At 37.4% G+C, this 72,089-nt stretch overlaps 3 protein-coding genes across 3 annotated transcripts; 2 read left to right on the top strand and 1 right to left on the bottom strand.

The window, feature by feature from the left end:
* The first annotated feature begins 22,328 nt into the window (after window positions 1-22,328).
* LOC106871404 (U11/U12 small nuclear ribonucleoprotein 48 kDa protein) lies at window positions 22,329-24,956 on the top strand. Its single transcript, XM_014917826.3, has one exon. The coding sequence runs from the start codon at window positions 23,510-23,512 to the stop codon at window positions 24,803-24,805; it is 1,296 nt and encodes a 431-aa protein (XP_014773312.1). The 5' UTR covers window positions 22,329-23,509; the 3' UTR covers window positions 24,806-24,956.
* A 9,762-nt stretch (window positions 24,957-34,718) lies between these two features.
* On the top strand, window positions 34,719-49,186 carry LOC106871416 (nicotinate-nucleotide pyrophosphorylase [carboxylating]). Its single transcript, XM_014917845.3, has 3 exons — window positions 34,719-36,003; window positions 45,583-45,714; window positions 48,438-49,186. The coding sequence occupies exons 1-3, from the start codon at window positions 35,392-35,394 to the stop codon at window positions 48,651-48,653; spliced, it is 960 nt and encodes a 319-aa protein (XP_014773331.1). The 5' UTR covers window positions 34,719-35,391; the 3' UTR covers window positions 48,654-49,186.
* Window positions 48,722-68,381, bottom strand: LOC106871406 (glutathione S-transferase theta-1). The gene is made up of 4 exons (XM_014917829.3): window positions 67,169-68,381; window positions 60,632-60,719; window positions 54,827-54,977; window positions 48,722-53,091 (listed from the first exon to the last, which is right to left on the bottom strand). The coding sequence occupies exons 1-4, from the start codon at window positions 67,281-67,283 to the stop codon at window positions 52,753-52,755; spliced, it is 693 nt and encodes a 230-aa protein (XP_014773315.2). The 5' UTR covers window positions 67,284-68,381; the 3' UTR covers window positions 48,722-52,752.
* Window positions 68,382-72,089: the final 3,708 nt, after the last annotated feature.

Genomic DNA, 72,089 nt, shown 5'->3' with positions numbered 1-72,089 from the left:
AAATGGATAAAATATATATGTAGCACGCGCATATGTATGTATATGTACTTGAGTGTGTAGTCCGAGTTCTTAGACATTTAGGATTGTTGTCTAGTATACCGAAAGAACACAGTGAGAGCGGTGCACTTTAGCTCTCGTTCTAGAAGAAAGTTACGCCGCTACAAACCTGAGGAAGACGTTGTATATTGCGTACATATAACAAATAGTAGCCGAGTTTCCGTTAAACCACATCCTCATTGGTCCTACTCATGACTTCACAGCTATATATAAGCAAATAATCTATTCCAATTGTAATCATTTGCTAGATTATAATCTCACAAGTGACAGAACTATAACAACTAAATCTTTTTTCTTCTGAAGTTCGGACCACTATACGCCAAATTGGATGGAAGAGACCATCATTTTTGTGCATGTTTATAACTTGATATAAAAAGAAATACACACACACTCACAGGTACATACATACATGCATGCATGCATGCATACATACATACATACATACAGGATCTTTTTTAAAACGGGGGCCACATTTTTCATTAATGTTTTACGTAGTGTTTTTGGTACCGAAAGACTTTCAAACTTCGTATACTTATCTATTTTGTGTTATAGAACAGAAAAATATTTTTGTATTCGAATTTATTTCATGTAAAAAATTGTCTTATTTCGATAATTTCAACCAATCACTGACAAGTATTCAGTTGTTTACATTTACTCCTTGGCTGATTAAGCGATGTGAAGCGTATTTAATCTCCATACCTTCGTTTTATTTGCTTTTTTCATTTTAAATTTGCTTTAACCCTAACCCTAACCCTAACCCTAGGGTTAGGGTTAGGGTTAGAGTTAGGGTTAGGGTTAGGGTTAATTGTTTCAGAATCGTTTGTTTATGTAGTCGGCACTTAATGTATATCGGCTGAATGGACGTCAGTGATTGGTTGAAATTACAGAAATACAACAACTTTAACATGGAATAATTTATGGATTTCTTTTTTTTTTAAGAAGACTAAGAGAAAAAGATGTTTTATATGACACATTCTACCAGTGTTCCAAGTTTCAAAGTGTTTCGTTAATGAAAAATGTGGCCCCCGTTTTAAAAAAGATCCTACATACATACATACATACATACATACACATGTTTTACTGTCAAGTTCTATATAAAAGCAATCTAGCATTAAACTGAAAATTTTCTCTATTTTTTTTTTAGTAGAGTACGCGTTTATTATTAAACTTTTACAAGAAAAAGGGTGACAATCACTTCGAAATTTTCAGTGATACTGTGGCTTTTTGGTTTTCATGCTTGCTAGCCACTTATATACTATTATTGTTTATTAATAATAATATCTTTATTTATTCATATATATATATATAAGGAATGGAGTAGATAAAATCCGGGCTACAAATGTTCAAATGTTTCATAGTAAGCAGAACCTCGGAAGTGGTAAAAATCCAAGCGAGGTGTATACCGCAGACTACTCTTCAGGCCAAGGATATCTTGATTAAATGAAGTATACATTGTCATTAGGAGGCACATGTTAACACACGGAAGATTCGATCAGAATCTTTTTCCTAACGACAATGATACCCTTGAGCTGAAGAGTAGCCTTCGGTATACACCTCGCTTGGATATTTACCACTTCCGAGGTTCTGCTTGCTATGAAACATTTGTAGCCCGGATTTTATCTATTCCATCCCTTAACTCCTATATTTTTATTCGCATACTCGGCAACCCTGGCTGCCTACCGTGAAATATTAGATAAAATTTTTTCAGCTTATCGTACTTCGAAAAAATCCGTAACCTTCCACCCCAATAAACCGCTATTGTTCCTGAAAGTTGTGTTTTGTATTTTCTGCGGATTGCTTGAAGTGTCTGTGTGGTAATAAGGTAGCTTTTCAACCACATGGTTCCGGGTTGACCAACGCTTTGTGAATGGATCTGCTTGACGGAACCTGAAAGAAGACCGTCATATATATATATATATATATATATATATATATACATATATATATATGTGTGTGTGTGTGTGTGTGTGTGTGTGTGTGTGTGTGTGTGTGTGTGTGTGTGTGTGTGTTTCTCTTCTGCTTTTAATCACTTGCATTCTTCCTTTGAAGAAGGAGCTGGTTTCTAACAAAGATGCAAAGCTCCTTCATTGGAATGTAGATAACTAAAACAATGTTACATTTTAAACTTTAGAAAATTCTTACATAGTTTTACTGTTCCGCTTACAGATTGTATTTGTAATGTCAGATTGTCAGCTGGTTGATTTCTTTTTCTGAAAATCTAAGCTTATCCAGATTTACAGTTAGGCATTTACTTACAAAACCAAATGCTCCAGTTATTATTGGTATAAATATCATTTGTAAGTCGGATATGTATGTATGTATGTATGTATGTATGTATGCAAATTCAATGGGGATGTTAAAAGACATGTTAAGATCCACAATGAGCAGAACTTATCTGCAGGTATTGGTAGTTCAAATCAGAGGTGCAATCTGTGTAGGTGTTTTTTCAGAACATTGTCTAGTTTAAAAAGCCACATCAGACGCCATGAAGGGGCTAAGGTGTAGGTACAGGAGGTGGTCAAACTCTGTGTAAGGAGTAGACAACCACCACCATGTATGTATGTATGTGTGATTGAATGCTTGACTGTGCAAGTCATTGTTTATGTTTAGATTTCAGAATTCGTTGCGATTTGTAGTATTGTATGATTAAGTCCCGTAAATTAAAGGTCTGATGAATAAACATCGATAATATAAGTTCCAGTTGAAGTAAGTACAAGGCTGTGGGAGTCTATTTGTTTGATTAAGTCCTTGAATGTATTGCCCCCAGAATGTCCGTAGTCCAATGACTGAAACAAGTAAAAGCATGTATCTATGCGTATATGCACGCGCGCGTGTGCGTGTAAATCTTGCACTGATAAATTAATAAGGATATAAGCATCAGTAAGAAAACCAGAATACCGGCATTACCCAAAGTTATGTGTGTGTATGTGCATGCTTCTATGCGAACATGCATATGTGTTTATGTGCTATTTTCTTATGTTCAATATCTAAAGGCAGTGTATAAAACCAGTTGCCTTTATACCCGCTTGAGATATTTGTTCTGCGCTGAGTTATGCACACTCTCTTGTCAATCTTTGGTTGAACCTATAACAGACGATACAGGAAAATTTAATGAAATAAATAAACAATGAATAAATATTTCGTCACAAATGCACGTCGCTCATTGTCAGACCAGTGAAAAAGAAGTGTTTATAAAATAAACTGTCGCTGAGATAAAATGCACGTCGTAAAAAGTGACAAGGAATGTTCAAACAAAGTAATAAATTTTTAGTGAAATGTGTGTGTGTGTGTGTGTGTGTGTGTGTGTGTGTGCGCGCGCGCGCGTTTAATTGCGCGCGCGCGCGTACGTATACACGCACACTCACACATTGTAATATTTCACTTAGGCATTGCGAGACTAATAACCTGATGTAGAACTCAATATACTTATGGTTCAGAACACAATGTTAGATGACTATGAGGTGGTAATAGAAAACAGAGAGACGACACCGGAAAAGGCAAACGTTATGTAATGCAATTCATTAGCTTACAGCTGTTTCTGGTATAAGACGTGGTGGACTCTTAGTTGAGTACCAGGATAGCATCTTTTAGCTTTATCAGAGGCTGGAAAATGAAGTGTACTTTATTTGAGAAAGTTACATTTTCAGAACATACAGGCATTATGAGTGAGAATGTTTATGTTGATGGCTATGGAAAGTTATATCTCAAGACAGAAAAAGATATGTAAATATACGCATGCGCTTAGGGTAACAGTTGTAACCGAATGAAGTTCATTACATAACATTTGGTTTTTCTGGTGTCATCTCTTTGTTGTGTGTGTACACGCACACACATATACGTAGTCTAATAAATAAGTATCCGGACTGTTGTTATAGTAACGAAGTTAAAGCACGGAGAGTAAAGCCATTTGGTGCAGATTGACCTTGAACGCTGCTGTGCATGCGCGCTAAGCTTTAATGTTTTAGCTCACATCCGCTGTTTACAGCAGTCCTTGAAAGGGGTGTGTGTAACGTGTGATCGTCGCATTGACTATGACAGAGAAAGTTGAGCAAAGAATCTGCATCGAATTTTGCTAAAAGCTTGGCGATACTTGCTCAGAAGGCTACACAAAGTTTTCAAAAGGTTTTCATCGTTCTCGACACAATCAAAAAGATCTTGTGCAACTGAAACCCAAGTGTCGTTTTGGTCCGCAGAAAGCAGTTTTGGCACAAACTTGACAAACACGCATCTCATACCCAAATCTTTGGTGATAATGGACTGAACTGAACCGTAACTAGTCTGACATCCTCTGATAACTTGCGGATGGTGACTCGACGATTTCTCCTCACAATTGCACACACATATATGATATTTTCCTCAGTTCTACCGGTTGCAGGTCTCCCAGAACGTTCGTCAATATCGACATTTTTTCGGCTTGTCAGATCTTCTTAGCAACTGTCGTAGATATATAGATAATATTTTCATTCCAAATTATAGTTTCTTTGAATATTTATTGTTTAAACTTTGCCCAGTGAATTTGGAGGTTACTAGGAGCGGTAAGGAGTAATTATTTGTATATTTTGGTTCAGTTTTGGTTCAGTTCAGAGTAATTATTTGTATATTTTGGTTCAGTTTTGTAATAAATCTTGTTACTAATACATAACAATTAGATGATTAGATTAGTGAGTTTAAGTTTCATGTAGCAACGACGCGTTACTATATCCAAGTCTAATAGATTAGCATATAGCGTGTTTGCAACACAAATAGCAACGTTCAGAAAAAAATAGCAGAAAGGAATTTTTGAGGTAACTAATAATCTTACTTGGCACAGGATTAAACAAGATTTTAATACTAAAAGATTAATTACACAATTAAAGTGTAACCTCGTTTTACATATTGACATGTTAAGTAAATTTGGAGTTATGTCAAGCTTGTAAGTGAGCTGCAAACTTGAAGCATATACTAATATTGTTATGGATCTTCGTGGTTTTCGTTACCGTTTACAATTATCTTTAAAAAATTTTAATGTATCATATAGATGTAATTTTTGTCACTGAATCCGAATTTGTTATTTATTTACTCCAGAAAAATTTTGCAAAATGTTACAGGTGTTCAAAGTTTGATAATTTTTAGAATTTTCAGCCAATCAGAAAACGAGTTCGCTGCCTCATCGGGGGTAGGGGAGCATCAGCATGTCAAAACATTGCTAGAAATAACAGTCAAAACATTAAAATATATACGAATGAAGTAAACATTAAAACATTTGCGAGCAAATTTAATATTTAAAAGCTACGAACAAACAAACCAACAGGAGTTGCTAGAAATAACAGTCAAAACATTGTTTAAAACAGACATTTATTAGTTTACAAAATTCAAGAACGAAAGTTTGCAATACACTATAGGATTTTTATGAAATAAACTAGCTGGCCCCGTGCCGTCAAAACGACAGCTAATTGTAGTATTTTATATATGAAAATGGATGGTAAATCAAATTAATACACTCGTCAATGTTCACATACATTCACATACTCCACTTGCACATGCACACACATACACACATATACTCACACAGAGTTGACATGCTGTTTGATTTTTCTTTTCAGCGTTGAATGTTCACCATCCCACCAGTTTGCCATCACCCTTTCTTTATTCTTCTATCACCCCTTCCTTTCTCATTCATATGTTGTGACGGAGAAAAATACAAGGGTATTTATTATAGTAGAAGCTTATTTTTCTCGTATCTCCTTCTCCTCTTTGAGTGCATGCGCAGCATCTTTGGTTACTATGGAAACAGAGTTTTTCGCCACGATGATTTGTTAAATATTCGCTTCTGATTGGCTAAAATACCCAAATTTTGCAAATTTTGAAGGCTAATAACTTTTTTAATTACGTTTTCCTCTCTGCTTTACCTTGGTAACTTTTTTGCCTTTTAGTCTCCTCACCGTCTCCTTCAATTTACAACCTAAGTGATCCGAAACGGGGAGAAGCATGTCTTAGAGGAGGCTTTTGGTGGTTTTATAGGTAATTGTTGTTAGTTTGAAGGTTTCTGAAACTGATGTCGCGGTTGCTGTCTGTGATGCAGTGGCCCTTGGTGTGTTTTCTGTTCTTTTAGTTGCTGTTGTTTCCCCTGTTGATGCTGTTGTTTTTGTTGCTGTTACTACTGTAGAAGCTGCAGTAACTGTTGTTGCAGCTGCCGTTTTCGTGACTGCTAGTTTTATTCCTGCTGCTGTGACCACCTGCATCAGTTTGTACTGTCGCTACTCTTACCGCTGTTGCTGCTGCTGCTGTTGTTGTTGTTGTTGTTGTTGTTGTTGTTGTTGTTGTTGTTGTTGTTGTGGTGGTGGTGGTGGTGGTGGTGGTGGTGGCGGCGGCGGTGGCGGCGGCGGTGGTTGTGGTGGTGGTTGTTGTTGTGGTGGTGGTTTTGGTGGTGGTGGTGGTGGTCGTCGTCGTCGTCGTCGTCATCGTCGTCGTCGTGGCAGTCTCCCTTTTCTCCTTTGTTATAGGCAGAAAGCCTTGAGGTAGTTTTGTGTCACTACACAAACAGGTAACACCTCGACTTTCTGCTTTCGACCAACTCGTCAAATTTTGTGCCGTCTAACAGGTTTATTTAGTCTGAGACTGATTTGACATTTTTCTTGCTCTGTCTAGATTAACAACTCCATCCTTTTGCTCTACCAGTTCTGTTTCTGCGGCCTCTGTACCTGCAGGATGCTGGGTTTCTCCCCTATGGCCAGGAGGACAGTCGCCATCAACCAGCAGATGACTATTTCTAGGAGCACATTCCGGTTTTTTTACTTTCACTACTCGGTGGCCAATTTATATAGATATGAGATCCAGTTCGTCATTTCTTATTGTTCGTGTTGAATGTTTCCTACCCTCGTCCTTCGTAGAGAATTTCATCTCTACAGTGTCATATCATTCTACAACTTTTTAAAATCATCCAGATAAGTTTATGCTTCCACATGCCTGGCGCACAGCAGCGGCGAAACTGCCAACGCAGGACTTGTAACTTTTGTTGTTTTGAGTATTTCTGTTGGCTTTAAGGGTGGTGGTGGTGGTGGCAGCGGCCAGTGAATTTGCAGGTGTGTTGTATGAACAATTTGTCTTTTCTTCTTGTTTTTCTTGGTCATTGCTGTTGTTGTTGTTGTTATTGTTGTTACTATTGCTGCTGCTGTTATTACTGTTGATACTACAATGTGTGTGTGTGTGTGTGTGTGTGTGTGTGTGTGTGTGTGTGTGTGTGTGTGTGTGTGTGTAAAATTCGGGGTAAGAAATTGACGGTGAAAAGCAATTTCCCTTTCAAAGCCTTTTCTGACTTCTTCTTTTGCTTGGCGACGATGTCTCACCATATTGAAAGTGTTTTTAATATTTCGAAAAGAAAAGGAAGCGAGCTGGCAGAATCGTTCGCATGCCGGGCGAAATGCTTAGAATTCATTTCATCCATCCTTACGTTCTGAGTTTAAATTCTGTTGAGGTCGACTTTGCCTTTCATCCTTTTGGAATCGATAAAACCAGAACCAGTTGATCACTGGGATCGGTGTAATCGATTTACTCCTTCCCCGAAATTGCTGGCCTAGTGCCGAAATTTGAATCCAATATTTTGAAAAGAAAATATTTTCTTTTCGAAATTTTTCCCCGAAGGGCAAGTAACAGAAGCGGTTGATCAGACTTTTGTGGTTTGGGTCATCTTAGACAACAATACACATAAATGAAATCAACGAAACACTTCTATTATTCTATTTTTTGAGATGAGGAATTTTGTACATTATTTACAATGGACGGTTAGGTGTCCTCATCTTGTGTGTTGTTATCGCAATGTTTCGGCTGATGTACTCTCCAGCCTTCATCAGGTGTTCTGGTGGAATTTCGAACCCAACCCTTTATTTGACTAATGGGGTATACTATTCTCATTCCTAAGGAATGTTGCTGATGTTAATTTTCTGTGGATATTATTTTTCTAAGTTCATCCGTTGCCTACAAATGAACTTAGAATCCGATGGTTAGTAGCCGCGCTCTTATCCGCTACGCTATATGCCCGTGAATTTTAGGGATTATAAGCCTAGTATTTTATCTTTTCTTAATACTGGTTCCCATATTCCATTCATATCTTCACTAAGTCTGCTTAGGAGATTATTGTATCCTAGCATATGTGCAGCCTCTTTTAATTTTCGTATTTTCCAGTGATGTTCTTTGTCGATTATTTTAACTTTATCCCACAGTGGGAGGTGGTCTCCGTTTTTCCATACATGATCGGCTATACCCAATTTTTCAAAATCCCCTCGTTTCACAGCTTTACGATGTTCCTCTACCCTTACTTTAAGGGGGTGCATGTTTCACCTTTATATAGCCCACCACAACTGCATGGAATAGAGTACACGCAGACCTAAGCAGACCTAGTGCTGATATGAATGTAATATGGGAACCAGTATTAAGAAAAGATAAAATAATAGGTTTATAAGCCCTAAAATTCACTCTATAATTGACCACGAGCATATAGAGCAATGGGTAAGAGCGTGGGGTACTAACCTTTGGATTGTAAGTTCAGTTTTTATGCTCCAAATTCTTGCAATTTCAAATTGTAAGAGATAGTATTTTTTTTTCATCATGCTTCTTTACAATCCTGAAATCAAACGGACATGATTGGTCACGTAGTAAGCAACTTCGTTTTTCCTAACCTATTATTGTAATGTTTGATCTATTATTTTCTAGTTTCTTATCTGTTTGAATAGAAAAATCCCATGAAATTCTCTTTTTCTACTCCAGCACTCTTTCGACCTGATGGTCACACCATGTACCTCCAGTTTCAAATCTCCACTTTTGACAAAGCTTCCGGTGTAAAACTTTCACAACTCGGTCGTGCCTCCATTTCTTATATTCTCCCTGGCCAACTTGGTTCATTCTGCAACAATGTGTGCCACTGTCTCATTCCAAATTCCACAGACTCTATATTTTTCTAATTCCTTCTCCCCATATACTTACTTTCTCAAGTTGTTTGTTTTTCTCGTTTAATCTTGAGCTGTTATAAGGTTCTCTATTTCTTTTTTTAATTATCCCCTTTTGTAACCAAGCTCAAGTTTGTGTTTCACATACATCTTCAGTGGCTTTCCAAAATGACCATGCAAAGATTTCTCTTCAATCTGTTTAACAGGCTTTCTTTGAATTTCATTCTTGTCCTTTTTTCCTATTCCACACTAGATCACCTGTTCCTTATTTACTGTCTTTAGTAGTTTTTCTGCGTTGTTCTGTAAATATTCTAGTAGGCTTTTTATTTCCACCTGTACACACTCTACCACAGCAATTAAGCCTCTTCCACCCTGGTCTCTCGTAAAGTACAACCGGTTCATACCAGCTTTTGTATTGTAGCCTCCATACATTGTCAACAGCTTTCTAGTTTTTCTGTCAAGATTCTGCATGTCGTTTTTCGTCCAATCTACAATTCCAATTCCACGTCTGATACCCGGAACTGCTTTTTTTTTTTATTTATTGCTTCAATAATGTTTTTGGACTTCGACTTCCATAGTAATATTTTTCTCACTCTCCTTGTATACTCCCTACTGGTAATTTGTTTTATCTCTACTGTGTTATTTCATCTGCCTCCAGTATCCCCTAATATGTATACCACTGTCCTTTCTAAACCGCTTTCATTGTTTGCCCATTTTGGCATTTCAGTTCCCTGGTTTCCTTAGATCTTCTTCGTTTCATTTTCAATATAGCGCACTTTTCAATCCCAAATTCTATTTCTACATCATTTGAGAAAACTCGAACTGTATGTACAAGCTGCTTATCATTTTTCGCATAATATCATATCATCCATAAAAAAGGAGGTGATTTATCTGACCATATCCTTTTCCCAGATCATAAGCTATTTTAACTTTCCATACTATCAAACTGAGCGGTATCATGGCCAATACAAATAGTAGTGGCAATAAGCTGTCACTTTAAAATATGCCACATCCAATGTTTACTTTCCCAAGTCTTTGTTTTCCTCCAGTCAATTCAATATTCCAGTGTTTCAGTAACTATTTTCTCCATATTTTCTGCCACTCCAAACATGCTCATTGTTTTACTTATCTAACTGTGCGGTACCATGACATACTCTTTTTTTGCAATCTAGCCATCCTACATCCAGTCCCGTCAATCTGCGTCTACAATTTCTAATTATCATATTATCAATTAATGAGGGATTTTTAGTTGCTCTACTTTCCTGCAATCTTTCTGCTCTTCTGGTTATAGATTGTTTCTTTTCCACCAAGACACTGGTCATAAGCTTCCACCTAAGTGGTAAGCAGGCTATAGGTCGAAAATTTGATACCAATTTACCTTTCAATGTGGTCCTTGAGACATAACAGTGTTCGTTCACTTGTCATCTAGATAGGGACATGACCATGCTGCAGGCATTCATCCAGTTGTGCAGTGATCTTTTCATGTAATTGTGTAAAGTTTTTTTCAGCCAGTAGCCTTGTACTTCATCAGGGTCAGGTCCATTCCAGATTGCTAATTTATTTCAACTTCAGTCTCACTGAATATAGATCAATTTTGTCGTCGTTTTGTCTTGGCACGGTTGCAAATTATTTCCCCCGCCTGTGTTAGCAACTCTACACTTTTTTTGTTTCACCGGCCACTTACAAGGTTCTCCCAAAAATCCTTTACTTTCTTCTGCATCAGGAATCAGTTCCTGATGTTGTTCCTCCTCTATTTCCTCAAAAAGACGCCTATTTGGCTGAAACATTCTATTCTGTTCAAAACCTTTGCATGTAGCATCTTTTCAATTTGGCCTTTAATGCTGTCACCCTTTGTGACAATTTTTCATGTACTGTTTGCTTTCCCTTCTCATCTAACCTGTATTGTCCATTCAACTTTCTGATTACTAACTCATTATCCTATTCAACTACCCCAGTTCTTTCCGCGTCATTTCTAACTTCATTCGTATTTTCTTCCTCTAATTTGGTTTCCTTTTCTTTTCATTTCCTTTCATTTCTTCAACAGTTTTCCGCTTGTATCCCAATTATGTCAGCTACAGCATTAGCAGCAGCTATGATTAGCTGGTTTGTTTCATTAATATTTTCTGTTTCAACCAAGCTCAAACGCCATTTATTTGTCCGTGGGTCTCCTTATCTTCCCTTTGTTCATACACCTTACATTGGAGGACACTTCATTGTTCCCACCACACATTTTACTTTGCAGCATTTCTACGATCCCCTCTTCCTCACTCAAGCCTTGTCGAGTTACCTCACCTTCACTATTTACTTTGTCAGCAATCTCAGGTACACTATGATTTCCTCCTTTTTCATTTTCTTCATTTCTTACACCTTCATTTTCACTTTCAGCTACTATTGTTTCACACTCTTTCTGTTCTCTGAATTTCTTCAACCTCTAATTCTGTAATCCAGTCGTTCATACGAATTACCCTTGCCTAGTCTATCAACCATTGGGCAGAGGCTTCGGAGAGTTCTTTTTCATCTTACATTCTCTTCATTCGTTTCATGAAACCTCTTTTATTTGCTTCACTTCTCAGCCAGAATTCAATTTCCTTTTTTCTTTTTTTTTTTTTTCCTTTCTACACTCTTGACTTCAATTCTGGTTCTGATCAATGGCTTGATGATGACCTGCCGGAGCTTGATGACACACTCCTTGCTGCCGATGCCTGCTGTGCGCAACACCTTCACTGTTAACAGTTCCGGTCCCGTTAGCGCGGTTGTGATTTTTACTTGAAGTTGACATCGCTCATTTAGAAGTAGCATTTGTAAAGTTTGCAATCGCCCATTCAGTATTTCTATCGTGACACCATCACTAGGTGAGTTGCTAACCAAGGTTCAGTGAGTTCACACCTATCCTTATATATACTGTTATCAGTTCTAACTTCATTCACACCGTTGTACAATGTATTTGTATTTGACATTTTCACTCATGAGGGTTGTAGTGGTGAGGTGATACAACAATCAGTATTTTTATTACGACACAATCATAGCGGGGTTGTCGATCAAGGTTAAAGAGGCACCTCAACCCATGAGACAAACTTAGCCCCGCCAGACGCCAACTTGATATTCCCAGGACTTGGGGCGGGCTTAAAGGTACCACGCTTTACCCAACGGTGACCTGAAGGTAGTTGTGGTTAAGGTTAACTTCATTCTCCCCACGTCGAGAGGCCACAACCGCATACGTTTTCATGCCATACCTCGGACACATTATTATTGGTATATTATTTGCTTGTATAAGGCGTCGAGCTAACAGAATCGTTTACACGCCGGGCAGAATGCTTAGGTTAGTTCAAATTCCACCGAGGTCGACTTTGCCTTTCATCCTGTCGAGATCGATAAAATCAGTACCAGTTGAGCATTGGGGTCGATGTAATCAACTTATCCCCTCCCCGAAATTGCTGGCCTTGTGCCAAAATTTGTATCCAATACTATTTGCTAGTATTGTTATTGTCAGTCGTTGTGGTAGTACTGTCGTAAACAGTATTGTTCCTATTGTCTTTCTTATTATTTACGTTGTATTGGCTATTTTTACTATTTCCCGTGGCCACGATAGTTTTGTTGTCCTTTCGCAGACCATTGTTACTGCTGTTGTTGTTTTTGCACTGTATTGTCAGGGTGGCTCAGTTATTGTCATTGTTGTTTAGAGATGTTATTGTTCATTTCTTTGTGTTCACTACATTTTATAGCCATAGAAAGTGAACTGGCAGTGTTCAACTTGTTAGTTTTGTTGCTGCTATCTGTGTGGGGAAGAAATGCTGTGAAGTGTGGGGAGGGATTTGTACTGGGTTTAGAGCGAAGAGAGTTAACCTGGCCGACCGGTGATGTATGAGTCCGCAGCGTAGAAAGTTAATTTGACCGACCAGTCATATATGTATCCTGGCACATTATTCTAAGGAGCTTATAAGCTGTTTCATTGGCCTCGGTGCTGCAGTTATGGGTCAAGCATGAACCAAGATTGGGCGTTTGGCATCTAGAATGGTTCCACAATCTCACTGCACTTTTCCAGCTGGATAAAACCATTAGCGGGAAAACAACTTATAGGGTGCTAGTTGAGGGCATGAGCGACGATGACCGGGAATTGATTCTGGACATCAACGAGACAGGCACTTTTCTCTCTGGTCAAGCTCTCATGAATTTCTCCAAATATCATTTGAAGAGGAAGGTGAGGGTAGAGGAGGTGCTGCCTTCTAGTGTGTTTATCAAAAGGTGGGTGAGTGTGGCAAGATTGTTGAGACTGAATGGATCTACTCTGAGTATGCTTTTCTTGGGATACTATTAATTAATTTATTAATTAATTAATTAATTTTCTAATTTCTGTTTATATATCCTTTAATTTTGTAGTGTCCACCTTTGATCGATGTAAACCCCACCTGTTTTGTGTGTGTGTGTGTGTGTGTGTATCTCGTCCTTTGATATTGTTCTCCATGTTTTTTGGCTCTTGTGGCCAATAAAAGAAATTATTATTATTATTATTATTATTATTATTATTATTATTATTATTATTATTATTATCATTATTATTATTATTATTGTTGTTGTTGTTGTTATTATTAAGACGGCGAGCTTGCAAAGTCGTTAGCACTCTGAACGAAATGCTCAGCGGTATTTCGCCCGTCGCTACGTTCTGAGTTCAAATTCCTCTGAAGTCGACTTTGCCTTTCATCCTTTCGGGGGTCGATAAATTAAGTACCAATGAAATTCTGGGGTCAATGTAATCGACCAGTGCCCCCACTCCAAATAAATAAATTTCAGGCCTTGTGCCTATAATAGAAAATATTCTTCTTCTTCTTCTTCTTCTTCTTATTATTATTATTATTATTATTATTATTATTATTATTATTATTATTATTATTATTATTGTTCAGTAGTTTCATTTTTATAACGTGCTTTCACTTCACTACCGAGCGCAGCTCTGTGCGCCTTGGGTATGTGCTGTGGTTTGCTGTAATGCTCTTATGGTTACTGTATTGAAAGTGTTTTGCGTAGGATGTGCGCAGTGCCCAGTAGTGCAATTTTCTGTATGTTATATATATTTGTAAGTCCTGGTGTTTTTGTTATGTATTTGTCTGAATATTTTTTTATTATACCTAAGACACCTACTATGATAGGAATTGTTTCTGTTTTTAGATTCCACATTCGAGTTGCCTCTTATTATTATTATTATTCAGTAGTTTTATTTTTATAACGTGCTTTCACTTCACTACCGAGCGCAGCTCTGTGCGCCTTGGGTATGTGCTGTGGTTTGCTGTGGTGCTCTTATGTTTACTGTATTGAAAGTGTTTTGCGTAGAATGTGTGCAGTACCCAGTAGTGCAATTTTCTGTATGTTATATATATTTGTAAGTCCTGGTGTTTTCGTTATGTATTTGTCTGAATATTTTTTTATTATACCTAAGGCACCTACTATGATAGGAATTGTTTCTGTTTTTAGATTCCACATTCGAGTTATCTCTATTTCCAGGTCTTTGTATTTTGAAAGTTTTTCCATTTCTTTTAGAGAAACGTTGTCATCTGCTGGTATTGAAACATCAATTAGAAGGCATTTTTTTCCTTCATGATCTTTGACAACTATATCTGGTCTATTTGCCTTAATTTCTCTATCTGTGTGTATTGGCATATCCCAGAGTATGGTTGCTTTCTCGTTTTCTGTGACCTTTTCTGGCGTGTGTTTATACCATCTTTTTTCTGTTGCTATTCCATAATGTTGGCATAGCTTCCAGTGTATATAGGTCCCAGCTATGATTATGTAAATAAAGAAGAAGAGTGCCATAATTAAATTTGCTGAACGATATTTCGGTATTTCGTGTACCTTCAACGGCTTCAAAATTTCATGTCAGTCTACTTTATTTTTTTATAGATAATAGCAGTCCTAATATTATCTATTATTATTATTATTATTATTATTATTATTATTATTATTATTACTATTATTATTATTATTATTATTATTATTATTATTAAGGCAGCGAACTGGCAGAATCATTTGCATGTCGGGTAAAATGCTCAGCGGTATTTAGTCCGATTTTCCGTTCTGAGTTCAAATTCCTCCGAGGTAGACTACTTTTCATCCTTTCGGAGTCATAAAATAAGTGCCAGTTGAATCGACTAATGCAATCGACTTATCCCACCCTCAAACTTGCTGGCTTTGTGCTAAAATTTGAAACCATTATTATTATTATAAATAGTTTTTAACATATTTATTATGTTAAAAACATAATAATTTATTATGTTAAAAAACATAGGCACGAGGTTAGAAATTTGTGGTAAGGATTTAGTACATTAAATATATTCCAGTACTGATAATATTATTATGACTCATGAATAATGATCTCTTTTTAGCCAGAAGATGACGGAAGACATTGGAAAGAGTTTGACGGTGTAATTTGAAATCATAGGAGTTAATATGAAGTTACGTTCATACTAGTCTCGGTGATAATTCGAGATAGATTTCATTCTACTTCCTGGTAACTTGGAAAAGATTTCAGACTAACGGGAAGTAGCTTGATATTATGTTCAGATTACCGGATGAAGATGGGATAATTGAAAATAACTGCACCGGCATTGCATGTTTCCTAGTTCTTATTTCACTATATCGCTTCGTGTCGTTCATTTCGATTTTGAGGCCCAGTTTGATTTGTTTGTTTGCGTTGTTCTTTATTGTGAAATATTAACTCAGGAACATGTCAATCAAGTTTAAATGTGAGTCTTGTTGGTAATGAAATAAACTAGAGAAAAAAAAGAAATAGTTGCTATGGAAACAAAAGAAAAGTTAATAGTTTTGTATACGTATATAAGCGTCATTTCAATTGGAACTCTTAGTCTCTAATTCTACCGAAAGTCATAAAACACACGCGCGCGCGTGCATATATATATGTATGTATATATATATATATATATATATATATATATATATATATATATATATATATATACACACACACACACACACACATATATATATATATATATATATATATATATATATATATATATATATATACACACGTACATACGGTTGTGTGGTAAGAATATTGCTTCCCAACTACAAAGTTCCGGGTTCAATCCCACTGCGTGCCACCTTGGGCAAGTGTCTACTACAATAGCCTCGGGCCGACCAAAGCCTTGTGAGTGGATTTGGTAGACAGAAACTTAAAGAGGCCCGTTGTGTGTGTGTATGTGTATATATATATATATATATATATATATATATATATAGCTGAAGGATTAAAATTAATCAAAGGACATACTAAGTATGTCTGCCAGCTGGAAATAACAGCTAAAACTCTTACTTAAATCGCCGGAAAAAAAAACACTGATAAATACTACAGAAGTCAACTGTCTGCGGGAAAACGGGCTAAGACAATCTCTCAACATACATTTCAAGTATTCGGACCTGTTTCTGGACTGGCATTATAGTTTCACTTTCCTCACCACGCGTTACCATGATGGAAAACCACGACCCGTCATGTTGAAGTCTGCGCTGCAACTGATTTGTTTTATGTCGAAACATGGCAGCCACCAGTATGAAAATAATTTCAATACACAGCAAATAATTCAGGAGGAACTATTTGCGAAGCTATTATTGACTCCATTATTATCTAGTGTAACAATTAAAAGTGATAATAACAGAATCAATAATATAGGTGATTGCAGGCCAAAAACGCATTAAATAACGACATACTAAGTATGTCTACCTGCTAGAAATAACAGTCAAAACTCTTATTTAAATCGCCGAAAAAAAAATCACGATTGAAATAAGAGTTTTGACTGTTATTTCCAGCAGGTAGACATACTTAGTATGACTTTTGATTAGTTTTAATCCTTCAGCTATTTAACGCTTTTTGAGCCTGCAATCGCCTATATTATTGATTCTGTTATTATCATTTTTAATTGTTACACTAGATAATAATAGAGTCAATATCTTCGCAAGTATTTTCTCCTGAATTATTTGCTCCGTATGGATGTGTGTGTGTGTGTGTGCGTGTGTGTGTGTGTGTGTGTGTGTGTGTGTGTGTGTGTGTGTGTGTGTGTGTGTGTGTATCTTTCAACAACGGAAGGGATTGAATAATATTCGTAAGGTCGACATTCATTCATTTTCTAATCTTAGTTATAATTTCGATTTTTTCATGAACCAGTGAAATTAAAGTGATCTTATAATTCAGCATTTATTTATTTAGATTAATACTTATTCTTATTTTAATTCAATCATCAGACATGAAAAATAATTGAAAAATTATTTAACAAAAGTATTAAATAAAATGAGATTTTTTTAATCAGGTAAAGTTATAAATTATTGTCACTATTTATTAGTTTAATTGCATTGCCTGGAAAAAAAGTGGATTACATTGAAAAATGCGAACACATGGAGATTAATATTCTTAAGTTATTAAACCTGGAAAAGCACAGGACAGGTTATTACGCCTGGAAAAGTAGAGGACAAGCATATTTATACTTAACATGTTGCAGCTATGGTTAAAATTCAAAAATATATTAAGATTTAAAAACTAAAAATAATAGCTTTGTTTAGCTACTCTGCAATTAAAAAATTAACTCAAATAATAAATTTAAGGCTAACTGTTAGCAAAAAATAAAAACTTTTTCAATAGCTCCATTCAAAATGTTTTTTCAATCACAAGTATTGTAGTCGCTCTAATAAATGTTGAGGATGGTACGGAGGCAGCATTGGTGAAAACGTTCGAGGAGGCTGAGATTATAGCAGTCATCCCTGTAGACGTTGCAGTCCACCAAATGCTTTGTTTACCTTTGTAAGTCTGTTGTCAATTTCCTTGTCGATACTCGCATCTGATGAGATGATACATCCAAGATAAGTGAACTTCTGTAACGACTTCAGTTCTGTTTCGACAATGGTGATGTGAGGCGGGCTATACTCTTCCTGAGGAGCTGGTTGGTGTAGGACTACAGTCTTCTTCAAGCTTACTTCCAGCCACAGACCTTTCAAGCTTACTTCTGCCACAGATCTTTTCTGCTCACAGTGTCGAACGTTTTTGTCAGATCGACAAATGTTGCGGAAAGTGCTTTGTTTTGCTCCCGGCACTTTTCTTGGAGATACCTGAGAACGAAAACCATATCTGTTGTACCCCTGTTGGCTCTGAAACCACATTGGTTTTCTAAGAGATGATTTTCGGCGATGGACAGAACAAGTCTGTTGAGGAGTAATCTTGTTAGGACTTTTCCTGCAAGATTACTTATTCCTTGGAAGATTACTCCTCTACAGAATTGTTCTGTCAACTGTATAACATAAGTCAATGATGAAGTATATTACCAATGAAAATGCTTACCTTATATTCATTTAATGTTAGATCTAATATATTTTTCGTTGATTTTAGATTGTGAATATGTCTACAGGCTGCATAAATTCACCAGGCATATTTTGCTGTCTGCGGGCAAATCACCCCTTCAGATTCCCGGAACAATATTACTCTTGTGTTGAAGCGCTGCTATTTAGCTTATTTTGGCCACAAACTGGGAGACCAAGACAAGCGATTTGCCCCTCACAAAGCTTAGAAGAGTTTCATTAGTAAGCTCCAAATGTGGTCAGTTGGAAAACTGAAATGTACCCTATGGAGTACTAATGATATAGTGAGAGCAGATAAACCAACATAATGACTGCTACTTCTGTATGACTAAAGAAGCTGGACTCAACAAGAAGACTACGAATCGCATAATATACTCAAATATTCCGTCAGCAATCAGGTCTGTTCCACACTCAGCTGATATTCTTGTACCTGTGCCACTTGAGACATGAGAAATTTCGTCTGGGTCTGATAGTAGTAATACTAATGAGATAGAAGTAGACTATGAACTACCAACAAATGACAATCCCAACCTCTTCAGTCAAGTTGAGCTCAACGACTTGGTGAGAGAACTTAACCTTTCAAAAGAAAATGCACAGTTACTTTGCTCTAGACTGAAGGAACACAAGCTTCTAGCTCATGGAACAGCATTCACCGAATTCACTCAGCTCTTTAAGAATCAGGATTCTTTAGCTTTCTATTCAAATATTTCTGACTTCATTGAACACAGATGAATGGAAGCTCTTCGTTATAAAAAATATATTAAAAAATGATCCAAGACCTGATTTCAAGTTTCCAACAACTTGCGTATAGAATGAGTGTCAAGATGTACTTTTTGTACTCACATCTTGACAATTTTCCCAGAGAGGAACAAGGAAAGCGTTTCCATCAGGATATTTGCACCATGGAAACTCGATATCAGGGCAAATGGAATGTCAGCATGATGGTAGATTATTGCCCCGCCATTATGATGGCGGAACTGTAATGGTCCGGATGCACAGCACAAGCGGAATTCCTTCCTTTGAATCAATATGTAGGCTAATCATTAGGACCATATTTTTGTTAGATTCATTTGATTTGATGTTGATGATTGATGATGAACATGATTCATCTCATGCTAATTTGGAATACATATGTTCTTGAAACTAACAGAATGTGCTTTTTCCATGATTACTTACTTCATTTGAATAAAGTAACAATTTAAGGCGGCGAGCTGGCAGCAACGTTAGCACGCCGGGTGAAATGCATAGCTATCTTTACGTTTCGAGTTCAAATTCCGCCGGGGTCGACTTTGCCTTTTATGTTTTCGAGGTCGATAAATTAAGTAGCAGCTGCGTACTGGGTCGATCTAATCGACTGGCCCCCTCCCCAAAAATTTCGGCCTTTGTGTCTAGAGTAGAATAAGAAATAAAAAAGTAGCAATTTATTAAAAATTCACATTTTTTTTATTATCATTAATTTATATTTCATTGAAAATCCTTACGTGACAGAGCAAAACGGCCTAGATATTTAAAATCAGCAACCCAGATCACAAACATAAAATAAATTCCCAAATACAGACCAGTGTCTATGTATTCTCATGCCTTTGTCCCACATCTTTGTCTATGTATTCCCCACATCTTTTTGTATCACTTTTGTAATACCTTTGTAACATGTTGCTCGCCGCCTTATATGTCTAAAATATTGCATTAAAATTTTGGCACAATGCCAGAAATTCCGGGGGAGGGGGTTAGTCGATTACATCAACCCCAGTTCTCAACTGGTACTTTTTTTATCGAGCCACAAAAGCCACCGTCGACGTCGGCGGAATTTGAACTCAAAACTTAAAGACGGACGAAATGCTACAAAGCATCTTGCCCGGCGCGATAACAATTCCGTCAGTTCGCCGCCTTAGATGGCCAAAATATTCTTTTCTACTCAAGGCACAACGCCCGAAAGTTTTGGGGAGATGACCCCAGTACGTAACTGGTACTTAATTTATCGACCCCGAGAGGATGAAAAGCAAAATCGACCTCGGCGGAATTTGAACTCAGAACATAAAGACAGACGAAATGCCGTTAAGCATTTCACTCGGCGTGCTAACGTTTCTGCCAGCTCGCAACCTTAGATGACCAAAATATTAAGAACATGCTGTGATTTCAAGATACAAACTAATTTCTTTTATTAGTTACGCGAGTTCATTGGAACAGTGAATTACAAGAGAATATAAGGTTGGCGATTTATATTGAATAAACGTGTTAGACCAATAATAACAATAAAGACGTAATAATAAATATCTAACACCATCATCGTCGTTGTCGTCGTCGACGTCGTCATCATCATCATTTTGTCTGTTTTTCCGTACTTGCAAGAGTTGGACTCGATGACATTCTCTCGCCATTTGCTAAAATCATCAGTTTCCTTCTTCATGAGATTCAGCCTTCTTTATTCTTCCCTTATATTCCTAAGTCTTCTTCTGCACAATCTTTTCACATGGATCCCTTAGTACCTCTTTACCCAACTGTCACCTTCTATTCACTTTACGTTCCTGTACTGGTGTGGAGGCGCAATGGCCCAGTGGTTAGGGCAGCGGAATCGCGGTCATAGGATCGCGGTTTCGATTCCCAGACCGGGCGTTGTGAGTGTTTATTGAGCGAAAACACCTAAAGCTCCATAAGGCTCTGACAGGGGATGGTGGCAAACCCTGCTGTACTCATTCACCACAACTTTCTCTCACCCTTTCTTCCTGTTTCTGTTGTACCCGTATTTCAAAGGGCCAGCCTTGTCACACAGTGTCACGCACAATATCCCCGCGAACCACGTGAAGGGTACACGTGTCTGTGAAGTGCTCAGCCACTTGCATGTTAATTTCACGAGCAGGCTGTTCCGTTGATCGGATCAACTGGAACCCTCGACGTCGTAAGCGACGGAGTGCCTGTACTGGTGCAGTCTTTTGTCTTGTACATTGCAACAGTATCCTTTCATATTCAGTCTTCTTTTCGGTTTATTTGCGCTATCTTAGATACTTAGTAGAGAATTCTAGGATTCACTCCACCTGTAAAATTTAACTAGAAGCCTCTATCCCTCCTTCCCTCTCCATTCTCCTTCTTTGTCTTCAAATGGAATATAAAGGCTTTGAGGAGTATTTGGCTCCAAGGAAAAGTTCTTTTCTCTAACATTTCAACCGTATCTACTAGACAACTTTCTTCACCACGAGGAAGTCTACTGGTTCTTCTTTGTCAAAGAACTACTACGGGTTTGGCTTATAGCCAGGTACCAAGCACTCAACATAGTTCCGTGCTTGATTGATAAACAGAGTTGGTCAAAGAGACGAAGCGCAGAACAACATATACGATCAGCAACCACAAGCGTTTATTGTCCAGGAAATTTGTAAAAGTGTCCATCTCAGTGAGTGCCTGAGCATCTTCGGTCACTACATCCTGAGAGCTGCCTGGAATTATTGTTGCCAACATTGTTGTTGTTGGCACTCCGTCGCTTACGACGTCGAGGGTTCCAGTTGATCCGATCAACGGAACAGCCTGCTCGTGAAATTAACGTGCAAGTAGCTGAGCACTCCACAGACACGTGTACCCTTAACGTAGTTCTCGGGAATATTCAGCGTGACACAGTATGACAACGTTGACCCTTTGAATTACAGGCACAACAGAAACAGTAAGTAAGAGTGAGAGAAAGTTGTGGTGAAAGAGTACAGCAGGGTTCGCCACCATCCACTGCCGGAGGCTCGTGGAGTTTTTTAGGTGTTTTCGCTCAATAAACACTCACAACGCCCGGTCTGGGAATCGAAACCGCAATCCTATGACCACGAGTCCGCTGCCCTAACCACTAGGCCATTGCGCCTCCACTGCCAGCATTAAATGTTCGGACCAACGTACATCAAAAAAGCCAAACAGTATATACTCCGATAATGATTTTCATACAGCATATATGAAAGCAAGAACAACGTCTTGCTTAGAGACTGTCAAACCAAGGGAAATAATAAGGGCAAATATTCTAAATTATCTCCCTTACACCAACTGCGCAGGAATATACTTATGGACTTATTGTGCACAGTGCTTAATATTCTTTTCTACTCAAGGCACAAGGCCCGGAATTTGGGGGGGGGCAGTCGATTAGATCGACCCAGTACGCAACTGGTACTTAAATTAATCGACCCCGAAAGGATGAAAGGCAAAGTCGACCTCGGTGGAATTTGAACTCAGAACGTAAAAACAGACGAAATGCAAGACCAATGTGGATCGAACTTACATCTATTTTCTTCATACCTCAGTAAATATTCAAAATACTGCATTAAGAAAAACTAAACATATCCCAGATTGTCTGTCATTAAAACATGACATCCTAGCTAATTGTCTTTAGCATGGCTTCAGGCAAACCCAATTCCTGTGAGTGAAACTGGGTGGGTGGAAACTATATAGAAGCCTCTCAGAAGGACTGGATCTGTAATTCAAAAGACAATTCCATCACACTGATTCTACCTGAGAATCATGTTAATAGTAATTTAATTAGTCAGTCAAATGAATTACCAACTTATTAAATTAGTTAGCTTGGAAAGTGGCCGAGAATTCCACTTCAGACTATAATTGAATTCAATGAGTGAGCCATTCATGTAACTGAACAACCTTCTTTCTGAAATAAATTTCACACCCCAGATTTAAAAACAAAAAAAAAACAATCTGGCTGTAGTATATTCAGTATTTTGGTTTTTTAAGAAAATGGATTATGTCGTAACAAATGTTCAGAGTTCTTTACCTCTAATCTTTGTTTTATATGAAATATACAACTTATTCGGTCTTATTTTTTCTTTAACTCTTTACTTCAACACACTTCATCCATACACACCTGCATGTAAATTTATACACAGAGAAGAAAAACATATACATTGTTGCGTAGCATAAAAATGCGCTTTAAAAAAAAATTTTCGAAATTTTGTACATTAACTTTATCTCTATGCACAGAATTTAGTCCATGAACGAGCAGACAATTTCTCTGTTCTAATATTTTTTTTTTTTTCTATATCGCAAAACACATAAACATTGATTCTCTTCTTTCACTAAACACTAATTATCTTCTGTGTTTTTTTTTTTACTTGACTAAAATCTGTAGAAGGAACAATTATGTATGTTCACCGGTAAGAGCAATAACTCTCGCGTTAATTACATTAAAATTGCAAACCGAACTCGAAATGGTTACAACTGTAAACGAAGATCTGTTAAAGCAACGTAAAACTTATATAACTGACTTAGATGAATATTTAAAGGGATGTGAAGATGATTTGGGTAAACTTTTTGAAAGGGTGCAATGGACGCCTCAGCATTTTTTTGAACAAGACTCAGAGAAAGTTCCGTGTTCATACAATGTTAACCACAGACTGCCGAGAAATTCACTGGAGAAACATGAACACTGCTGTAAGTGGTTACAACTTGGATATAAATCTGAAGAACTTGCTAATGTTCCTGAATCATCAAGTTTCTTTTACGAGAAAACTAATATTATGACAATCAAACTAGAAAAGAGTAACATACAATCAATACTGAAGGAGTTTCATCGAAATAATGGCACGATGTCAGTAAATTACGAAAGGGAAGTACCACAGACACTTGAAATTCAACAGAGAGATTACAGCGTAGATGAGAGACGGGCAATGTATGACTATGTCGTTCGAGTCGCTAAAGAATTTCAGCGCATGCAGTCCTTACCAGAAGATACTCTTCTTACTACAGACTTCGAAACTCTTATCAAGAAGGCTGCCAAAGGTAAAGAGCTTAATGAACCTTCCTCCGAAACAGAGAAATGGGCTGCGATGCGCGACTATAAACGCCGAAGGCAATCGTACCGAGCTAAAAATGTCCACATTACGAAAAAAACTTATACAGAGATCATACGAGAAGTTATTCATAATCAGGTAGAATTGCTACAGACGTTGTTGAAAGATTCGTCTGAAGTCGAATCTACTGAAGTTCAGTCATCGAAAAGAAACGATAGACATTCTCATTCCAGTAGTAGGCGGGAAGACGATCGTGAAAGGTCAAGAAAATCTAAATCGGACAACAAAAAAAGTAGTCACGAAAAACATGAAGCAAGGCATAGAGATGGTGAAAAGAGTTCAAGAGGAAGTTCTGAATATAAACACAGGGATAAAAATACATCTGATATAAGAAAAGAATCAAGGAAAAGTGATAAAAATGACTCTGAAATCAGCTCTGCACCAAAGAATGTATCTTTGACAGAAAGTAAGTCTTCAATAAAAGATATGCAAGAAGTGAGAGAAGACACGAGTCGTGGTTGCGAACAAACTAGAGAAACTACCGTAATCAGTGATCATGTGTTACCCGAAAGTAGATATAGCTTAAAAAGACCACTCAGTGCAGATGATGATACAGAGGACACAGAAGATGCTGGCCTTAAGCACAAACAGAAACACAAAAAATCAAAAAAACACAAGAAGCATAAACATAGATCTGAAAAGCATGATAAATAATTTGTGTTCTTGTTTACAAAATATTTGTGTTATTTTCTGATTAAACAACTGGAAATTTTACCTTTCTTAGGGAGGTCTTTGAGTTGTACAAATTTTAAACTAAAGTAAAGATAGTAAGAATATATTCTTTAAACGATCACTCTAAATGCCAGACTTTAGTTTGTTTTGTTTTGTTTTGTTTTGTTTTGTTTTTTAATGTTGACTATCTATAGTTTAATCTTGTGAATGAGTTTCCTAGGAGAATTTATGCATGAGTAGTTGTTTTAAAAAGCTTTGTTTTTGTATTACAACATTCAAAAAGCTTTTTGCTTTCATTATTTGTTCTACTTAGGCATGGGAACATATATTGAAATTATTAATTACAGACGTAGCTGTATGGGGGAAAAAGTTTGCTTCCCAGTCTCAATTCTGGATTCAATCCTTACTGCATGGCATCTTCGGCAAAGGTCATCTACTTTAACCCTTGGTCAACCAAAGCCTTGTAAGTGGATTTGATAGATGGAACCTGAAAGAAGCTCATTGTGTACATGTGTATATATATATTTATGATGATGATATATATGTGTGTGTAAAACGTTGGAATGAGTGCTCAACACCGTATTGGTGGATAAATAATTTCTTTATTTGTGAATTAAGGCTACCATTAGTTTCATGTTAAGAAGAATAGGAAAATATCCAAGTACTTTAATATTTCAAGCCGATCACATGGAGAAAGGTGTTCACCTCAATTTCGGAAAACTATATATATATATATATATATATATATATACTTCGTGTTTGTCCCAACCACTGTTTCACTGCTGGTATTAGTTTCTTTATATTTCTGTAATTTAATGGTTCAGCAACATCACTGATAGAATAAGAACCAGGCGAAAAAAAAATATTGGGATTCTATCACTTACCTGGAAGACAATCTTTGTAAAAATATTTACTCTTGTTACTTCTATCAGCCTTACTTCATATAAAGCTATGTTTTTTGATAATCTCATGTTTTTGCTACTATGTGGCACCTTGGGCAAGTGTCTTCTACTATAGCCTCAAGCCAACCAAAGCCTTGTGAGTGGATTTGGTAGATGGGAACTGGATGCCCATCATATATATTTGTGTATCTCTGTGTTTGTCCCCCTGCCATCACTTGACAACCAATGCTGGTGTGTTTATGTCCCCATAACTTAGTAGTTTGGCAAAAGAGACCAATAGAAAAAGTACTAGACTTACAAAGAATAAGTCCTGGGGTCGATTTCTTCGATTAAAACTCTTTAAAGTGATGCTCCAGCATAGCCGCAGTCAAATGACTAAAACAAGTAAAAGAATATGTATATTGTAACAGTATAGACTATCTTGATGAAATAGCCTTTGGGGTAGAGTAGTCTTACAAATTTTCTACTGTACTGCAAATATTCAATGTAACTTTTAGATTTTTATTATATGTTATTTACATTTCTCTCTCTCACTCTAACTCTCTATCTTTCTCTTTGACTCTCCTCTTTCTCTCCTTCTTCATCCTTTATTGTAAGAGAACTATCTCTATTTCTCTATTATAGTCTAACCACTCACCTGATACACCCACTTCCCTTGGTTCCACTTCCTCTCTCAGCTGAGAGGTCTTTGCCTTGCAAGCTACTTGGCAACCCCACAGGTACTGGTGCTATGTTAAGAGCACTTGTGCTGATACCACATAAAAGTCATCCAGTACACTCTGTAAAGTGGTTGGCATTAGGAAGAGTATCTGTCTGTAGAAACCATGCCAAAACAGACAAATGGAACCAAGTGCAGCTCTTGTCAAACTGTCTTGCCCTACCAGCATGGAAAATAGGTGTTAAATGTTTTGCTACAAGGCTACCTAACCCCTCTTAAAAAATTCAATTTTTACTTTTTTTCTTTCTTTTGTTTTGATTTTATTTTTATCTCTGCTGGTGACAAAGGGCCTCTCGCTCAGAGTAAAAGGTAGACTGTATGACGCATGTATACAAACAGCCATGCTAAATGGCAGTGAAACATGGGCTGTGACTGCTGAGGACATGTGTAAACTTGCAAGGAATGAAGCCAGTACACTCTGCTTGATGTGTAATGTCAATGTGCATACACGACAGAGTGTAAGAGCCATGAGAGAAAAGTTGGACCTAAGAAGCATCAGTTGTGGTGTGCAAGAGAGACGATTGCGCTGGTATGGTCATGTGGCAAGCATGGATGAGGACAGCTGTGTGAAAAAGTGTCACACCCTAGCAGTTGAGGGAACCCGTGGAAGAGGAAGACCTGGGATGAAGTGGTGAAGCACGACCTTCGAACATTGGGCCTCACTGAGGCAATGACTAGTGACTGAAACCTTTGGAGATATGCTGTGCTTGAGAAGACCCGACAAGCCAAGTGAGCTCATAACCCGTGGCCTATGCTAGTGGTGTATAACCAGCCCACTTATGAGTACCCTTCATTCATTGGACAAACTTTGCAAAGACCTGTTGAGGTAAGTAAAATCAAAATCACTGACGTGGTCGATAACAGTACCGCCTGATTGGCATTCATGCCAGTGGAACATTAAAAGCACCATCCGAGCGTGATCATTGCTAGGGCCGCTGACTAACTCCCATGCTGGTAGCACATAAAAAGCACCATTCGAGCATGATCGTTGCCAGTGCTGTCTTACTGGCACATGAAAAACAACATTTGAGTGTGGTCGTTGCCAGTGTTACCTGACTGGCCCTCAGGTAGCACTGGCACATAAAAGCACCCACTACACTCTCGGAGTGGTTAGCGTTAGGAAGGGCATCCAGTTGTAGAAACTTTGCCAGATCAGATTGGAGCCAGGTACTGCCTTCTGGCCCGCCAGTCCTCAGTCAAACCATCCAACCCATGCCAGCATGGAAAGCAGATGTTAAACAACAATGATGATGATGATAATCATATTCAATATTATAGAATTTTCAAATTTCAAAAATATTCTCAAATATACTTCTTGTTCCCTGATGTTAATAACAACTGTATTTATATATTTAAAATGTAAATACACCTATCACCAGAGCACGGTTGACACATCTCTGTTAATGCATTCATTACATGTACACATATTTCTGACCAAATAAATAAACAACTAAATAACAGCTGTTCAATATACAAAAAGACAAGAAGATCACTGTTGGAATACCTTTTTACTTTTTTCTACTTAGGAGTTAAGACAAAGCCCACAAACTTTTTCGTGGCTTCCTGGACTAGTGAAAGAGATAAAAGATATCCAGAAACTGGCAACCTGGCATGATTACTTGCAATAGAGTACATTCCACACAAGGGTCAGGCAGAAACATTAGATTTACCAACAAATTAAGTCTATGTAATATCCATGTAGGCCTCTATGCAATTTCACAATGCAGGGTAGATAAAGCAATTAAGAGTATGAAGACCGGGAAAGCCCCCGGCCCATCAGGAATCACTGCAGAGATGCTCAAAATATCTGGCAGTGTTGGCTATAGCCTAGTCACCCGTATTACAAACCAGGTGATACACGAAGGAGTCATACCCAATGACTGGTGTAGCAGCATCAACTGCTACAAAGGTAAAGGTGACGCTTTAGATACAAATAATTACAGAGGCATCAAGCTGTTAGATCAGGTTATGAAAGTTACAGAGAGGGTCATAGCCCAACTAATTAGGGAGCGAATCAATTTAGATGAGATGCAGTTTGGGTTCGTGCCAGGTAAAAGCACTACTGATGCCTTATTTCTAGTGAGACAGTTGCAGGAGAAATACCTAGCTAAGGATAAACCTCTGTACCTGGCTTTCGTTGACATGGAGAAAGCCTTTGACAGGGTCCCCCGATCCCTTATCTGGTGGTCAATGAGGAAACTTGGGATAGAAGAATGGTTAGTGAGAGCTGTGCGAGCCATGTACAGAGATGCTGCCAGTAAGGTAAGGGTTGGAAATGAGTACAGCAATGAATTCCGGGTAGAGGTAGGGGTCTACCAAGGTTCCGTCCTCAGCCCCCTCTTATTTATCATAGTCCTCCAGGCAATCACAGAGGAGTTCAAGACAGGTTGCCCCTGGGAGCTCCTCTATGCTGATGACCTTGCCCTAATTGCGGAGTCACTATCAGAACTAGAGGAGAAGTTTCAGGTGTGGAAGCAAGGTCTAGAATTGAAGGGCCTTAGAGTCAACCTAGCTAAAACCAAAATCCTAATAAGTAGGAAGGTAGATAAAACACAAACCCCTTCAGGTAGATGGCCCTGCTCAGTATGTAGAAAAGGAGTAGGTAGTAACTCTATAAGATGTACCCGGTGCAAGCTATGGACACATAAGAGGTGCAGCAACATCAAAGGCAGGTTAACTAGCAAATTAGTTTTTGTTTGTGGCAGATGTTCAGGTGCAGTGGGGGCTGTGGACAAACAGGAAACAACTTCTATCTCATTCCAGGGTGAAAAACTAGAGGTAGTCGATAGCTTCCGCTATCTGGGCGACCAAGTTAGTGGTGGGGGTGGGTGCGCTGAAAGTGTAGCTGCTAGAATAAGAATAGCCTGGGCAAAGTTTAGAGAGCTCTTACCCCTGCTGGCGACAAAGGGACTCTCACTCAGAGTAAAAGGCAGACTGTATGACGCATGCGTACGAACAGCCATGCTACATGGCAGTGAAACATGGGCTGTAACTGATGAGGACATACGTAAGCTCGCAAGGAATGAAGCCAGTATGCTCCGTTGGATGTGTAATGTCAATGTGAATACCCGTCAGAGTGTAAGTATCTTGAGAGAAAAGCTGAACATTAGAAGCATCAGTTGTGGTGTGCAAGAGAGACGATTGCGCTGGTATGGACATGTGGTGAGAATGGATGAGGATAGCTGCGTGAAAAAGTGCCACACCCTAACAGTTGAGGGAACCCGTGGAAGAGGTAGGCCCAGGAAGACCTGGGCTGAGGTGGTGAGGCAAGACCTTCGTACATTGGGCCTCACCAAGGCGATGACTACTGACCGAGACCTTTGGAAATGTGCTGTGCGTGAGAAGACCCAGCAAGCCAAGTAAGATCGTTGCCAGTGCCCCTGGACTGGTTCTTGTGCGGGTGGCACATGAGATGCACCATTTTGAGCGTGGCCGTTGCCAGTACCGCCTGACTGGCTCCCGTAGGATTTTCGAGCGAGATCGTTGCCAGTGCCCCTGGACTGGCTTGTGCGGGTGGCACATAAAAGACACCATTTCGAGCGTGGCCGTTTTCGTGCGGGTGACACGTAAAAGCACCCACTACACTCTCTGAGTGGTTGGCGTTAGGAAGGGCATCCAGCTGTAGAAACTCTGCCAAATTAGACTGGAGCCTGGTGTTGCCATCCGGTTTCACCAGTCCTCAGTCAAATCGTCCAACCCATGCTAGCATGGAAAGCGGACGTTAAACGATGATGATGATGATTTTGTCAGATGCGCTAACAATTCTACCAGTCCACTGCTTTAGATAGGTACATTATTTATTGATTATTGCAAGATAAGTTGACCTTGGTAGAATGTGAATTCTGAATGCAAGGAACATTAAATCATGAGCTGCTGAAATCTGATCTTTGATTGTTGAATCTCATGGAGGTGATGGCAAGTGACCGAGACTTCTGGCGATTTTCTGTGCTTGAGAAGAGATATCAAGCTAAGTGAAATCATGGTTGTGGCCAGTGCCAGTGAAACATAAAAAGCACTTATGCTGGTGTCATGTAAAAAGTACCCATGCCGGTGACAAGTAATAGGCACCACTGCTGGTGACATATAAAAGGCATCCATGCTGGTGACACATAAAACGCAACCAGTACACTGTGAAGTAGTTGGTATTAACAAGTACATCCAGCCATAGAAACCAAGCCAAAACAGATGACTGGTACAGCTCTCCGACTTACCATGTCTGGTCAAACCGTCTTATCCATTACAGCATAGAAAACAGACATTAAATGATGATGAATATAAAGAAGGAAAAAAGAAAGGGACATTTAACATTTCAAGCAAAACCCTCCTTTGAAAGACAGAAAAAGATGATTCAGTAGGTATGACAATAGTATGGATTACTGTAATATAATAATATAAATGTTTCCAAGATCATCCATAAGCTTTCAAGGACCTGTTATTTTTGCTTAGACACAAGGTCAGACTACATTGAACAGACACATGATCAAAAGTATTCCAACCATGACCATCCCATCTTTTTTAGAAATAGGCCTATGACTACACTATCCAATGTCCTTCCTTTACTTGAGACAATAGGGATGATTTGAGGGAGAGATTTGGCTGCTATTTCTAGAAGGTTAAGTGACCACAGAGAGACTCCTTCATTGACAGTTCTGGTTTCATAGTGTTGAGTGCCTTGGAGAAGATGCCATGCTGTCACAGATTTTAACAGAACTGATTGCCATTACTAATACCTAGGTGGGCTAAGCCAATAGAAAAGTGATACCTAAACTCTGTAGATTTAACTCAAGATGTCTGTGTTTGTACATATTTAGCTTTGGGTCTTTTGATTACAATATTTATTTATATAGTTAGGATTCTCATACAGATAATGTAATGCTTGGCCATTAGGGAAAAAATATTGCAAGGCTGTTGTAGTTTAATGTGAGGAAAAAAAGGAGGAGATATATCTTATCTTTTACTTGTTTCAGTCACAAGATTGTGGCCATGCTGGGGTACCGCCTTGAAGATTTTTTTTTTCTTCTTTCAGCTGTATGAATCAACTCAAGTACTTATTTCCTCCCCCCCCCCTTTTTTTTTTTTTGTTTTTAAGCCTAATACTTATTCTATTGGTCTCTTTTCACTGAACTGCTAAATTACAGGGACATAAACACACAAACACTGGTTGTCAAGTGATGGTTGTGGACAAACACAGACTTAAAGACACACACATATTTTTATATATATATATATATATATATATATATATATATATAATATGCTTTTCCTTTGGATAACACTGGTGGCATGGAGAGGGCTGGCCGGTATGCATGGGCGACTGCTGGTCTTCCATAAACACCCTTGCCAGGACTTGTGCCTGGGAGGGTAACTTTCTAGGTGCAATCCCATGGTCATTCATGACTGAAGGGGGTCTCGTACTTCTTTCAGTCTCCATCTATCAAATCCATTGACAAGTCTTTGTTGGCTCAAGGCTATAGTAGAAGACACTTGCTCAAGGGTCATGCAGTAGAACTGAATCTGGAACCATGTGTTTAGGAAGTAAACTTTATACCTGCCCCTCACAATCATACATGAAGGTATGACCATGTGGTTTTAACCACATGTTTATTTCATGGTCATTTAGTTCCGAATTCAATCCTATTGTGCAGTATGTTTAACAATAAATGTCTTCTATTAAAGCCTTGAATTAACCAATACTTTGAGAATGGAATTTTACACACATATATGCATGCATACATACACACACATATACATATTATAGCATATGTTCATTTATCAATTTAATCTTAAAGTCCATTTTCACATGCTAACATGGCTTCAGTATGAATCAATTTCTGAGGTGGGATTTTAAAACAGCTAGATGCTTTTTCTCTTGTAAACCCTAACCTGTTTATCAGGCATAGAATTTATTTATTCTAATGGTTTTCAAAATTGCAGAGTGACATGTTGAAATGCCAACAAGGAATGTAAATATCACCACCATTTCAATCAAATGGTGACAAACAAAATGCCAACAGTCATGCACATTTTCACACACACACACACACACACATATGTGTTTATGTACATATGACTGGCTTACAATAGTTTTTGTTTACCAAATTCACTCACACGCACAGACATACATGTGTGTGTGTGTCTGCATATTTTTGTGGATGTATATTTGCAAAAGTTATAAATAACATCAGTAAGAAACAAAAGAAAAACTAGTGAGTTTTAAATAAAATACCTTATGCATTATTTGTTCCACTTAAGTTTCACTGATCTTCCTTGTCCCTCTTTCTGCCAGAAATGCAGGGAACCACTGATTGTCTCCTTGGAAACCTATAACTATCTGAAATTATATAACTGTGATGTTAGTATGAAATAATATGTGTAAAGGTAGCTAAACTGTACTTGGCCAATGACAGTTATAACAGTATTGGACAAAATGCATTACATTTTTTAGTTTTTAGTTTAACTTTTTTAATACCAAACCACATGAGACTACTCTTGGTTCTATAACAAAAATTTCATGTTTTAAAGTCACCTAACTTTAAACCTTGCATCAAAATTTCATATTAATTTAGGTTCCAAACTTCAGCTTAATAATCCTTTTTACTGAAGGCACAAGGTCTGAAATTTGGGGAGAAGGGAGTAGTTAATTACATCAATCCCAGTGTTTCACTGGTACTTAATTTATTGACCCCAAAAAGATTAAAAGCAAAGTCAGCTTCGGCAGAAATAGAACTCAGATGGGTGAAATACCGCTAAGCATTTCACCCAGTGTGCTTAACGATTCTGCCAGCTAACCATCTTACTTCAGCTTAATAATAATAACAAACTTGCTTTTGTAAATTCTTCATTATTTTTGAAAATTGAGTGAAATAAAGGCAGTGTATTTTAACGTAAGAGTGGTAATAAAAGGGTTAATGGCTTAGTGAGAGGAGGAACAGCAGTACCCATGAACCTTTTGAAAGTCTTTGAGAGTGGTAGATGAAAGTGAGGAAGTTATCCTCAACCAAAGACCTGGCCCAAATGTTTACCCTAGAGTAGACTCTGCTAAAATTTGAGGGTCAGGTGGTGGTGCTTAAGAGAGTAAACTGGTTATGTTGGTACAGTTTCCATCTACCAAATTTTACTCACACATCTTTGGTAGATCCAAATCTACAGTAGAAATCACATGTCCAAGATGCCAGGATTGAATATAAAACTAGAATGAGAGTTCCAGGTGATGTGATAAATGGAACAGCCTGCTTGAAAAATCAACATACAAGTGGCTGAGCACTCCACAGACATGTATACCCTAAATATGGTCTTCAGCATGATAACGCAGAATGTGACAAGGCTGGTCTTTTGAAATACAGATACAACTCATTTTTACCAGCTGAATGGACTGGGGCAATGTGAAATAAAGCATCTTGCTCAAGGACACAATACACTGCCAGGAATCAAACTCACAACCGTAGTCACGAGCCAAATACCACTAAGCTGCATGCCTTCACTGGATTGAATATAAAACAACATAGTTGTGAAACAAACTTCTTAACCACACAGCCATACTTGCATCCAATTACAGTCCTTTGCATTCTGAAGTCAACTTTGCCTTTTATTCCACTTAGGTCAGCTCAATTGATTATGCATTCATCTCAAACTTCTGGTTGTGTGCATATATTAGAAATACTTATCCAATGCTTCAGGAGTAAACTGTACTTCTCCATTCACTTGAACTGGGTCATTTAGTTCTATGTTAACATAGCTAAGAGTACCATGAGAGACATATAAACTTTCAACTCCTTGTCATGTAAGCCAGAGTTGTTTCTGTAATAAATCATACCATCATAGCCACTTGTTTGTCAGGTACAAGCAACAGGGAACTTCTCCACTGTACAGTCTCTGGAAGCACAAATATAAGTTTTCTTTAGTATCTCAAAACGTTACTTAGACTAGGAAAGTAAGGAGAAAGAAAAAGGGAGAGAAAAGACAAGAAGATGGATATTGAGGAAGGTTGGTACAAACATATGCGCATACATACACACATACACGCTCATACATACATCCGCATACATGCATACGCACGTAAATACATATGTACACGCATATGTACCTATACATAGACATACATACGTACATTTATCCACATATACACACACCTACATACGTACATATGCACAACCACGCGCACACACACAATAGACAGTGATAGATAAGCAAGTTTTGTGGTTATCGAATTCATTACAAACCTGTTTCTTTGATCATTAAAAGTACCTATAAATATAATTTATAAAAAAACATATGCGTAGACGGAAATCCACTTGTCCGACTACACACTAATTGAGCTTATTCCTACCAACAGAGACATTAATATCAGTATTTAAAAAAAAAAACTATTGCTTCTTAGCAATATATAATAGCAACACTGACACAATTCCAACCCCCCTCTCCCTCCTATCTCTCTCTCTCTCTCTCTCTCTCTCTCTCTGTGTATCTATCTATTTATCTCAGGTGGAATGGTTTATACGTTTTTGAGAAAACAAATAGATTACCTAAGGAAAGACAACATGTAATTAAAGGAATGCTTGATGGACAGTCGAGAAATTCTCTAATGAAACAAAATTATTTCACTCAGCGAGTATACTTGTATGTATAAAACCTCCAGTAAGAATTATTTGCTACTGTCTTATTGAAGTTTTATTATCTGCTTTCTGAATGTTATTGAAGTTTTATGAAAGGGTGCTCCATAAATAATGTGCCAGTCAGTGTGTCAGTCAAACTACACAAAATACACCTATACAAGCACGATACACATGCACACACACGCGCGCGCGTGCGCACGCCTTTACACAAACATTTCGCAGGTGTCTACATAGATAGGACAACTTCTGAACAACCTGCGTTGTAGTGTGTTGTAGGTCAGTGTAAAATAAAGGGGAAAGGCAAAGGCATTCTGTTTCTGATATGTTTTGAATAAAATGTCTGCTTATTACGACCAAAGGAAGAACTATTTACATTACAATAATAACCATTCTCGGATTACTTCGGGTCCTGAAACTTGCCATGCATTATCACCTGTCACTGTACAACATTTAGCCAGAGAATGGATTAAAGAAGATTCGCCAAATTTTGATTTCGGGGGGTTCGTAGTAGGGGAGAAAAAAGTGACCGCTGCCTTGATCATGAGACAGGCTGGTGTGTTGGCAGGAAGACCATTTATAGATGCTGTATTTAAAGAGCTGGAGTGTGAAATTGAATGGCTTTACCCGGAAGGAACATACCTGAATCCAGTCCAAACAGTTGCGATTATCAAAGGCAGAGTACGGTGCTTGTTGCTCGGAGAACGTGTAGCCCTCAACTGTGCGTGCAGGGCAAGTGGACTAGCGACTTTGGCCCGCAAATTGGCCCTGAAAGCTGAAGGGGTTGGCTGGAAAGGGAAACTGGCTGATACACGCAGAACTACTCCGGGATTCCGTCTAGTAGAGAAGTATTCTCTTTTTGTTGGGGGTTTAGCAACCCACAGGTACGATTTATCTTCTATGATTATCTTGCGAGACAACCATATATGGACTGCAGGAAGTATCCAAAAGGTAAGTAAACTTGTGATTTCCCTACTAACATAAGCAATTTCTTGTCTTTATCAGAAACTATGTTGTTCTTGTTGTTTAGCTTAGGTTAATCTCGATTGAGCTGATCTATGATCAAAGGTATTCCAGCTGTGACCACCGTCTTTTTAGGAGTATGTGGTACTACCTTAACTCTTGTGTCATTTCTTTATTTAAGACAATAGGATGTGATCTGAGGGAGATGTAGATGCTATTTCGAGCAGACCATGCGACCCTTAGAGGTTCCCATCATAGCGTCGTAGTTGTGAAGAAGCTGAAAATATTGTATTATAAAGAGGTTGTGTTGAGTTGAATGGAGGTGTGTATAGTGACATGGTGGGAAGATGCTATTGTGGTGAATATCTCATGTATTCATTAGTGCCCCCTTTTGTCAACAACTGTTTAACAGCTGACAAGCTAGCACAAACAAACGTGTCACCATCTTCCAGAACAATCAGCTAGTAACACCTTTTGTTTTGTTTTTTTTGCTAGTAACAGTATTTCGTCGAAAACATGCTGATGTCAACAGGCACGAGGATTTTCGCTTGATGGATATATAATGGCAGACAATAAAGTGAAAGGAAGATGAATAGATGAAAGTTAAATAAAACTTTAATCGTTCATAACCGGCAATAAAATAAAACTGAAAGAAACCTGATTTTATGTGTGAAAGTAAACGAAACGCATTGGTTGATTACCAATGAATTATCCCAACAATGCATCAGACTTAATAGTTGACTGAATATTACTAGATACACTGTAAATATCTTCTAGTAGATAATTCTTTCCTCTGAGATGTTAATCACCAATTAAGTTCTACCCGAGGAGAGCTTTCGGTTTGCCAAGTTCAACCATTTCTAAACTTGCACTTTCACTGAAAATAAAAATCGGTAATTCTGTTAATTTTCTTCCAAGCATTTGAAGCATTTCAAATTTTCACCAGATTATTTTTTTTTAAATGTAGTTTTGCATGCTGAGGACAAAAGTCACATTCATTATATATATATATATATATATATATATATATATATATATATATATATATATATATATATATATATATATATATTAATAATAAAGAAGTTACATGTAGAAACTTAGATTTTTGGGTACTTACCTATTTGTGACTGCAATCTCTCTCTCCCTCTCTCTCTCTCTCTCTCTCTCTCTCTCTCATTCTCTCCTCCTCAGTCCACATATCTCAGGGTATTAAATATTCTCTTCATTTCCTGTATACAAAGCACCTTTACACCTTTACACAATTTGGTGCCATGAGAAAGGCTCCAAATTGTGCTACTCTTAGAGGGACAGGTAAACATATCCTTTCTAGTGTTGATACCATGAAAAATGCTCCCTCTATACACTGAAAAACGATTGCAAATGAGCAGAGAAAGCAGAAGGCTGTGTGATTCCTATAGTCCTGTCTCTCCAAATGACTATTCAACTGCCCCTTGAAAATGCACTCAGTGCTCTCTGTAAAGTGGCTGGCAATAGAAATGGCATCTGACAGTAGAAGTGAAGTAACAAGCCAAATAACATATATGAACACCACAGTCTATGGGAGTAGCAACTCACCAGTATTGAAAGTAGATGTAAAAGGATGATGTTGTTGTTGTTTTTGGTGGTGGTGCTGGTGCTGGTGATGATGATAATGATGATGATTGCGTGTGTGTATCCATCTGTATCTGTGGTTATATTTACACCAGTCTAAAAAACTGTTTTTGTTTATAATCTGTCCCTTAATTTACTGGTTCAACAGAATTATCAATTAAAGCTGCTGAGGCTGCTTTCCTAGCATAGCTGCTGTTCAATAACTGAAACCTGTAAAGGAATAAGGTTTCTGTCCCTATGAATAATTTCCTTGAGCCTAGCTGAAACAAAAATTATTTTAGCAACCAGGGTCAAAAAAAAAAAAAAAAAGAAAGAACTGGGAATCAATTAAAAGACAAATACACTTTTTGAATACTGATGCATAAAATGGTATAAAGCTTTTATGGTATCATTTAGAAATGTTATGATGTTGACAAGGAATATAGAATATGAACTGGTTGATTAAGTCTCACTTGGACAACACAAACTGGTGTTTTTAAAATAATTTGCCTTTTTAGTTGTTGTAGTTACTGATGCCATTCAGTTGCTGCTGTACTTGCTACTGCTGTTGAGGTAATTGTTTTCATTACTGGAATTACTTTTGTTGCAGTTGTTATTAAGTTTGTAATAAGAAGCTGTACATCATCAGCAACATCATTTGATATCCATATTCCATACTGGAATAGGTTGGATGGTTTGACAGTATCATACAGATCAGAGGACTGTGTCAAGCTTCTATGTCTGCTGTTTTGACATGGTTTCTATGACTGGATGCTCTTCCTAGCACCGCCACTTTACAGAGTATATTGGTTGCTTTTTTGTAACCCCCCCCCACCACCACCACCACCAATACTAGTGAGACTGCCTATTTGCTCACAAGACAAGACCCTTTGATTGAGTGAGGTTGTAGCATTAATGGAGGCAGTTTATGCTAGACATTGAAAAAAAAGAGTATAATAGAGAGATAGGAACAGGTTTCTTGCTGTCATCATCATCATCGTCGTCGTTTAACGTCTGCTTTCCATGCTAGCATGGATTGGACGATATGACTGAGAACTGGTGAACCGGATGGCTGCATCAGGCTCCAATCTGATCTGGCAGAGTTTCTACAGCTGGATGCCCTTCCTAACACCAACCGTGCGAGAGTGTAGTGGGTGCTTTTACGTGCCACCAGCACAAGGGCCAGTCACGTGGTACTGGCAATGGCCACGCTCAAAATGGTGTTTTTTTACGTGCCATCTGCACGGGAGCCAGTCCAGCGGCACTGGCAACGACCTCGCTCAAATGATTTTCTAAACGTGCCACCGGCACAAGTGCCAGTTAGGCGACGCTGGTAATGATGCTGCTCAAATGGTGCTATTTACGTGCCAGAGGAAATAAATGACTACCCATTCTGGTAGTTTTCCTTTTCTTAATACAATATGATATAGTGTAGCATACTATATACGTTTTGATTTCAAATTCTGCCAAGGTCAACTTTGCCTTTCATCCTTTCAGGGTCGATAAATTAAGTACCAGTTGAGTACTGGGGTTAATGTAATCGACTAGTTCCTTCCTAAAAAATTTGTTGAAAGGATTATTATTACTGTTTTTTGTTGTTGTCTACCTAAGCTACAGAAAAGTGTGTAAGGCTAGTTAATATACTAGTTATCAACACACACACACATATGTGCATGCATGCACAGGAACACACTTTACCAATCCTTCTTGTTCCTAACTCTTTTGTTTATCTTTAGACTTTAGAGACTATAAATAATGCACAATGATTAACACCTTTATTTTTCTTTACACAAAGCAAACACACTTGATGTCAAACTACTATGAACTTCCAGTACAACAAGAATGTATCTTACCTCTGAAGAAACCTGTTGACTTTGTTGAGTAGAAAACCTTGTTGGAAAAAAAACAAAACATAAAACAACTGCTGTTATTGTTCAGAAAAGAATGGAAGTAGGTAGAACAGAGACAAGCTCAGCAGAGTTAAAATGAGATGAGTGGTTAAAGAAATAGAAGGAGACTGGCTAAAATAAACTAGTAACATTGCCAATTCCAGTGATGTATTAATGATTTTTAGTGACCTAATTACTCGTTTGTTACCGATATCTCAAGTGTTCATAGTCTTCTTAGTCTATTTGTTAATGTTTCTTAATATTTATGTTGGATTAAATTATTGTTTATAAACTTCGGCACATAACTCTGATTGTCTCAGTCTACTAGTGAGCAAAATAAGTTCTGCATCTACATTTTTGTAGTCTGGTTAGAAGTAAAATGCATACAGCTATACATAGAAATCCCCACATAAAAAAAAAAATAATAATAGTTGTAACAACTACTATGAAATCAAGAGTTAAATGTTGTACATATGCAGGCCAACATAAGAGGCAAACAGAAGAGGAAACCTTTGATTTTTCTTTGGTGGAAAATAGTTTGATGTGAATAATGTCTTTCCAGTTTCAATTGATAAATAGCTACATGTCATAAAATCACCACCATCATCATCATTGTTATCATCATCATCATTATCCAGTTCTATATGCCCACGGGCATATGGCATAGTGGTTAAGAGCGCAGGCTACTAACCCCAAGATTCCAAAATAATAATAATGTCGAAAAATACCTTAGGAATGAGAACCCAGGTTCGAAATTTCCCCAAGACACCTGTTGAAGGCTGGATGGTATATCAGCTGAAACGTATTAACAACAAACAAGATGAGGACAAATATCCGTCAATTGTAAATAATGTATCATCATCATCATCATCATCATCATTTTATGTCTGCTTTCCATGTTGGCATTAACTGGATATGTCCTCATGATCTGAGATAGTCCTTATTCAGTTACTTGCTTTCCTAGCAATGTCCTTCCTGTTATCAACCCCTTTACAAAATTTACTTGGTATACTTTTTCATGATTCCGATACTAGAGAAGTTATCGTAATTTTGGCAATATTAAACTCCTTTGACTCTATGTTGTCTCTGCTCATTTACCTGGCACTTTATAGAGTGGAGCTGCCTTGTATGTTGCAACTCTGAAGAAACTCTGAAGAATCTCCCACTGTTGTCCATAGTCTTTATTAGTCAAGACAATGTGCCAAAAATAACAAGCAGTTATTTAGTTTACTAAGTGAGAAGAAGTAAGAAGAAAATATATGATGAAAGAAACAGAATTATTGGAGTGAGAGGATGGTTGAAGTGGGATTAATGGAAGAGACAATACTGGGAGGAGTAATGGAAGGAAGATAGTAATGACAGAAGTTAATGGGAAAGAGACAGTGATGGCAATTACATGTTAGGTAGGAAAAGAGAGAGAGAGGCAATGGATAGTCTTAGAGTTAGGCTCTCTCTCTCTCTCTCTCATAGAGAGTGATGTATGTCAATCATAAGTGAAGTTGTGAAGAGTGATGGCTAGCATTACAGAAGTGTGATGGTGGAGTTTTTAAGGTATTAATAGATATGATGGAATCCCTTGTTTCAAATGCATCAGGATGGTGAAGAAAGTGGGGTAGAACAATAAGAATGATGTTGGAGATTGAATATGGAGAAGCATGACTGCAGTTCAATGACTGGAAGAAGTAAAAAATAAAAGATGATGTGGACCGCAAACTCTTCAGCTTAGGACACCATTAAGTCGGTTAGCAACAACAAGTCTTTGGTTATAGAATATGAACTCATGAAACTATTACCAAGAAACCAACAACTTATCAACTCAAACATTATAATCCCTCACTAATCCAGCTATCATAGTGTGATAATATAATATATTCTCATGATCATATCAAAATAGAAAATGTTGATATGATTAGAGTAATGAAGTTTTCATAGACCACAGGATTTCATTAATCACTGTGTTTAATAGATTCATTGATATGGTGAAGTGACAGAGCATTTGGCAGAGTTTCTACAGTTGGATGCACTACCTAACGCCAATTTAATGAAAGTGATAACATAACTTATTTTTTTTTGTCATTTGTTAATTGATATTATGCTCTGTACTCATTGAATGCTTTGCTCTAACAACTGATTATTAGTACCATTATGCCTAAGTAATATCATAAAATATATATTTAATAACAGATTGCCTGTCCTCAACATTTCTGCTCTGTTGACCATTCCACCTAAAACCTTTCAATCTTCAGCATAGTTACCTCACCAGCATCCTCTCCTTTGCCTCCATGGGGAACAGAAGCTCATCTTCTCTCTCCAAACCTATACAGCTTTCAGTCTCAGTTCTCCTCCAACATAATCTTTTCTTGCCACCAGCCACCTTACTATACTTCCTTCCCTTTGTATCTCTCTTTCTCTTACTCTCTCTCTCTCTCTCCACTTTCCCATACTGATCCCATGCACCCTACCCACACCCTACTGTCTATATCTCAGTCACCTATATGCCCTCACTGTTTTCACTCACACCCCCACAACTTTCCCTTACATGAACCTTATCTCTTCCACTGTCTTTCCCCCTTGACACCCCCATGTACACCAACATGTCTTCACACACACATATCCCAAAACAACATCTTGTCAGTATATGTGTACCCACATGTCTCTACTCTTTACCCATGTATATCTACAAGTTCACACATACACACACACACACACAAGCATGCATAACTTCTTACTCTTCCCATCCTATGATCTTTCACTTTGCTTGGTAGTTGAAAGAGATCTTTTTCCTCTTCCTGTCATTCTTCCTTCACCCTGGGACTCTACCTTACTTTGCCATGCTACACATTCCAGCTCCACTTTCTTTGGCTGTTTACATCACAATTTAGTATTCATTTGAGGCTTGTTTGCGATAGGATGTAAATCATATATTTCATCATCATCCTTATTATTATAATCATTTAAACTTTTGTTTTTCTATGCTTGGATTTTGTTGAGGCAGACATAAAGTGCACGCTTGTTGGATTTTCATTTTCATGGAATGCATTGAGCAGAGATATTGCATCAACTTTTGCTAAAAGCTTGATGGTGCTTAAGCTCAAACTATCCAGAAAATTCAACAGGCCTTTGGCAATGATGCCGTGGGCAAAACTTTGATCAAACCTGGCTACACCTCAGTGGAGAGTGAGGCACACTCAAGCAGGCCATCTACAAGCCAAAGCAAGGAGCTAATTGAGGAAAGTTTGGCAAATAGCCATGGAAAACCATTGACTAACAATTAAGGAAATTGCTCACAAAGTGGGATTCAACATAGGATCAATGCATTCCATTTTAATGAAAGAGTTATATATGCAGAGAGTGTCAGCAAAATTCATCCCCAAGGCACTGGCAGAGCAGCAGATGCAACTCCACATAAAAATCACTCAGAACATACTGCACTGTGCAAGCCACAACCCAGACTTCATGGAGACCATAATCACTGGTGATGAGACATGGGTTTATGGTCTCTGCTCAATGCATTTGGTCTTGTGTGAAAATGAAAATCTGATGAGTGCACGCTACATGTCTGTACTCTATCCATAACACCCATGAATTGATATGGCCTACTGGTGCAAAAATGTTCACATATGTGCAGGAAGGGTGGCATCACCTTTTATCCAAAGGATTTTGCCTATGCAGTGTTAGTTTTGGTGGGAGAAGATAAAGTCAGATACTTTTTGAACAAACCTTATATGTGTGTGTGTGTGTGTGTATGCATGTATAGAATTTGGGGATTTTAGTTCACTGATAATCTAAATGAATAGGTACACTCTGTAAGTGCTATAATTGGTCATTTGTTAGGTTCCAAGTTCACAGTGAGGAAAAAGACAACAAAACCAAGGTAGGACAAGAATCTCAGGTCATTTAGAGTGTTTAATCAGAGTAAGGTGAATTAGAAGTAATTAATGTCTTACAGCTGTTTCTGGGATATCCCAGGTGAAGGGTCAGCCTCTCCATACACTGGGTATTCCATCATCAGAGACAAAGTGTGTATGTTGGAAAGTTCCAGACAGAGAATTCACAGTGTATAAAAGAAAACAATGTATAAAAGACTGATGACGGACTACCCAGTGTATGGAAATGCTGACACATCACCTGGGATATCCCAGAAACAGCTATATATATATATATATATATATATAATTATATAATTGTTCACAAACTACAATATAAATTTTTAAAAATAAGTATATAACAGCAGGAAGCTTGGAAGAACATAAAGCTATGAAAACAAACTTGTCTTAGCTGTCTACTTTAAGCAATCTTTTAAAATATCCACTAAATACTTTAGGCAAATAATTTATTGATATATAAATATTCTGAACCGCTGTAGTTAAAGAAGCAACAGAAATAATACTAAAGACTATGTTGCATGAAAGACTGACTGTAAAGACTGAAAGACCGTAAAATATTCATTAATTTGGTGATTGTTAAGCTGTGACAAGTGTATTAATTGTAATAAACATAATGCAGGGAGTACATTCCATGATTGCTTAGCAACTGTAAAGAAGAGATAAAAATTATTAATAGTGATCTCATACTGTGATAGCTGCTAAAGCTGAACATGCTTAACAGGCTAAACTAGAAAATAAATCTTAGATAGCAGAAAACATTAACCAATGATTTATAACTTGACTTTCTATATAAAGTTTAAATTACTTCGCTTCAGACTTCATGTAAAAGGTTATATATATTATATATATATATATATATATATATATATATATATATATATATCATCATCATCACGTCCTCTTTCCATGCTTGCATATGTCAGACAGAATTTGCTAAGGCAGATTTCCTATGGCTGGATGCCCTTCCTGTCTCCACTCCTCACTTGTTTCCAAGTAAGGCAATATTTCCCCATGACCAGATATACTGGAAATGAGGGACACCACTCACATTATGATGACACTATCATGTGATATCAAGTCAAAGTGATAATAACACACACATACATACATACATACATACATACATACATACATACATACATATCATCATCATTCTTTAATATCTGTCATCCATGCTGGCATGGAAAATGTTTTAGTGTATATATTTTTGTATGTGGTGCAGCTAAGAGGTTTTGTAGTGGAAGAAAAGAGTCATATTTAACTGACCGTAAGTTTTCTGAACCCACGATTTGAAAATGTGTTTTTTTCCGGCTTCCATATCTTCACTCTCCAAACTGTCTCTTATTCTATCTAGCTTTTATTAAGTCACTAGTAATTAGCCTTTATTGACTAGTATGTTATTCACCAGGGAAAGACTTTGCTTTCACAATCATCTGCTATCCTATTTCCCAGTTTGTATGGTCACTGTTTATTAGATGAGCTGTATTGCAAATGGTTAGATCATAGAACCCCGAGAGTCTTGACTGTAGACCTCCAAGAGCCTTGTTCCTCATATCATACCCACAGTTTCCATTCAAGTCAGAGAAGCCTTCATAGTGTTGCCCAATAAGTTCATTAAAATCACCAAATGCAATAAGACACTGCTGCCATTCATTATTCAAGGTTGTCTGCAGGAGGATCACACAAAAGTAGTAGTCTTTCTATTCATCTGCCACCTCTGAGTGTAAAGCATATGTACAGTTAAATGTCACAATTGTGTTGTTCATGACTAGTTTAAACCTGATAAATGTATCACATTCTCTAACTAATCCATTTCTCTGCAAATAATTTACTGAATCCACTTTCTCCATCGTTATTATCTACCCAGAATTTGTACCGTACCTGTGTGTAAGTTCCTTAGCCTCAAGGAGTCTAGCTGAGACTCCCTTCCATCTTGTTTCTTGTACACAGCATATGCCTGCTTACTTGCAATATATTTCATTTCTCTAATTATTTTCATTTAATCAGAAATAAACAGTTTTCATACATTTTCCTTGTTTGTTTTCCCATATAAATCATGACATTTTTTCATTCATTGTTTTTATATATAAGTTATTAGTTATTGCTAAATTATTATATTCTTATTTTGTGGAATTTTCTACGTCTGTACTTACTCTGCTCTATCTTATTTTTTATTTGTCTTTGAAAATGGAAAACAGGCTGTGAAAGATGCTAAGCTTGTTAGTGGGTTTTCCATGAAAATTGAAGTAGAATGCAGAAATCTTGAAGATGCTTTAGAAGCAGCTAATGCTGGTTGTGATGTTATATTATTTGAAAACCCAACAGCAGAGGTTTGAAATAAAGTTTTAATTATATTTCCAAATTCATCAATTTCTTTTATGTTTGATCATTATGTGTATCTTGGTTTTAGAATAGGCACATCATCCTATTCCTGTGCTGTAAGAGGTGACTAAAAGAGTTAGTTGGCTATAGGAAGGCATTGAACCATAAGCCACTGCCTCAGTAAAACCTTTCAAACTATGCCAGCACTGAAAAGCTAACATGAAATATTGCTATTATTGTTATTGTTGTCGTTCCTATTGTTGTTACTGTTGCTATTGTTTTCAATGGTGGTGTTGATGACGCTGCCAACACTGCCAACACTGCCATCACTACCAACAATGATGATTTTTTTTTTTTTATATTTGACATTTTACAGCTATTTCATACAGAAGTACTTATAATGTATTGAATATAAAAGGCCTTAATGTGATCCATAACTTATAGAGTTATATAAACTCTCTCCAATGCCTTTTATATTTCATACTTTACATGAAGATTTAGCTGTTATTTTTAAGTCAAACAATAGCATCCATGTACGCCATGGAAGCCCCTTGCATGTTGTCCAGCATGCCCATTGAAGTTGCCAGCCACAAAGAGAAGGTCCTTGTCATTCGTCAATGAGGTAGTCTGTAAGAGGGTGTCATGAAATCGGTCTTTCTGTTCATCAGGTAGCCCTGGCTGAGGAGCATAATCTGAGATAATGGTTGCTAAACCATGTTGCAGCACTAATCTAATCTTAAGTATTCTATCACAGACTTTGACTACCTCGATTACCTTATCAACCCATTTCTCTGCAAGAAGTATACCCATGCCCTCGACCCCGTCAGTGTTTCCTGCCCCCAAAATCTTATAACTATGTTCTTTGCCTGTAAGGAACCTAGCAGAACTTCCTCTCCATCTTACTTCTTGGATGCAGCACAAATCTACATGTCTCCGTTCAAGTATCTCAACAATCTCACCAGACCTACCTTTCAGTGTGCCAACATTAAGTGTGCCAACCCTGAGGGTATAGGAGGTGTGGACCCGCAAGATCCTAGGATAGGGGACAGCAGTGTCACATACCTGAAAAGGAAGCTCGCATTTGGCAGAACTCGTAAACATACAGTAGCCTTCAACCTGCATACACTACACCATCATTTTATGCACCACATAATCACTACATTACATAGGAGATAAACACTAGGTAGGGATGGGGGAACATTAAGCCTTTGGAGGTGTTCATGGGAGAGACATCCGATAGAGGTCAGAGGATAGAGACTTCCGGTACAAGTGGTGGGGGTGGGAAGGGAGGGCACACCGTGAAATAGCAAAAACTCAGGCTGCCGGTGTGAGAAAATATCAATGATAAATAATAAGATAGAATTGGGCATTTGAATTCTTAACTAGAACTATAACCAACAGTTTTCAGTCAGAGAAACTGTGATAAAATTAGATAAATGAATGACTAAATGACAATAATAAATGAACATGAAAGAGAGGGAGAAAGGGGGAGAGTTGGGTTGAGCCAAGGGATCTTAAGATTTTTTCTCTAAACATACGGCATGGAAAACGAAACTGTGTTTACATAGATAATGAAATGAAATAATAAAGTAATTATAATTGCACTGAAAAGAGATTTTAGATGTGTGCTAGGTTTGAATATATATCATCATCATCATCATTTAACGTCCGCATTCCATGCTGGCATGGATTGGACGATTTGACTGAGAACTGGCGAACCAGATGGCTGCACCAGGCTCCAATCTGATCTGGCAAAGTTTCTACAGCTGGATACCCTTCCTAATGCCAACCACTCAGAGTGGGTGCTTTTACATGCCACTGACATGAGGGCCAGTCAGGCGATACTGCCAACAGCCATGCTCAAATGGTGTTTTTTATGTGCCACCTGCACGGAGCCGATCCAGCAGCACTGGTATTGACCCTGCTTGAATATTTTTTCACAGGCCAGTAAGGCAACGCTGGTAACAATCACACTCAAATGGTGCTTTTTATGTGCCACCGGCACGGAAGCCAGTCAGCTACTCTGGCAACGATCACGCTCAGATGGTGCTCTTAGCATTCCACTAGCATGGATGCCAGTCATCAAATTGATTTATAAAAAGGGATGAATGGTCATAATTGAATTGCATTTGGTTGGAGGTCTGTTTCATCAGAGCTGATGTTAAGTTAAACAACAACAGTTGTAGCAACATCAGGAGAGTTGATGCAACAATGACTGCATCACAGAGTACTAGTCTCCCTCATTAGAATCAATTTCAGGACCAATGACAACTAAGCCTCCACAAAGCTCAGGCAAGATCCACAATGGAGTGCTGTTTCAGTGCATGAGATGGTGCAGCTGCTACATATACAGGTATTTTAGTTCACCCTCACTCCACCTCCAACCCTTGCAAAACGCTACTCACCTGGTTGGCATCCCACAAGTATACAATCTCCTCTATGTTTTATTAGTGATTTTAAAGCGATCACTTTTCATTTCAAGCACTCCTGACTCACTCTTTCTGCTGGTGACCCAAATTGTGTCTCTTCAACCAGGCCCCACATGAACTCCTATGTCCAATTCATGTTCCTCAAAATGTCAGACTCTGGAATTCCTTTTCTATCTTTGATGTTCTTGCATCTGTCAGCTTGTAACAAATATGATAAAGATAAAAAATAAACATACATCAAGAAACTGTATATAATTTGTATTTTGAATTTATTTTTGACTTTTGGTTTGTTTGTGTTTCAGGTTGCTAAAAAATATGCTGAAAGTTTGAAACAACATTTCCCTGATGTAATGATAGAAATCAGTGGTGACATTCCTGAAGATTTGTTGGTAGACTACTGCAGTGATTACATAGACGTGATTTCTTTAAATCAACTAACAATGGGATATTCACCAGTAAATTTCACTCTGAAAATGACAAAATCAACAAAACTATCCATCAATCAAAATTATATTTGAGTGTGGCTTTAAAAGCAACACAAAAGGTCAGTAGAAGAAAGATTAGTTGATGAAAGAGAAACAGAAAATTAAAAAAACAAAAGAAAACTGGTTATTTATTAGAGAAACACATTCTGAAAAAAATTGCATAAAATTTTGAAGATACTATGATATAAATATGTCAAGAAAAACTAAAATGCAAAGTACTTAGAAAACATTAGTTTAATCTGTTTCAAAGAAAAAATGCAATGTATAAATCTATTTTTCTTTTTTGCTTTTTCTTTTTCCACATTGGATGAGGCAGATGTAATGAATTCAGCCATCTTGTATGTTTTTGAGTGACTTTGAAATTTTTAGTAACATGAACTGACTCTTCTATAGTCGTAAACACACACATACATATGTACACAAATATGTATATATGCATGCATATTTATATATATATATGCATGCTTATGGATGATTACAGATTTTACAAAATGTGTCTAGTTTAGCTTCTATTTAAATACATGTAAATACTAACTGCATGATTAAAAAATTCTTTTATGAAATAACATTTTAAATTTATTAATCTATTTATTTTATGTTCTTTGCTGCTAAAGGTTTTTCTAAATTTGTATCTTTACATTTGTATTAGCAGCAGAAGTTATATTATTTTTCCAGTGAAAGTACTTTCTGCAATTGTTAATCTTATGCACCATGAAAGTAAATCTGCTTTTTGCAACAATCTATGAAGAGTCCATTGAAATATTTATTGAAATGTTTATTGCTGAGTATGGAAGTCTCATTAGTAGCCCAATATCATAATCTTCTTCCATTTGTTGCAGCTCCATTTGTTCAGTGTTTAAAAATGTGTATAAATGACTGGTAGAAGTGCAAGCCTTTTACAATAGCTATGATATGGAAAGCACAGCAAAGACTATTTTCACATGACCCCCAGCATTTCTAAAGAGTGGAATATAAAAAAAGAAGGAAAGGAAAGAACACTTTCTAGGTAGTCCATCGGTGTCTGATGATGACAAGGTCTGTGTTCTCAGTGATGAGAGTGCATGTGAGTTCCAAAGTCCAAAGCTAGAAGCACACAGGCACCCACAGATGTCACAGTGATAACTTGTTGACTGGATTGAAGTGGATGCTGCTCTGTGATGTCTTTTCTTGCAGCATCGAGATGCTGTCACTGGACCACTTCGAAGGCAGCTGCTGCTTGTGAGGTGAGAGACCTCCACACTGATCTGTCTGCAACAGAAGCTTTGAGTTCACATGGGCTAATACCACTCCACTTGAGGTTACTTTTCAGAGTGTTTTTGTACCTCAGTTTAGGTCTTCTATGTTTGTGCGAGCTCACTCTGCAACAGCTGTCTGGGTACTACACAGTTGTCAATCATTCTAATAACATTGCCAGTCCAGCATAAGTGAGCCTTCAGCAACATTGACTCAGTTCTTGTTGAGCAAGCTCTGTCCAGTACTTTTTGGTTTGTTACACTGTCCTGCTGGTAAATTCTCATGATCCTCCACAGTGCCCTTGTGTGAAATTGTTCTAGCTGTTTGATGTGCCAACAGTATGAGGTCCATGTTTGACAGCCGTAGAGTAGTGTAGAAACGACTACACCCTTGTAGATCTTGAGCATTGTCAATAGACTTACACCTTTATGCTGGAGGACTTCCACTTTCAGTCTTCCAAGTGCTTGGCTAGTCTTGAGGATTCTGGATAATATTTCACTGTCCAATGATCCATCAGCTGCCAAGGTACCTAAAACTCTCCACACACTTAAGCTGGACTCCTTCATCAGTGATGTTTGGCTGGGGGTGAACTGTGTCTGGGGCTGCTTAGACTAGGACCTCCATTTTCTGCAAAGTGATCAACAATGGTCTGCTGGTGATTTTCCTTGCATGCCATAAGTCATCTACAAATAGGGCTTCAGTTATAAGCTTTTCCACTGTCTTTGTATGAGCAGAGAGTTAGTTGGCAGAGATCAAAAGCAGAGCTGTCTGAGAGATATTTGATGTATATGCCCAGTTCTAAATCTTTCAATGTGTAAGGCAGGACAAGTGTGAAGAACAAGTTGAACAAGACAGCGGCCTGTTTCATGCCATTGGAAATGTTGAAAGAGTTGCTGCAGTCACCATTGCAAAGAACTTGGCCAGTAATATTGTCATAAAAGAGTCTTATCAATGAGGTGAACTTGTGTGGGCAGCCCATCTTGGTTAGGATGGTCCACAAAGCATCTCTGTTGACTGTGTCAAAAGCTTTGGTCGGATCTACGAACACAGAATACAAATCTATCCATTGTTTAATGCATTTCTCATTGACTTGACACATACCAAATACCATGTCTACAGTGCTACGGCCTGAGCTTCAGACAAGTTGTTCTCAGAGACACTAGTGATGAGCTTGTTGAAGAGAATGTGGACCAGGATTTTTCCAGCAATGGAAAGCAGGGAAATGCCCCTGTAATTTCCAGTTTGATTTGGTGCCTTTGTTCTTGTAGAGTGTAATTATGATGGCATCTCAGAAGTTTGCAGGCATATTCTCTGCTTCCCTAATGGATATGCTACAAATATCTTAATTTATCCTCAGCTCTATGGCAGTCTCACATACCAATTGAGTTCTCATTGTGGAGAGTCCCCACCAAAGAAACACATACTTTGTCTACAGATTCAGAAAGCAAGAAGCATGAAGGCTGTCCATCTCATAATCAGACTTTATGTGAATCTATCAGCTACATAAACTTTATCAGGATGAATCAAATGATCTTGTAAAAGACCTAGGTTTGTTGAAAATGAAAGCTAAATTTCTAAGTTCAAGATAGAAATAATGTAACCTATTCACTAATGGTATCAGTATTTTGTTTCATATAGAGCATAAAAATTTACATCACTACCATGAGGTTCCTAGTTCAATATCTACATGATATCCTGAGTAAGTGTTTTCTCTCATGTTGACCAAAGAGTGAAATTGGGTGTACATATAGTGTTTGGATGAAACTTGCTCCTGGATGATGAATCAACTGTCTCCTGGTTTGTTTTATATTAATATCATTCACAGACACAAGATGTTATTGTTCAGTCCATAGGACATGATAGATCATGGGTCAAACACTCTAACCACTAGGCCATGCATTTTCACAAGCGAAACAGGAATTTCTGCACACACACACACACACATATATATAAAATCAAAATAAGTAACAGGATTTCAAGTAGTAATGTAGTACAACCGTTTCAAGCAGCTCCATTTAATTGAACAATGCAATCATTGCATCAATTTTAAATACAACACTATCTTCAGCTGCACAGATATGGAATTTCAACAGACAAGATACATTAATATAATTTTTCTTAAATATTTTAACAGAGCAAAAGGATGGAAGAAATTCATGCTGTGGCTATTGTAGCAGAAATAGCTAAGAGAACAGACTACAATTTATTTATAGAGTGGCATGGAACACAGTGGGGGGGTCATAGTTGAATGATAAGGAAATAGATAATATTTGGAAATGAATTATAACTTTATGACCTCCCTCCCAGTGTTCCATGCCACTCTATAAATAAATTGACAACTATTTAGCATTGAGAACACCATTGTAGAAATTAATATTTTCAATTACAGGTCATAATGCAAGTTATGGCATGACTTGAGATATATGCGTGTGTGTGTACATACATTCTTTATACTATATGCATTTTATTTTTAAACATTGTTTTAAGGGATTGAAATTATTGTATTTATTTTGATGGTGACTAGATTCTGAAACAATGAATATTGTACACTTAGGTGCTGCAAGATGTACATAGGTGTACCACAAGAATAATGAAAATTTTATTTAAAACCTAAGCTGAAATTTTATATATAAAGTCTTGATTTTGTTTTTTTTTCAGTAAATCAAGATGCTTTGCAAAAAAAAAAAAAGAAAATCAAGACATTTTCTTTGTTTTCAAAATGTCTTAATTTATTGAAAATATAAGTTCTCAGTAATTTTCTTCAGTTTGAATTATATATGTGTACAACTTTTATTAATACTTCTTTGATATTTTTATTTGCTCCAAGGCAAGGTACAGATAATAAAAAAATAGTTTAGGAACTGCTGAATAAGACAGCAACATATATTCCTATTACGATTTATAGCTTACTTTTAGATTTACCAAATACTTCTCTTGCTCTGTAAACAATTTTGTGAGCTTCATCAAAATGCGAGGACAAATCTTTCTTCACTCGTTGCATCCAAGAGTTAACATTATTGTTATTTTCATAACAAGCTTCTTCATGAACAGCATTGAGCTGCATCAGCTCACAAGCACCAAGAATATCACAGATTGATATGTTTTTCTGACCAGCTAAATATGGTCCGTCTTGGAGAAAAGCTTTGTCTAAGTGTTCAACAGTTGTTGCCAATTCATTTTTAAAAAACTCGACTCTTTTCCAAGAAATTGGTTTCCCTGTCATCTGGGGATCCAGCAGCTGCAAGAAAAGTAGGTTGAAATTATTTATAAATTGATTTGAAAGTAACTGATACACACATGTGATTGTGTATGTGTATGTATGAATGTAGTTCTGCATGTGCATATGTGTGTAAAAGTCTGTGTGAATGTGTGTGTGTGCAGCTTCCTATTTCACCACTTCTATAGAGTGGAGATAAAGCTCCCATATATGAAAACATTATCAATATTAAGGTGGAGAGCTGGCAGAATCATTAAAGTGTTGAAAAAATGCTTTGCAGTATTTATTCTACTTCTTTACATCCTGAGTTCAAGCCCTGCCAAGATCAACTCTGCCTGTGGTTAATAAAATAAAGTACCAATCAAGTACTGGTGTTGATGGTATCAATTAAACCCCACCCCTCAAAATATTACTGGTCTTGTGCTTTTATCAGAGACCATTATTATTATTATTATTATTATTATTATTATTATTATTATTGAGGTGACAAGTTGGCAGAACTGTGAGCACACTGGATGAAATGCTTAGCGGTATTTTTCCCATCGTTACATTCTGAGTTTAAATTCCACTGAGGTCAGCTTTGCCTTTCATCCTTTTGGAGTTGAAAAAATTAGTATAATACCAGTTGAACACTGGGGTCAATGTAATTGATTCATCCCCTCCCCCAAAATTACTGCACTTGTAGCAAAATTTGAAACCATTATCATCAACAAAGGTGGCAAGCTTGCAGAATCGTTAGCACACTGGGAAAAATACTTAGTGGCATTTCATCTGTCTTTATGTCTGAGTTCAAATTCCAGCAAGGTCGACTTTGTCATTCATCCTTTCAGGGTCAATAAATTAAGTACCAGTCAAGTACTAAGGTCGATGTAATCAGCTATTCCCCTCCCAAAATTTCAAGCCTTGTGCCTTTAGTAGAAAGGATTATTATTATTATTATTATTATTATTAAACAGATGTCTTGAGATATTTGGTCTAGCCCTTTAATTTTTAAGTTCAAGTACTGCAAAGATCAAAATAAGAACTAGTCAAGTACTGACATGACTAGCCCCTTCCCTACAAAATTACTGGATTTAAGCCTAATTTAGAAACAATTATTGAAAGAGGTAAGCTAGCAGAATAATTAGAGCATCAGAGAAAATGCTAAGCAATACTTTTCCCAACTCATTACATTCTGAGTTCAAATTCTGCAATGGTTAAAGTCAACTTTGCCTTTTATTTTTCAAGTGTCTGTAAAATATAGTACCAGAATGATCATAGGTGCAGGAGTGGCTGTGTGGTAAGTAGCTTGCTTACCAACCACATGGTTCCGGGTTCAGTCCCATTGCATGGCATCTTGGGCAAGCGTTTTTTACTATAGCCTCGGGCCGACCAAAGTCTTGTGAGTGGATTTGGTAGATGGAAACTGAAAGAAGCCCATCGCATATATGTATATATATATATATGTATGCGTGTGTGTGTGTGTTTGTGTGTCTGTGTTTGTCCCCCCTAGCATTGCTTGACAACTGATGTTGGTGTGTTTATGTCCCTGTCACTTAGCAGTTCGGCAAAAGAGACCGATAGAATAAGTACTAGGCTTACAAAGAATAAGTCCCGGGGTTGATTTGCTCAACTAAAGGTGGTGCTCCAGCATGGCCACAGTCAAATGACTGAAACAAGTAAAGAGTAAGAGTATACTTTAACATACAGTACAAATATCATTTAGTTTTTAGGTTTTAAAATTTTGTTTTTTTTTGAAAGTAGTAAAACATCATACCAGATTCCGAAACACCATAGCAGCATTGAGGCGTGTGTTAAAATGTTGCCAGTGGAGGTATTCATCAACACGCAACTGAGTATGGAAATCTTTTGGGTACCAATGGTCAGCTAGATTATTTTTGATAGTAAGGTACTTTAAAATGGCCACACTAAAAAAGAAACAATAAAAATCAGGCAAAAGTTAAACCACTGCAGTAACAGAGACATTTTCCTATATTTAATATCTGTACTATATTTTTATTAGTGTTTAGCAGAAGCAACAGAATGATTCAAGGGCCAAGAATTTAATGCATAGGCACTTATCAAACTGATAAGTGTCAATGCATGAAACTCTCGGCCCTTGAGTCACTCTGTTGCTTCCACTAGATATTAAAAGTGCCTACACAGAGGACTCATATTTTGAGTTCTATTTTTCTTGTTTGCATCACCATACATGTAATATCCAGACTGTTTTTATCCAAGAGTGCTAACTACTCTTGTAAAAGCTTTTCTCTATTTCATGACTGAAACAACAATATACCCATTTTCCTTACAAGCAAGAATAAACACAGACCCCAATTCCCACCAAAGTAGTAAAGACAGCCATCAGAAAAGCTGGATAATTTGAACAATCCCAACAGAATATGGAAAGAGCTCTGCCCTAATCATATGGAGGATATGGGGATACTGCCACAAGCTAGAGTATTAACTCTGAATTAAAACTGCAATTATATATGATGGTTAATGAGAGGTTGGAGCAAATGGAGGCAATATAAAGTAGAGGGGACACTTGTTGGAGACAATCTCTCTAGTGCTAGTGATACAGTAGAATATAACCAGTTCATGTCATAACATGAGAGGCAGTAGGAAGGGTATCCAACTATACTCTTTACTTTTTTGACTGCGGACATGCTGGAGCACTGCCTTTAGTTGAGCAAATCGATCCCAGGACTTATTCTTTGTAAGCCTAGTACTTATTCTATCGGTCTCTTTTGCCGAACTGCTAAGTTACGGGGATGTAAACACATCACCATCGGTTGGCAAGCGATGTTGGGGGGGGACAAACACACACACACACACGCATATATATGATGGGCTTCTTTCAGTTTTCTGTCTACCAAATCCACTCACAAGGCTTTGGTCGGCCCGAGGCTATAGTAGAAGACACTTGCCCAAGGTGCCACACAGTGGGACTGAACCCGGAACCATGTGGTTGGTGAGCAAGCTACTTACCACACAGCCACTCCTGCGCCTATAAAAAATCATATAAATATTAAAAAAAAAAAAACAAGGAACAGAGGTGATATAGGACAGAATGAGCTTTAGTCTTGTTGGAGGGCAACATTTTTAGTACCAGTGGCATAATAAAATATACCCAGTTTATGCTGTAATGTGGTTGGTGGAGGAAAGAACATCCTGCTGTAAAAATCATACATACAGAAGATGGCAGTTTTGTATGTTGCTATATACCTAGACCTGTTCAACCCATGCCAGCATAGAGAAGTGAACATAGGTGGTTGTGGTGGTGATGATGATAATGATGTGTATGTATGTACGTTTCTGTGTGTGTGTATTATTAGTGTGCATGTTAAGCACGTAAATTCACAGAAGGGAGTTAACTCCTTTCATTCAGTGACTAATCATTTTAGCAAATGGATAAATGCAGGGATTTACATTGGGTCATCCCATAAACAATGCGGTTTTTTCCATTGCCTGAACTAAAAGTCGGAAGGGGATAAACTACCTGCATTATCTTGCTATAAAAGCAGGTAGTAATTTTACCTTGTCCTTATTCTTTGTGCAAGTTTTAAAGAGTGCAGGTCAATTTTTTACTCTTTTACTTGTTTCAGTCTTTTGACTGTGGCCATGCTGGAACACCGCCTTTAGTCGAGCAAATCGACCCCAGGACTTATTCTTTGGAAGCCTAGTACTTATTCTATCGGTCTCTTTTGCCAAACCGCTAAGTTACGGGGACGTAAACACACCAGCATCGGTTATCAAGCGAAGTTGGGGAGACAAACACAGACACACATACATATATATATGCTAGCATGGAAAGTGGACGTTAAACGATGATGATGATATATATATATATATATATATATATATACATATATGGAGAAAGCCTTTGACAGGGTCCCCCGATCCCTTATCTGGTGGTCAATGAGGAAACTTGGGATAGAAGAATGGCTAGTGAGAGCTGTGCGAGCCATGTACAGAGATGCGGCCAGTAAGGTGAGGGTTGGAAATGAGTACAGCAATGAATTCCGGGTAGAGGTAGGGGTCCACCAAGGTTCCGTCCTCAGCCCCCTATTATTTACCATAGTCCTCCAGGCAATCACAGAGGAGTTCAAGACAGGTTGCCCCTGGGAGCTCCTCTATGCTGATGACCTTGCCCTAATTGCGGAGTCACTATCAGAACTAGAGGAGAAGTTTCAGGTGTGGAAGCAAGGTCTAGAATTGAAGGGCCTTAGAGTCAACCTAGCTAAAACCAAAATCCTAATAAGTAGGAAGGTAGATAAAACACAAACCCCTTCAGGTAGATGGCCCTGCTCAGTATGTAGAAAAGGAGTAGGTAGTAACTCTATAAGATGTACCCGGTGCAAGCTATGGACACATAAGAGGTGCAGCAACATCAAAGGCAGGTTAACTAGCAAGTTAGTTTTTGTTTGTGGCAGATGTTCAGGTGCAATAAAGACTGCAAACAAACAGGAAACAACTTCTATCTCATTCCAGGGTGAAAAACTAGAGGTAGTCGATAGCTTCCGCTATCTGGGCGACCAAGTTAGTAGTGGGGGTGGGTGCGCTGAAAGTGTAGCTGCTAGAATAAGAATAGCCTGGGCAAAGTTTAGAGAGCTCTTACCCCTGCTGGCGACAAAGGGACTCTCACTCAGAGTAAAAGGCAGACTGTATGACGCATGCGTACGAACAACCATGCTACATGGCAGTGAAACATGGGCTGTAACTGCTGAGGACATACGTAAGCTCGCAAGGAATGAAGCCAGTATGCTCCGTTGGATGTGTAATGTCAATGTGAATACCCGTCAGAGTGTAAGTATCTTGAGAGAAAAGCTGAACATTAGAAGCATCAGTTGTGGCGTGCAAGAGAGACGATTGCGCTGGTATGGACATGTGGTGAGAATGGAGGAGGATAGCTGCGTGAAAAAGTGCCACACCCTAACAGTTGAGGGAACCCGTGGAAGAGGTAGGCCCAGGAAGACCTGGGCTGAGGTGGTGAGGCAAGACCTTCGTACATTGGGCCTCACCGAGGCGATGACTACGGACCGAGACCTTTGGAAATGGGCTGTGCGTGAGAAGACCCGGCAAGCCAAGTAAGATCGTTGCCAGTGCCCCTGGACTGGTTCTTGTGCGGGTGGCACATGAGATGCACCATTTTGAGCGTGGCCGTTGCCAGTACCGCCTGACTGGCTCCTGTAGGATTTTCGAGCGAGATCGTTGCCAGTGCCCCTGGACTGGCTTGTGCGGGTGGCACATAAAAGACACCATTTCGAGCGTGGCCGTTTTCGTGCGGGTGACACGTAAAAGCACCCACTACACTCTCTGAGTGGTTGGCGTTAGGAAGGGCATCCAGCTGTAGAAACTCTGCCAAATCAGACTGGAGCCTGGTGTTGCCATCCGGTTTCACCAGTCCTCAGTCAAATCGTCCAACCCATGCTAGCATGGAAAGCGGACGTTAAACGATGATGATGATGATGATGATACGACGGGCTTCTTTCAGTTTCCGTCTACCAAATCCACTCACAGGCTTTGGTCGGCCCGAGGCTATAGAAGACACTTGCCCAAGATACCACACAGTGGGACTGAACCCGGAACCATGTGGTTGGTAAGCAAGCTACTTACCACACAGTCACTCCTAGCAGTTATGTTTTTTCAAAGCTATAATGGAAGTGATAAAAGAGCATATTCGGTATATTTTGCTTTATGAGTTCAATAAAGGCAACAACGCAACGGAAAGTGCGAGGAATATTAATGCAATATATGGGGATTGGACAATAAGCATAAGCCATGGCAACGGCAGGCAAATCCAAGTATGTTGCTCATAGATACATCTTTTGTAAGCGTCGACTTGACAGCATCAACTACAATTGCATCCAGAAGAGCATCCTTGACATTAAGTGATTGTTCATCAAAAAAGCGAACAGCTATTGCTAAGATTTGTGTCACTGAGATGTCTGTACTCTCATCAATAATGAAATCTTGTTTCTTGAGAATTTCCAAGATTTCATTTCATTCATAATGTGCAATTCCATCTTGCATAATGTATGTTAATTTTGTTCTTCTTCATTTGTAGATTTTTAGCTATTTGACTATTGGGAAAGGCCTTTTTACAAACTTCAGCTAAGTGATTTATATGGACGAAAGGTACGTGATGTTCAGCAACATAACCTGTAAGGAGCAAGTCTGCCATAGCAATTTTTCGTTTAATATATCATGTTTTTCTAACAATAAACAGATCTACTTTAATAGCAGATTTTGCACAATCAAAAGCTTTCTTGTGTTTGGCAGTGTTTTTATGAACTAACAACATTGGTTTGTTAGCATTTTCAACATAACGTAGTAGATGTCAGGATTTTTATCATCTTGCCTTAACCAAATCTTTGAGCTCAGCATCCTCCAACCACCACTTCTTGAAAAAAGTTTGGGTGTACCACTTCCTCTTTTTGGACACACTATTGTCTGCCATTACTTCACAAAGGGTTACAAAACAAAAACACTCACTTAAAATGTTGTTAAACAAATTTTAAATCACGAGTAACAATTGAAGTGTACACCACCAAAACAGTCAAGCTGTCAACTGGCGGTGTCAGAGTTTCAGACAAGTGTACAAGCGACCACCAACGTGTTGTAACTTGTAGTTGTCTAGTATGATACAAGTATAAACAAATAATGAATGCGTACGATCGGTAATTACATCACATACAATATTTGTATCGATAAATTCAGTACGTAAGATATTCACCGGACATTGTCCCATCTGGTTATTTATTTTGCAGTCTTCAAAATCACTTGAACGGAGAAAACATGAATTCTGTAGACAAGGTCAGAACAGCACTGGAGAAAACTTTTCCATCACAAACAAGTGAATTTTGGGAGAGGAGTTTTGCAAGTCTACCAGATAGATGGAAAAGCATTGTAGAAAATGAAGGAGAGTATATTTTAGATGAAAAAAGAACTTTGTTTATCTTAATTAAGAAAAATAAAAGAAGTATAAAAAACTACATTATTTGTGGGATGACCCAGTATCATCTAAAAACCTTTCAACATATTGCCCCAGTATGCTTGCAGTCCAAAGACTAAAGCCAGTATAAATATAACAAAATACCTTGTAAAATGAATAAATAAATAAATACAGAATTAGTGACAAAGACACAGCACGAGATAATCAGCGAGGCAACAGATCAGTGGCTTATGTCATGTTATCAAGTGTGTTGTTTCATTCCAGTTCAATACTGATCAATTTTTGATTGAAAAACATTACACTCATGATTGTATATCCCAATTTATTTAACACAGTGTATGTGGAACTATATGATGATAACAACAACAGTGATGATGATGGCGATAACGACAATGATGAAGATGATATAAAAAGCAAAAAGAAACACTGAAAAATTGACAAGTGTTTTGTTAGATACAGAAAGAAGTTAAAACATTTTGTTGTCACTATACTTAACGAAAAGACAGTCACTTACAGAAATAACTACACACTACAAGAAGTCTTGAGTGTTATCCCAAAACAATACGGCAAATAAAAAATACTTTGAAAAAAATTAGGAGTTAAGCAAAAATAATATATTTATACCTTTCTCGAAGAACAAAACCATCATCATCAATTGCTGGAACTTTTTGGAAACAATTCACTTTGGTATATTCTTCATATTTATGTTCAGCTATAATTAATGAAATATGTAAATCAACATTATTTAACAAACATTTTTACTTTGCACAGCTTTACAGTAACAGAAAAAACTATGAAACATCAAATTCCTGTTCAGAATGGAACCTGAAACACTTGGAGAAAGAATGTTTGCTGGTAGAGTAGCACAAAAAGAATAGACATCATCATCATCATCATTTTAACATCCACTTTTCCATGCTCACATGAGCTGGAAGGCATTTAGTTGGGGTAGATTTTCTATAGCTGGATGCCCTCAACTGTTTCCAAGTAAGATAATATTTCCTCATGATTAGACATGTTTTTGTGGAAGATTAGAAACAAAGGACACTGCTTGCAAGATGAGATATTCATTTACAACTATTACATGACATCAAGGTAACACACACACACACACACACACACACATGTATATATGATGGGCCTCTTTCAGTTTCTGTCTACCAAATCTATTCATAATGCTTTGATCAACCTAGTGCTACAGAAGACACTTTCCCATGGTGCCACACAGTGGGATTGAACCAAGAACCATGTGGTTGGGAGGCTAACTTCTTTCCACACAGTCATGCATGCACCTGAGGCAATAAATTTTTGACTCTATTTAGTTATGCCTCCTTGAGTTCTAGGTTCAAATTCCACTTGGATCAACTTTGTCTTCATGTTTTTGAGGTGGGTAATTTTATTATGATTTAATCAGAAGGAAAACCATGCATATGTAGGCTCTTCAAGGCTGGTGAGATTGGTGGTTGATTTCAGCTTGAACATTGATGTTGGCTGGCAAAACTGGAATAGTGAGAAATTTCCAGGGTTTTGAAGTTCTGGGGAGAAAGGAGTGCTTAGAGTGTATAGTGCATGGGTTAAGAGATGAGGCACTGTAGTGATAATAAGAGATAGGAACAGTTGGTCTGGGAGAAGATGATATACAACTATTCAGTTCAGAGAAGTATAGACCATTTACTAGTAATAGAATAAGCAAAGAGAAGGTGCAGTATATCTATGGATTACAGTCTATAATGTGTTGGCAAACGAGTTTTTACCAGTTTGTCAGATGGCCCTCTTTCAGATATGATCTAAGATGTTTGTGAATCCAGTAGTAGCACTGTTCCAGATATGGAAGCAGTACTCCATCTGTTGATGCCCTGTGAGTGAAATATTTGTGGGGCTCTGAAGAGGATATCTTGTCTTTCAGATGTAGTTTTAGTTAAGCAATGTGTCTGGTATTCAGAGATGATCCCTCAAACAGTCTCCAGAGTTTCCCTCTGTATTTATTAGGGTAATTAAAAAAAATAACATCAGTCAATGACTAATACTATACTCTCCTAGCTTTTTTAATTTTCCCTGCAATAAATATGTAAACACTAACTTAACTGCTGTTTTTTATGTGAATGGCATGTCTAAGTAATTTTCCTTTGTAATTTATTCTCTAAGAAAGCATGTGGCCTAGCATCTGTGGTGACTTTAGATACTTTATTTAGTGTGTGACTTCATGCATAAATTATAAATCATTATATTTGATATATGCTTTGTAGTATTTGTTTTGGCTCTTTACATTCTCAGTTCAAATCTCACTGAAGTCAACTTTGACTTACATCCTTCCAGAATCACTAAAATTAAGTATTAGTCAAGTGCTGGAGTTTGTGGTATTGAAAAATCCCACAGCAGCTACTGGCTTTGTGCCTAAATTAGAAGCCATGATTATTGATTTCAAATTTTAGCACACGGCCAAAAATTTTTGGGGAAGGGGTAAGTTGTTTATTTTGATCCCAGTGTCCAACTGGTATTTATTTTATCAACCCCAACAGGACGTAAGGCAAAATTGACCCCAGTTTGCTAACAATTCTTCCAGTTCACTGCCAGCAGAATTATTAGCATGGATTAGCATAGAAGCCATGAGTTTAATTATCATAATTTAGAGAACCCTATCAACATGCCTTTCATTCTTTAATTATGACTTCACATTCTGAGTTCAAATCAGCCAATAAAATTAAGTACCAGTCTAGCATGAGGGTCAATGTAATTGACTTGAACCCTCCCACCAAATTTAAAGCTGGTGGATTTGCAGGACCATTAGTGTCAGATAAAATGCTTTGTAGTATTTCTTCTAGTTCTGTGCATTCTAATTTCAAATCCCACTAAAGTCAACTTGGCCTTTAATCCTTCTAGGTTCAATAAAACAACTCACCAGTCAAGTACTAAGAAAAGGCAAAGACCCCACTCAGTCATGAATGACTATGGGATTTCACCAAGAAAGTTATCCTCTGAGCCACAAGTTCGAGTAAGGTTGTTTATGGAAAACTAGCAGTCGCCCATGCATACCAGTCTCCCCTCTCTATGCCACTGATGTTAACCAAGGGAAAGGCAAAGGTCAATACAGCTTGGCACCAGTGACATCACAACTCATTTCTACAACTGAGTCAACTGGAGCAATGTGAAGTAAAGTGTCTTACTCAAAAACACAACACAGCCTGGTCCAGGAATAGATCACGCTACCATATGATTGTGAGCCCGACACTCTAGCCACTGAGCCATTTGCTTTAGAGCAGATACAGTTGAACCTCCCATCAAATTTAAAGGTGATGAATTCATAGAATCATTAGAGTACAGGACAAAATATCATAGAGTATTTGTTCTAGCTCTTTACATTATGAGTTCAAATAAAATTTTGAACCCAAGGCCAACTTTGCCTTTTATCCCTTTAATAAAATAAAATACCAGTCAAGTACTGTAGTCAATGTTATTAACTTATCCCTTCCTCCAGAAATCACTTGCTTTGTGCCTAAATCCCCAAACCATTATTATTACAAGGGTATAGAATGTGGAATTGGTTCATTGTTAGATGAAATATCTCACAATATTAAGTTGTGCTAAGGAGGCAAGCTGGCAGAACTATTAGCAAACCAGGCAAAATGCTGAGTGGCATTTTGTCCATTTTTATGTTCTGAGGTCAATTTTGCCTTTCATCCTTTTGGGGTTGATAAAATAAGCACCAGCTGAGTGCTGAGGTCGCTGTAATCCACTTAGTCCCTCCCCTGAAATTACTGGCCTTGTGCTAAAATTTGAAACCAATATTTAGTTATGCTTTTTATATTCTCAGTTCATATTCCACCAAGGTTAATTCTGCTTTTCATCTTTGCGTGTTAGATAAAATAATTACCAGTCAAGCACTGGTTTAATTTAGTTTTCCAATGGCGTTTGTTATTTTGATAAAGCAATGTTAGCAGTAAACTGAATATATCAATCCATTTGTTTAACAATTTAATCTTTTAATGATGCTCTTGGAAAGTGACTCTCACAGTTTCATAATCTCTTTAACCCCAGCAATTCATATCTATCTAAAAGTTAATTATCACTAACATGATTGTAACAAGTGAGTCACAAGACATTAAGAAATAAGAAGCAAAGAAAGGAGAGAGAGATAAGGAAAAGTGAGGAGGAGGAGGAGGAGGGAGACAAAAGAGTAGTCACTGCAGTAAGATAAGACCTACAATAGCTAACCTATAAGTTAGCTATTGTAAAATACTATCAACATTTCACAGAGAAATAAAATAAGTTTTCAAGTAAATATCAGTTGTCACACACCATTACCATCCTTCCTAACATCCACTATGTTCAACTACCATAAAATTCAGTGTCTCTATCTTAACCAGGTTTGTTTGCTTCATTGCTTGATTGCCTGTTCCTATGGGAGAGAAACTACTGGAGCTAGAAAGTTCAAATTATTTTTTTTATCTATGATGATTAAATTTAGAAAACTGCTTGTCTTTCTTTTCATTTTTTGGAAACTTTTCTTTTTATTGATACAATATTTTTATACATTTTATAGGTCAAATGCTATCTTTTTTAGGTTTAATCAGCAAGAATAGGGCTGTGACCTTCACCTTCACTGGCATTCCGAGAATCTGGATATCGATACAACTTGGTATTCAATTTGAATATCTCAAAGTCAACAACTACAGAATAATATATGGAAGCAAAAGAATTTCACTGGGTTGATGTTCTAAGGAGAAGGATTGTGTATACTGGTGAGAAGATGGAACACAGTGTGAGTGATGAGGGGAAATCTTGGATAGAGTTGACATGTAGCTAGATAGTTCTAAAAGTAAAAACTGTAGTTGCAGTAGGAAAGGTAAAGAATTCTACAGGTTAGAAGTTGAAGTGCATTGGTGACTGAGACTTTATCAATCAATCAGATGGCTTTGTGAGGATAAAGTCTTGGATATTGTTATTTAGCCCCAAGTCAGCCCCGAAGTAAGTAGGTAGATATATCATCAAAAGTATTCGTCTTCACCTTGAACTATAGTACACAATGTAGTTGTACAATTTTTTAAATGGTAGGGTATAATTTGAGGGACATTTACTGCTACTTCTAGCAAGTCATGAGACCAGATAGAATATCTTTCACAGTAGTCCATCAAACTAGAACTTGCTCAGGAGAGGAAGGTTAGTTACTGTGATACATTTTTCCTTTTTATTTATTTATTTTTCTCCAGTGTTGCGCATACGAATTTGTCAGGAGAGTTCATCAACGATTGTGAGGGTCAGCATTTGCAGTACGTTTAAGGGTTCTAATATAGTGTTGTTCAAGATTTGTTTCCTTTCCTTAATGTATACAGGATACCCGCATCATCAAGATTTCAGCTTTAATATACTTCGAAGAGACAGATCTATTTTCATGATTAATAAATACATTATTTTATTTTTTATTTTTTTTAGCTATGCATCCCATTTATGTGCTTTGTCACATCTACTTTATAAACATGTTACATTAGACATTATCAATAAACACATTACATTATACATTATTTAGTTTGGTATCTTTAATTCTATATTCATGACATTTTTCATGTTATAGGAGCTGTTTTTCCAGTTTCAATTATTTTAGATTACAGTTGTTAAAACTTTTGTTTTCATGTAATTAACACATAACGTGCGACGGGCCACGATCCTGGCCGTCAGGCACAGGTCATGATCGTGGCCCTAATAGATGCATTTAATTTTTGGGTGTTTGCTGGGATTTAATGTCACTCAAACGCTCCGATACCCACCAGAATGCAAGAGGACTAATAGTTCAACTAATAACTTTTCAGATGATGTAAAACTTGCCACCATTATATACTAAGAAGATATTTTAACTTTTTTTTTTTGTGCACAGTAGTCTCATTTTCATAAGATGTACTCACCAGTCCATGCTATGTAAGTGCTTACCCCAGTACTTTATGGGTCAAAATATCACTATATAACAAATTATAAGTAATATCAATTAATGTATATATAAAATATTTTAAAGAAACTGCAACAGAAATTTAATAAGAATAAAACGAACTCATTAAACATTTTTGTCTTGATATTAATATAGTTAAATGATATACACAGAAAATCAAATAAACTAGTAAAATAATTTTAGATAATAATTTTACTTAGTGCCATATTGTCTTGTGCATAAACAAGTCAACACTTGACAGAATTTATTGAAAATATATTTCTTTTTCATGACACGCAATACAAAAATATCAATAATAATTAGTTATCGTTTTTAATTTAGGCACAAAGCTTGAAATTTATGGAGATGGGTAAGTCGATTATATCGACCACAGCACTCAACTGGTACTTATTTCATCGACTCGGAAAGGGTAAATGGCAAAGTCGACCTTCATAGAATTTGAACTCAGAACATAAAAAGCTGGAAAAAATGCAGCCGACGTACTAACGGTTCCACCAGCTCGCTGCCTTGATAATGTTTTCACATTTCGGCACAAGGCCAGTAATTTCGGGGGAGGAGAGTAAGTCGGTTACATCGCCCCAGTGCTTAACTGGTACTTATTTTATCGACCCCGGAAGGATGACAGGCAAAGTGGACCTCGGTGGAATTTGAACTCAGAACGAACGAAATGTCACAATGCATTTTCCCCGGCGTACTTACGATTCTGCTAGCTCGCCGCCTTAATAATAATCTTTTCTATCACAGGCTCAACGCCTGAAATTTGTGGGACTGGGGAGAAAATCTACTACATCGAACTCAGTGCTCAACTGGCACTTATTTTATCGACCCCAAAGGATGGAAGGCAAACTCGACCTCGACGGAATAATAATAGCTGTTTCTAATTTAATCACAAGGCCAACAATTTTAGGGAAGTATGCGAAGATGAGTGCAACCTGGGCGTAATGTAAAATCAGAGTAGAAGGAAAAACATTTTGTCCAGCACACTATTTTGTAGGTAATATCAACAAAATTGAACAATGCTAATCTAATGCTTAGCAATAATTGCAGATCGAGCAAACACCACTGCTCGGCCTGCTAGAAATAATAGCCAAATAACTCTAAAATCGCTTGATATGCAGGATTCATAACAAAATAAAAAGGCTGGATAGTTGCACAGCTTTAATTTAATCAAAAAGCCGAGCTGAGTCTAAATAATAACAGAAATAATTATAGATTTCACTGACCTTTACGCAAAGCAACTGGCTTTTCTATAAATGGTATGTTATTGATTTTCAAAAATATGTAAACAGCTCTGGAAGGTTGAGAGAGAAGATCGAAGTAGACTTTAAGGCTAGCCATGTTAAGAGAAAATATTGTGGTAGTGACCTCCCTTGAAGCAGAGTGATAATGTAATTACGCCTTTAACATTTCATTGGTTAATTTACAGATCTATAAGGGGGCCTCTGTGTTGCAAACTAGAAAGCATTCGACCTTGGATTTGAAACTTTCTGCTGGACCCAGACTTTATCTCTTCATAACTTTCAGAAAAAATGTTTTTTTCAGAATCATAATCTCCGTATTTTTTTACGCATTTCTAAAAAAAAAAATTTCCGGAAAATATTTTTAAATGGGGGGGGGGGGGGGGGGGGGGGGAATCGAAATTTTGAATTTGAGATTAAAAAATTTTTTTTTCAGAATCGGAATCTCCATAGCCTAAAACGTGGGATTCCGTAAAAAAAATAAATAAATAAGGGGGGGAAAGGTTCAGATTACATATAGTCCGTCTCCGTCAATGTTTTTTTAATGAAACTTTCGGCGGAGGTAAGGAATATGCACACCACCCGTTTTCGGCGTAACCAAAACCGTAACCCTAAATACCGAGTGTGTGTATTCTTTATCTTCTCCAAACTGTCTACAAATAGTGTAGATTCCGACTGTATTTTTTCGTTGGCAGTGGGAAGGAGTTTCGGATAAATCACACGAAACGAATTTGTTTCCTCATAACTTTCAGAAAAATGTGGATTTTTTTTTTTTTTACAATAAAATTTTCTTATAATATCTTTCAGAGTGTGCAGATACCGATTATATCGGAATTTAACGTGAAAAAAATTAATTAATTAAATTAAATTAATGAGTGCGCACAATACTGTAGTGAAACTACCTATCGTCACTAGATACAAAACTACTATCGCCATTACATACAATCTTCTCATTTAAATATAAATAAATGCTAGCGTAGTAGAGAACCCATTCCTTGTCATCACGTGACTGATTAATATTCGAAGCAGCAACTTCTTCGAACCGTTCCCGCCAGAACGCAAACTGACCAATCACAGAGTAAAATTCTGAAGCCATCGGGAGCCCATAGTTTGTTATAAATAGCTTTAACTCGGCAACCAAATTTGTCTCGGTCCAGTTTCTCTTTGAGAACTGTTCCGTGTACCACACGACAGCAGCAGCAGTTCCAGCGACCACTTCAATAGCTTCGTCCAGCCAACGATGCCCTCCGCCGTCGCCATATCAGCAACACGTTTCTACGACTACTATCCAGCATCATCGTCATGACCAACACGATTACTACCAAGCAGCCTCTACACCACCAGCGTCAACACGACTTACTATGTACACCAAACCAAACCTCCGCGGCACATCTCTCTCTTCGATTCTGTTAGGTGATTCAGCTTCGCCACGATAAATAAACAGACAAGAATTTCAGCCAACGACGAACATCTGTATAACAAGAATCACGGCCCGGCATCGATGCCACAACATCACAACTAGTGATCAGCTCTGCCACACTCAGCCTTTCCTCACTTTCACATACAGAACTTTTCCTATAGTGTACTAAAGAACTGGTATAATAGCTCACGTGTTATTGACTCTTTCTCTGCTGTAATATTTCACATACACATACATGTATCACTCACATACATACTTTTCTTTGTACGACGGCCTGTCTTTGATTATGTTCTTATATGTCGCATTCACACTCACACACAGACATACATCTTTAACGCTACAATAAATATCTCTGTTATTCATCTAATACGGTTGTGGTCTTTCATTACTGGTCATCTATGTTATCGTCGCATAACATATCATATATATCATCATTGATAGATATATTATTGTGTGTTCGACCGTGTGACACGTTTAAATAAAAGGAGTCCTCTGTTTTTCCATTCGTCACCATTTCTCCTTTTTGAGTTCGCACGGTCGTTCCTAACAATACTGACACATTATATATATCTATAAAATGAAACTTGAAATTCTGAAAAGAGTTGTCGATATGTGTGTGTGTTCGAACCCACCAATTTCTTTCTATCAAATTCTGGAAATTTCATTTAAAAAATATGTTTTTCTGTAATTTCATTTAAAAATGTATTTTTCTGTAAGTTATGAGAAAACAAAGTCGCGAGGTGCATTTGTGTAGGTATACCATCTCAACATACTTATGCACCCACATTTTTTTCTTTTCTTTTTACATTAAATTCCGACATGGTCGTTATCTATGTCATCCGAAAGGGGATCTTTTTTAAAACGGGGGCCACATTTTTCATTAACGAAACACTTTGAAACTTGGAACACTGGTAGAATGTGTCATATAAAACATCTTTTTCTCTTAGTCTTCTTTAAAAAAAAAAAGAAATCCATAAGTTATTCCATGTTAAAGTTGTCGTATTTCTGTAATTTCAACCAATCACTGACGTCCATTCAGCCGATATACATTAAGTGCCGACTACATAAACAAACGATTCTGAAACAATTAACCCTAACCCTAACCCTACGGTTAGGGTTAGGGTTAAAGCAAATTTAAAATGAAAAAAGCAAATAAAACGAAGGTATGGAGATTAAATACGCTTTACATCGCTTAATCAGCCAAAGGAGTAAATATAAACAACTGAATACTTGTCAGTGATTGGTTGAAATTATCGAAATAAGACAATTTTTTACATGAAATAAATTCGAATACAAAAAATTTTTTCTGTTCTAAAGCACAAAATAGATAAGTATACGAAGTTTGAAAGTCTTTCCGTACCAAAAACACTACGTAAAACATTAATGAAAAATGTGGCCCCCGTTTTAAAATAGATCCCCGAAAGGTATATCTAGTAGATCGTGAAGGAGTTATGATTTTTTTTTAAATCTAGTCGATTTTCGTTAATCTTATACCATATGCAGATCTTGTTCAAAACGGGTGCACCAGTTTTCATTTATGTTTTATGTAGTGTTTTTGGTACCGAAAGACTTTCAAACTTCGTATACTTATCTATTTTGTGTTATAGAGCAGAAAAAAATTTTTGTATTCGAATTTATTTCATGTAAAAAATTGTCTTATTTCGATAATTTCTACTAATCACTGACGTCTATTTAGTTGAAAACAGTTAGCGCTGTAACGGTGTATATCGTATTAATCCCCTAACCCTAACTAGACCGTTAACCCTAACCCTAACTCTAGAATCCGAACTCTAAAATTGTTACACACATAGATACGCACAGCGTAATTTATTATATAAACAATATATGCGTATAAATTACGATTAAACCGGATGAAATATGTCACAGGGAATAACATTTTTATGACCGGCCAGCAGTAACTCTATTCAGCTGAATAGACGTCAGTGATTGGTTGAAATTACAGAAATACGACAACTTTAACATGGAATAACTTGCGATGTACGTTTTTTTGTTAAGAAGACTAAGAGTAAAAGATGTTTTATATGACACATTCTACCAGTGTCCCAAGTTTCAAAGTGTTTCGTTAAGAAAATACTGGTGCCCCCGTTTTGAACTAGATCCCCATATGCTATTTTCCACTGATCCTCTTTTTTTGACCTAGATATTTGAAAAAAAAAAAAAATTTTTTTTTTTTCGCATTTCAGATCTTTATGATGTCTAGGGATGGATATTGATATGTATGAGTCTGTTTTCTGGAAAACTGAAGTGGCAAATTTACCTTATCTTGGCTTACTCATTTTGCCCCAGCCAAGTTTGTCAAAGAGAACGGAGATAAGTTTCTGAAATAGGGATCAGATTATGTTATAATGATTTTAATGCATTTAGAAAAGACCATTTGCTTAGCTAATAAAGTTTTTGTAAGGTAGTGAACATTTGTAAAAAATATATTTTGTCAAAAAATGCAGTAAAAACACCTTATATTGCCCCACCCTCTATATATATAGTGCTATGCATGGCACGGTGGATATGTTGTCACTCTACTCATTTTATTTTTTATTTTTCCTATTTTACGTCTTCAACAACGGAGTTTACGATTTAAAAGAAGGGAAAAAAACAGCTACAAAACAGGAAAATGGTGAGGCAGTGTAAAAGTTAAAGTTTAATAGATATGCTAATGTGGAAATCTTCATAGAACGACGAAATGTCGGACAAATTGCCATGTTTGATAAAAGTAAGAGGATTTTCAAATTTGAATTTTAAAGATGAACCTTTATTTTGTCTTGGCATAAATTAAAATTTCTCTAATATTTTGGTGTTAATGGAATGGTATTTGTCGGTTTGGGAGCCAGCTCGGATCTAGTGTCTTTCATTCGCAAAATGTGCCCCCTTTTAATTTTGCTCAGATTGCTTTCAATTTTGGTGCATCGATGCAACTCTGAATTCTGATTACGATCAACGAATTACTTTATCTCGTAAATTCAAGAATCTGATGTTATTTGGAATTAAAGTTGGGAATTGTGGATAATTTTAGCTAATCAACAGGTAGCGTGACATTAGCAGCTCGTTACCATGGCAACCGCACGCTGCGTTGTGGTTCACATGTTCTGTGTTGATATTTTCACATTGTGTATACCTGCAGACCAATATATTAATGTAACAATTTTTTTAAAAATAATAAAAACATATATTCAATGAAGAGACAAAAGAAACAGTAAGATGTTACATGTTGATTTTATTAGGTACTAGCAGAGACACCCGGCCTTGCTCGGGATTAAAATGGCATAGGTTTTTTTATTGTTTTACTGGTTTCAGTCATGTGACTGCGGCCATGCTGGAGCACCACCGTTGATCGAACAAATCGATCACAGGATTTATTCTTTGTAAATTTAGTACTTATTCTATCAGTGTCATTTGCCGAACCGCTAACTTATGGGAACGTAAACATAGCAACATCGGTTGTCAAGCAATGGTGGCGGTACAAACACG

The sequence above is a fragment of the Octopus bimaculoides genome, chromosome 1, assembly GCF_046866305.1.
Source record: "Octopus bimaculoides isolate indiv1 chromosome 1, ASM4686630v1, whole genome shotgun sequence".
NCBI lineage: Eukaryota > Metazoa > Mollusca > Cephalopoda > Octopoda > Octopodidae > Octopus > Octopus bimaculoides.
Note: the sequence above shows the minus strand (reverse complement) of the source record. Positions and strands in the feature narration are given on the sequence as shown.

Excerpts from the sequence above, each read along its gene's own strand:
- LOC106871404 (XM_014917826.3), top strand. The coding sequence starts at position 23,510 with ATGGTTACAACTGTAAACGAAGATCTGTTAAAGCAACGTAAAACTTAT.
- LOC106871416 (XM_014917845.3), top strand. The coding sequence starts at position 35,392 with ATGTCTGCTTATTACGACCAAAGGAAGAACTATTTACATTACAATAAT. Across the intron at positions 36,004-45,582 it reads CTGCAGGAAGTATCCAAAAG|GCTGTGAAAGATGCTAAGCT; the intron begins GTAAGTAAACTT and ends AATGGAAAACAG. Across the intron at positions 45,715-48,437 it reads TTGAAAACCCAACAGCAGAG|GTTGCTAAAAAATATGCTGA; the intron begins GTTTGAAATAAA and ends TTTGTGTTTCAG.
- LOC106871406 (XM_014917829.3), bottom strand. The coding sequence starts at position 67,283 with ATGGCTAGCCTTAAAGTCTACTTCGATCTTCTCTCTCAACCTTCCAGA. Across the intron at positions 54,978-60,631 it reads GGTTTTGTTCTTCGAGAAAG|TGTGGCCATTTTAAAGTACC; the intron begins GTATAAATATAT and ends TTTCTTTTTTAG. Across the intron at positions 53,092-54,826 it reads CTATGGTGTTTCGGAATCTG|CTGCTGGATCCCCAGATGAC; the intron begins GTATGATGTTTT and ends CTTTTCTTGCAG.